This window comes from Microcaecilia unicolor, chromosome 3 (genome assembly GCF_901765095.1).
Source record: "Microcaecilia unicolor chromosome 3, aMicUni1.1, whole genome shotgun sequence".
NCBI lineage: Eukaryota > Metazoa > Chordata > Amphibia > Gymnophiona > Siphonopidae > Microcaecilia > Microcaecilia unicolor.
Window position 1 is genome coordinate 221903408 of NC_044033.1, and position 72089 is coordinate 221975496.

Below are 72089 nucleotides of genomic sequence, written 5' to 3' on the forward strand. Positions count from 1 at the left end.
ACTGGACCAGCATGATTGAAAAAAGAAAGTCACCAGACAACAAAGGTAGAAAAAAAATCATTTTATTTTCATTTTAGCATTTGGAATATGTCCACTTTGAGAATTTACATCTGCTATCTTATTTTGCAATGTATACCATTTTGTTTCTAAGAATATTGCTGACAATTCCTTTCAGTGTGGCAAGTGGTGAGCGATCATTTTCATGGGGTGGCGTGATCATTTTCACGGGGGGGGGGGGGGGGGGGGCGCCAACTGATAGTCTGCAGGGGGGCGCCAGAGACTCTAGGCACGGCCCTGATCAAGCCCACCATCCTGTTTCCAATAGTGGCCAATCCAGGTCAGAAATACCTGGCAAGATTCCAAAACAGTACAATACACTTTATGCTGCTTATTCTAGAAATAAGCAGTGAATTTTACCCAAGTCTATTTTAATAATGGTCTATGGACTTTTCCTTTAGGAAGTAATCCAAACCTTTTTAAAACCCCGCTAAGCTAGCCACTTTTATTAAATTGTCAGGCAACGAATTCCAGAGTTTAATTACACGTTGAGTGAAGAAATATTTTCTACGATCCATTTCAAATTTACTACTTTGTAGCTTCATTGCGTGCCCCCTAGTCCTAGTATTTTTGGAAAGGGAAAGGGAAATGGGACTTGATATACCGCCTTTCTGAGGTTTTCGTAATTACATTCAAAACAATTTACATATATTCAGGTACTTACTTTGTACCAGGAGCAATGGAGGGTTAAGTGACTTGCCCAGAGTCACAAGGAGCTGCAGTGGAGTAAACAAGCGATTCATGTCTGCATGTTCTACTCCACTCATTATTTTATAGACCTCTGTCATATCTATCATATCTCCCCTCAGCCGTCTTTTCTCCAAGCTGAAGAGCCCTAGACGCTTCAGTCTTTCCTCATAGGAAAGTTGTCCCATCCCCTTTATCATTTTCATCGCCCTTCTCTGTACCTTTTCTAATTCCACTATGTCTTGCTCCAACAATGACGTCATCATAAAGTGTTCCTGTATCTTCCCTGTTTGTCTGCTTAGAAAATGTAAGCAAGTTGATATTATCATATATTGAGGGTGTCATTGTTTAATAGTGTTTAACAGTCATATTAACATAGTAGATGATGGCAGATAAAGGCCTGTATGGTCCATACAGTCTGCCCAACACTAATAGTCTGATAACATCAGTGGTAGAAGGACTCATTTCCTTGTGATCTGTGCTCTATAGTCATTGCAAAATAGCTGAATGATAAAAATTGGATTTAATAACTGAAGTGAGGTGACCTGAGCTGGTAATCACTTCACAACCAGGCATGACTCACTGATATTTAAGTTTGGAAAAAAATTGTAGTTCTAGTTTTTAATCATGTGGAAAACATTTAATTTTTTATTATTTTATTCTAGTTCAGCCAACAACGTTAATTATAGTTTTGTTAATTCCTCACCCCCAAATTTTAATTCTAATTTTTATTCATCTGCAAAACATTTAGGGGTCCTTTTACTAAGCCGCTTAAGCATCTACGCATGCCCAACGAACGCCAAAATGGAGTTACCGCAAGGCTACCACGTGGCTCTTGCGGTAATTTCATTTTTGCCACATGGCCGATACACACGGCTGAAAAATAATTGTATTTTCTGCTGCGCATATCAGACGCACACCAAGTGGCATAGGTCATTATCGCCCGGTTACCGTGTGAGACTTTAATGGCTGGCGATAAGGTTTCAGACCCAAAATGGAAGCACAGCAATTTTCATTTTGCTGCACATCCATTTTCAACAAAAATTTTAAAAGGACCTTTTTACAGGTGCGCTGAAAAATGATTCTGCGCGCACCCAAAACCCGTGCCTACACTACCGCAGGTCATTTTTCAGCGCACATTAGTAAAAGGACCCCTTAAGTTTTATTATTTTATTCTAGTTCTGCCAACAACGTTAATTATTGTTTTTGTTCATTCCACACCCACAAACACATACAGGAGTAGAAGTGCAGTAGACAATGCAGAATTTTAAGGGACTTTGGGGGTCTTTTACTAAGGTGCGCTTGCGTTTTTAGCTCGTGCCTCTTTCTAGGAGCAACTACCAACAGCATTAAAATGGGCAGTGATTCATCCTTTGCTAAAGAAAAACAACCTTGACTAGGACAAACTTGAAAGTTACAGGCCAGTATCCAACACAGTGGTGTGCTGGAGCCAGTTCGCACTGGCTGGCAAGAGCCACTTGTTATCTTTTCCAAAATTTTGCCAGCTGGTTGTTAAAGGAGTGGCCTAGTGGTTAGAGCACTGGTCTTGCAATCCAGAAGTGGCCAGTTCTCATCTCATGGCTTTTCCTACCATCTCTATGCTGATGACTCCCAAATCTACCTTTCTACCCCTGATATCTCACCTTGCATCCAAACCAAAGTTTCAGCATGCCTGTCTGACATTGCTGTCTGGATGTCTCAACGCCACCTGAAATTAAATATGACCAAAACCGAGCTTCTCATTTCCCCCCCCCCCCCAAACCCACCTCCCCACTCCCCCCGTTTTCTATTTCTGTTGATGGCTCTCTCATTCTCCCTGTCTCCTCAGCTCGAAACCTTGGGGTCATCTTTGACTCTTCTCTCGCCTTCTCTTCTCATATCCAGCAGATTGCCAAGACCTGTCGTTTCTTTCTTTACAACATCCGCAAAATCCGCCCCTTTCTTTCCGAGCACTCTACCAAAACCCTCATCCACACCCTTGTCACCTCTCGTTTAGACTACTGCAATCTGCTTCTTGCTGGCCTCCCACTTAGTCACCTCTCCCCTCTCCAGTCGGTTCAAAACTCTGCTGCCCGTCTCATCTTCCGCCAGGGTCGCTTTACTCATACTACCCCTCTCCTCAAGACTCTTCACTGGCTCCCTATCCGTTTTCGCATCCTGTTCAAACTTCTTCTACTAACCTATAAATGTATTCACTCTGCTGCTCCCCAGTATCTCTCCATGCTCGTCCTTCCCTACACCCCTTCCCGTGCACTCCGCTCCATGGATAAATCCTTCTTATCTGTTCCCTTCTCCACTACTGCCAACTCCAGACTTCGCGCCTTCTGTCTCGCTGCACCCTACGCCTGGAATAAACTTCCTGAGCCCGTACGTCTTGCCCCATCCTTGGCCACCTTTAAATCTAGACTAGAAGCCCACCTCTTTAACATTGCTTTTGACTCGTAACCACTCGCCTCCACCTACCCTCCTCTCTTCCTTCCCATTCACATTAATTGATTTGATTTGCTTACTTTATTTATTTTTTGTCTATTAGATTGTAAGCTCTTTGAGCAGGGACTGTCTTTCTTCTATGTTTGTGCAGCGCTGCGTATGCCTTGTAGCGCTATAGAAATGCTAAATAGTAGTAAATAGTAGTAGTAGTAGTTCAAATCCCACTGCTGCTCCTTGTGATCCTCCATTGCCTCAGGTACAAACTTAGATTGTGAGCTCTCCTGGGACAGAGAAATATCCAGTGTACCTGAATGTAACTCACCTTGAGCTACTACTGAAAAAGGTGTGAGCAAAATCTAAATAAATAAAAAGAGGACCCAGCTCTGCCAGAAGCGATAAGCAAGGCGCAGTGCCCCCGCGGGTGCATGGAGCTGAATATAACATGGCGCCGTGCCCCGACGGGCAAGCACGCCTGTGCCAGCGGGGAGAGGACAAGGCGCAGTGGGCAGGCGCATTGCAGAGAGCACCCCGCTGGCAAGGGGGTGGAGAGAGAAAGAGGGGTTTAAAAGCCCCTGGAGTGAGCCCGGACGACCTCTTCAGGTGTCCGGGCAGCAGACTGCAACAACAGCGAAGCACAGGACATACCTGATGTCACGATGCAGCCACAGGCACGCATCAGCCCCGACCTAGGTGATCGCACTCTAGTGTTCCTTTCGCCAACATCGCCCTTTGCAGCATTGTGTCGAGCGGAAGTTTTTCCAAACGTAGCAGCAGGCGGCACAGCGAGCATTGCCATTGGCGGTGGCAGACGCGGGTCGTGTGATGTTGGGCAAGCGGGCCATGGGGGCTCCCTAGTAAGTAAAAATCCCATTTTATTTATATTCTTCGAAGAGCGGCGGTAGCTCATAACTAAGGGTCGTTTATCCTCTCCTACTATTGCTGTCCCGCTGTCATATCGCATAGCTTCCATTGGGACTGTGGGGGGGGGGGGGGTTCTCCCTTCGTATTGGGGGGGGGTCTTGGTCTGAATTACAAATAAATAAATAAATAGAAATAGAAAATCAATCACATGTGGATTGAGAGGCTTCTCCTTAGTGGAGGGGGTCACCACTCACAGACAGGTCCCCCATTGCCTTCCTCCTCGTATCACCTCAAAAAAAAAGGGTAGGTTTCCTTCCTCAGCTGCAATGGGCAAGTGTCACGTCTGTGGCAGTGACCACCCTCAGACTTACCTTATTCCTGGGGGTCAGTTTCCTAGCTGGCTCCTGTTTCTTCTGTCTGTCCTTTCTGAGCTAGCTCTGGCTCTCTGTGCTGGCTACATCCAGCAGCATGACACTAATTGCCTCACTATACTGCACCTGTGGGTGTTGCCTGGGTTAGCTCTCTCTCGCTGTGTGTGCTGGCTGCTTCCAGCATGACTCTAATTGCTTCACTACACTACACCTGGGTGTGGGAAGCCTCTCTGTGTTTCACTGTGCTTTCTGCCTGCTCTATGGTTTGTGCCTGAACAGCCTCCGTAGTGCTTAGAGATTGCTGCAGCTGTGCCTTTGGTGTTGAAGGGCTTTATTAAGCACTTAGAGACTGCAGCCTTTGCCTTTGCATTGCCAATGCCTCTGCAGTGCCTTAGGTCCCAAGGTTAGTGTGCTGTTTGCACAGTTAGCTTTCCTTGTCTTTTCTTGTGGGCTTTCAGCCCTTCTGTGTTTATTGCTCTGTGGGCTTCCAGCTCTTCTGTGTCTATTGCTCTGTGGGCTTCCATCCCTTCTGTGCCCATTGCTCTGAGGGCCTCCAGTCTATCTGCGTATATCCATTTTACCTGTGGGCTTCCAGGCCTTCTGGGTGAATTACTGCGGCCTGGGGGTTTCCATCCTTTCTGTGGGCTTCTAGCTTTTCTGGGTGTATCTCTCTGACCTGCAGGCTTTCAGCCTTTCTGTTTTTATTATTCTCTGTGGGCTTCTAGCCTTTCTGTTATCCCTGTGCAGTGGTGCTGCTCCCTGTCTGAGGTTGGTCAGCGGCTGATGCTGCAGCCATTTCTCTCTTTTCTAACTGTTAGCTACTGTAGCTCCAGTCTAACCCTTCCTATGGCAAGCTTAGCTGTCATTCCCATTCCCTTGAGCTTAGCTTGTATGTAGCTCCTGTGTCCTCTTCCCTGCCTGTCTGCCTTGCTTTCATCTAGGTGCCTGGGGGCACTTCTGTATCCTGACTCCTGTTGTTCCTGCCTGCCAGTTCCAGTTCCGGTTTTCCTGTAAGCCCTGCCGGCCGCCCGAACCTGAGGGCTCAACCCTCGGGGAACGGTGGCTAAGCGTAGGTGAAGCCTAGGTCCAGTGTGTTCCTGTCCAGCAGGTTCCGGTCCCGTGGTTTCCAGTCCAGTGGGTTCCATTCCAGTGTGTTTCAGTCCAGCGGGCTCCACTCCAGTGTGTTCCAGTCCAGTGGGCCCCACTCCAGTGTGTTCCAGTCCAGCGGGCTCCACTCCAGTGCGCACCCGTCCGGTGCGTTCCAGTCCTGTGTAGTCCTGTGCAGACCTCCAGTCCAGGGTTCTAGTCCAGTCTTGCCTCGTCTCTACCTTGATGGTGACCTTGCCTGCCACTGCCGCTCCACGGTAGTGGCCCAAGGACTCACGAACCCAGTGCTCCCGGGGAAGAAGCCTGACAGAATGCCAAGGTCCTCGGGAACGCGACAGCAAGAAAATCCCAGGTAGCTGACATATTTGGAGGCCCATGAGGGGCGATGGTATTTACGCATAATAGGGCAGGCATGGTACTAGTAATCCAGGGGGTAGATCATCTTTGCAAAATTCAATTTACAGAGATACCTTTGCAAGTTTGCAGGATACATATGGGTAGGACCACACTGGCGGCGGCCATCTTGAGAGGTAGGAGGCAGCCATATTGGGTAGAACAGCCGTGCAAGCCCAACACGAGGGGCGGCCATCTTGAGAGGGCAGGGGCTGCCATATTGGGTAGAACAGATTGTGAAAGCCCAACACGAGTGGCAGCCATCTTGAAATGAACACTTAGTATGGACTTCAGTCGTAGGGGATTAGGAGAGAGTGGCGGCCATCTTGCGGAGGGCAGGAAGCATTAGGCAAGCTTAACAGTGGATGGCAGCCATCTTGTTAAGAAGTAAAGAACTCACCTGCACATTAAAGAGGCAGCTAGCCTGGGGCAAGATGGCCGCTGAGCAAAACTGCTAGCAGGCAGCATTTTCTCTTACAGCTCTCTGAAAGATTTGACTTACTGAGATGCCGAAGAGATGGGGCAAATCAGCCTCTAATGCCCCCTCCCGTCAGGCTCCTTCTTCACAGGATATTCGCACATTGTTGCAGACTGCTGTAAATCCATCTACTCCAGTGTTAGCAATGTCGGAAGGTGGCTCGTTGACACGCTCTGGTGCGAATGGAGGCACTGAAGCGTCTCTAGGGCTAGAGCTGACGCTCAGCCCCAACACAAGGGAACCGCCCCTCAACCTGTGAGCAGCAGTACACCAGCAGAGGTGACTCCGAGCATCCCTCCTAAGTGTGGTGTGAACGAAAGGCGCCAGGAGGAGTTAAATCAGCCTGCTGCAGTGGCGTACCAAGGGGGGGGCGGTGGGGGCGGTCCTCCTCGGGTGCACGCCGCTGGGGGGGGGGGTGCCGCGCACCTGTCGGCTCTTCGTTTTCATGCTCCCTTTGCCCCGGAACAGGTTACTTCCTGTTCCGGGGCAGAGGGAGCATGAAAACGAAGAGCCGGCAGGCGCGCGGCACCCCCCCCCCCAGTGGCGTGCACCCGAGGGGGGTTCTTTCACCGGGGGATCAGGGGGGTTTTCGCTGGTGGGGGTTCCGAGGGGGCGCTGCACCCAGGGGGCGGGGTGCATTGGCGATCCGCCCCGGGTGTCAGGCCCCCTAGGAACGCCACTGGCCTGCTGATAATCTGGAAGCCTTGATGGGAACGACAACACCAGATACAACAAAGGTGGGAGACGCTGCTATCATGAGCCAGGGGACAACGATTGAGAAAGAGGTACCACCTTTGCATTTTTCTTTTGAAACAAAAAAAACCAGCTGAAGTTACCCTAGATTCCTTATGGACTCTAATAGTGGACCTAGGGAAATCTCTATCACCTCAAATTCAGAAATTAAATCAAGAAATGATAACACAAGTACAAAATATAAAATCTTTGGATTTAAAAATCGAAAAACTGGAGCAACTAGAACTTAAAAAGGATTTGGAAATGAAAGAAATGCAGACCCAACAGGAGATTATGGTAAAAGATTTGACTTCTTTAAGAAGAAAAACTGAATTTCTTGAGAACTCTGTTAGAAGTAATAATCTTCGCTTCCTAAATTTTCCAAAGCAACTTACTAAATCTCCTAGGGAAATGTTAAAAAAGTACTTAATTGAGATCTTTGGTGTTAAGGAAGAAATTATTCCTCCTTTCACCCAGGTTTATTACCTACCATTAGGAGAACAGGAGGATCAGAAGAAACCAGAACAAGAAGAACAAGTTTTGAATGTCACAGATTTACTTGAAAATACAGATCTTGAACCTGTTACCTCAACTACCCTCATTGCAACAGTTGCATTAACACCGGATAAGTCCTGGTTCATGACTATGTACTTTAAAAACAAAGACAAATTGTTTCTTGGTCAAAAGATACAATTATTCCCTGATATCTCTAGAGAAATGAAAAGCATCGAAAACAATTTCTTCTAATGAAACCAGGGGTCACACAGCTGGGTGCTACATTTTACTTGAGATATCCGTGTAAATGCATAGTGAGATACCAATCGAATAAATACGTTTTCTTTGACCCAGCTCAGTTAACAGTGTTTCTAGCATCGAGGCAAAATAGGGGTGCTTAAAATGTTATTCTCCCTTTAATTGAGAAATTTAACACTGAGTAATGTTAACTGTTAGCTTTTTGCAGGGCCATGCCGATGCGGTAAGCGAGGTAAGCGCCGCAGGGGGGCGCCCACCTCTGGAGGGCGCCGCCGCGGTGCTTACCCTCGCCCCGCGCCGCAAAGGCCTTTAAATCTTTTACCTGGGTCGCAGCAGCGTCAGTGAAAGCGCTGCCGACCAGCAAGGGCGGGGCGGTGGGGGCGGTCCGCCCCGAGTGTCATCAGAAAGGGGGGTGCCGCCGCTCCCACTGCTCTTCTTCCTGGCAGCCCCTCCCCCGCACCAGCCCTTTAAAAATAAATTGCCGATGCGAATAGCGAGCGCAGCACCTCGTGTGCAAGTAAAAGAAGCGGATCCGATCATCTCATTGGGCCTTCCCTCACTGTCCTGCCCTCCTCTGACGCAACTTCCTATTTCCTCTAGGGCGGGACAGTGAAGGAAGGCCCAATGAGATGATCGGATCCGCTTCTTTTACTTGCACACGAGGTGCTGCGCTCCCTATGGCGTCGGCAATTTATTTTTAAAGACCGGGTGGCAGGGAGAAGACGAGGCAGGGTGAGGGTGGGGGACAGATGCGGTGAAGGTGGGGGGGACTCGGATAGCAGAAGGGACTGGGTGGGAGACAGATGGGGTGAGGGGGACTCGGATGGGCAGAAGGGACTGGGTGGGAGACAGATGGGGTGAGGGTGGGGGGCACTTGGATAGCAGAAGGGACTGGGTGGGAGCCAGATGGGGTGAGGGGGACTCGGATGGGCAGAAGGGACTGGGTGGGAGACAGATGGGGTGAGGGTGGGGGGCACATGGATAGCAGAAGGGACTGGGTGGGAGACAGATGGGGTGAGGGGGACTCGGATGGGCAGAAGGGACTGGGTGGGAGACAGATGGGGTGAGGGGGGGGGGCACTTGGATAGCAGAAGGGACTGGGTGGGAGACAGATGAGGTGAGGGGGACTCGGATGGGCAGAAGGGACTGGGTGGGAGACAGGGTGAGGGTGGGGGGCACTTGGATAGCAGAAGGGACTGGGTGGGAGCCAGATGGGGTGAGGGGGACTCGGATGGGCAGAAGGGACTGGGTGGGAGACAGATGGGGTGAGGGTGGGGGGCACATGGATAGCAGAAGGGACTGGGTGGGAGATGGGTGGGAGACAGATGGGGTGAGGGTGGGGGGGCACTTGGATAGCAGAAGGGACTGGGTGGGAGACAGATGAGGTGAGGGGGACTCGGATGGGCAGAAGGGACTGGGTGGGAGACAGGGTGAGGGTGGGGGGCACTTGGATAGCAGAAGGGACTGGGTGGGAGCCAGATGGGGTGAGGGGGACTCGGATGGGCAGAAGGGACTGGGTGGGAGACAGATGGGGTGAGGGTGGGGGGGCACATGGATAGCAGAAGGGACTGGGTGGGAGACAAATGGGGTGAGGGTGGGGGCACATGGATAGCAGAAGGGACTGGGTGGGAGACAGATGGGGTGAGGGGACTCGGATGGGCAGAAGGGACTGGGTGGGAGACAGATGGGGTGAGGGTGGGGGCACTTGGATAGCAGAAGGGACTGGGTGGGAGACAGATGGGGTGAGGGGGACTCGGATGGGCAGAAGGGACTGGGTGGGAGACAGATGGGGTGAGGGTGGGGGGCACTTGGATAGCAGAAGGGACTGGGTGGGAGACAGATGAGGTGAGGGGGACTCGGATGGGCAGAAGGGACTGGGTGGGAGACAGGGTGAGGGTGGGGGGCACTTGGATAGCAGAAGGGACTGGGTGGGAGCCAGATGGGGTGAGGGGGACTCGGATGGGCAGAAGGGACTGGGTGGGAGACAGATGGGGTGAGGGTGGGGGGGCACATGGATAGCAGAAGGGACTGGGTGGGAGACAAATGGGGTGAGGGTGGGGGTACTTGGATAGCAGAAGGGACTGGGTGGGAGACAGATGGGGTGAGGGGGACTCGGATGGGCAGAAGGGACTGGGTGGGAGACAGATGGGATGAGGGTGGGGGCACTTGGATAGCAGAAGGGACTGGGTGGGAGACAGATGGGAGAAGGGGCATGGATCTGGAACTGGGGTCTGAAAAGTGAGCAGGAGGGAGAATGGGGTCATGCCTGGGGCAGGGGTGGATGGGAGAATCAATGGATCTGGAACTAGGGGCAGCCGCAGGTGGGAACTGGGAGCCGAAAAGAGGGGGCATTGAGAGAGGGGGGATAGATCCTGGATGGAATGGGGAGTGAGAGGGAGGGCAGACCCTGAATGGATGGGAGGGGGAAAGAGAGAGGGCAAATGGTGAATCGAAGGAGCAGAGAGAAAGGGCAGACAGTGGATAGAAGGGAGTGAAAGAGCAGACAGTGGATGGAAGGGGCAGAGATAGAGGGCAAATGCTGGAGGGAAAGGAGAGAGAGAGGGCAGATGGTGGATGGAAGGGGGAGAGAGAGATGGCAGACTGGGGCAGATGGTGGATGGAAGGGGCAGAAATAGAGGGCAGATGTGGATGGAAGGCACATTAGAGAGGGCAGACACTGGATGGCAGAGAGAGAGCGAAGACAGATGCTGGATGGAAGGAAGACGGTGAAAAGAAGATGAGGAAAGCAGAAACCAAAGACAACAAACTGTAAATATATATTTTTATTATTTTGCTTTAGGATATAGTATTTTAGCTGTGTTAATAAATGTTTATAAATAGAACATGTAAATAAGGTAATCTTTTTATTGGACTAATTTTAATACATTTTGACTTAACTTTCAGAGAACAAAACCCCCTTCCTCAGATCAGGATAGGATACTGTAACAGCACTATACTGTATTGACCTGAGGAAGGAGATTTTGGCCTCTGGAAGTTAAATGTATTAGTCCAATAAAATGGTATTATTTTATTTTCTGTATTTGTTTTATTTCTATTTGTTAATTTGTAAAGTGGTGATTGGTATTTGTTAGTTTTTTCAAATTTACATCTGCTGTCTTTATATTTTGCACAGTACTAGGAGACATTTTCTGTTTCTGTGGCGTTGCATTGTATGCAGAGTCTGGCATCGGGGGTTCAGTTTAATTTTTGTCTAAATAGAAAGTTTATGATTACTTATTCTATAGTGGATTAGGGTGTATCTGTGTTTGTGAAAAAGACATGGCTTTCAGTTGGCATTGACTGTGCAGGATCGACGATCTGTACTATTCTGTCTGGTTTCGTTTTACAATAGGTGAATTGATGTTCTAGTGCTCACTGTAGTGCTTAAGATGCTTTCCTTTTCCTTGTGTGACTCATAGAAATGACTGCTTATGGTATGGTAAAATTGCTCTATAGGTCGTGTTTTGTATTCTCGGTATGCCTAGTACTGGATTTGGGGGGGGGGGGGGGGGGTGTTAAAAAATGACCGGCCCCGGGTGTCAACTACCCTAGCTACGCCACTGCTGCCGACGTCTCCCTTCCCTTGCACTCGTTGGTTCCCTCAGTGTCCCGCCTTCTTCTGACGTCAGAAGAAGGCGGACACTGAGGGAACCAAGAGCGCAAAGGGAAGGGAGACGTCGGCAGCACTCCGCTTTCACTGACGCTGCTGCGACCGGAAGTAAAAGATTTAAAGGCCCCAGGGCGCGGAGGGAAGGGCAGAGAGGCATCGATGGGAGGGCAGGGCCCAGGGAGAGGACAAATTGCTGGGAGGGGAGGGGAGAGAGGATTGCTGGCTATGGATGGAGGAAGGAAGGGCAGAGAGGGACAAGGATGGACATGGGGGCCCAGGGAGAGGACAAATTGCTGGAAATGGAGGGGAGGGGAGAGAGGAGGATTGCTGGCTATGGATGGAGGAGGGAAGGGCAGAGAGGGACAAGAATGGACATGGATGGGAGGGCAGGACCCAGGGAGAGAGGAGAGATTGCTGGAAATGGATATAGAGCAAGAAATGAAGAAGAAAGGAGAAAAGTAAAGAAATAAATGGAAAGGAAGCCCTGGAAATGGAGTTAAGAGGACAGATAGCAGCAGAATCAGATACTGGACCAGCATGATTGAAAAAAGAAAGTCACCAGACAACAAAGGTAGAAAAAAAAAATCATTTTATTTTCATTTTAGCATTTGGAATATGTCCACTTTGAGAATTTACATCTGCTATCTTATTTTGCAATGTATACCAATTTGTTTCTAAGAATATTGCTGACAATTCCTTTCAGTGTGGCAAGTGGTGAGCGATCATTTTCATGGGGGGGGGGGGGGGCGTGATCATTTTCACGGGGGGGGGGGGGGCGCCAATTGATAGTCTGCAGGGGGGCGTCAGAGACCCTAGGCACGGCCCTGCTCAATAAGCGTATTCCGTAATGAACTGAGCCTAAATTCTAAAGCACTTGTCATTCACCTTTTATGGTAATGGGCTGAAAAAGAGGGCAGGGTGGGAGAAGAGGGAGAAGTGAGAAAGGAGATGCCACACGGGGGGAGGGGGGGGGCGCCAACTGATAGTCTGCAGGGGGGCGCCAGAGACCCTAGGCACGGCCCTGGCTTTTTGTTTGCTTTAATCTTGAAATTTTTGCCTAATATATATTCCATTTCTTAATATCTTGCTCCAAATATGTGGACTTGAGCGAGAAATTTCAAAACCGTTGCTTTAATAATATTGTATTCCTGACTAAACTATATGTGAAATGTATTGCTTTTCAAAACAAGCTTTGCTTGACTATAATTGTAAAAGTTATAAATAAAATAATAATAATAAAAAAATAAAATAAAGAGGCAGCTAGCCAAGAATAAGGGACGAACATCCTTATTTGATGGGATTATGGAATTATTCTATTGAACTATGGGTAGAATCGTATCCCACCTTATCACACTGGCATTGTCAGCTTAAAAAAAAAGTAATAATAACCGCACAATAAGTCTGCGCACTACAACCATATATAAGACGTCTCAAAAAAATGGGGTTCTGTTTATATGTGGGCTTTTAAATTGTTTTCAGATATGATAAGATACTAACTGGCTATCTCTTAAGTCTATTTAGATTCCTTGTGCACTGTTACCCTCCCCTTACTCCCGCAGAATGGAAGTGGCAGCACAAACAGACGTCGCGGAGGAGAGTCCCACCCAGAGCTTTGTCCGGTCTGCACCGGCCTGTGACGCAGATATGCCACACACTGCCTGTAGCGATTCAACACACAGAGGCACTGGATGTATGATGGACAGAGGCTAAAGTCTGTGACAAGACCGGTCAGGGAACCCTGAGGCGAGAGGCCATGCCCGGGGATAGAAGCAGGCAATAAACCATAAAGAAAGCAATTCTTTCCAGTTGCCGCCTCTCCGTCTCTGTTCTTTATTCTGTTATCCTCTCATCTGTCCCCCCTGAGAGTCTGGGCCTGGCCGGATGGCTGCCATGGGGAGTTGTTGAGCCAGAGATGAAGGGACTGCTTGCCTCTCTCCCATGGCTGCTGCAGGGCAGGTGACCGACTCTCCAAATTCTTTCCAATTTTTCTACTGGTTGATCTCGGAGAAGCAAGCAGGGGTACACCAGACCCCGTTACAGACGAGTTTCCCGGCTGCCAGGCCTCCGCTTCACTTGTCTACCAACCTATATGCCATATGGCAGGATGCGACTAACTACCAACCTCTATTTTATATTGCAGGGGTCGATGTTATACACTCATGTCACAAAGAGGCTAACTGGAGGGAGGGAAGGGGCTCAGCGAGGCTCAGTACTCCAGCGCCGGTAGGCTCAGAAAGAAAGTTAATTGACAAATCGCCACACGGGCTGTGGCCGTGGACAGATGTCAGGTGAAGCACGAAGGAGCAGAAGAGTGCTTTCGAAAGGATGGACCTACCTATCCGCAAGGGGAAGTGACCCACTTTAAAAACTGTTTCAGAACGTGCTAGAACCTATAATTTGGCACAACAGGCCGCAGCTGATGGGGGGGGGGGGGGGGGGGGCCCGAGGCAAGCCTTGCTACCCCGGGCTGGTGGCGGGGTACCCAAGCCTGATGGTGTAAGCTAGGCAGCTGGGATAGCTGCGCTTATGGTTGAGCGCCCTTGCTGTACGGCGGGGAGCTCTGTATACGATTGGTCAGTCTTGCTGTGACGGCGGACTGGGTTTGGCCGCTAAGCCGGAAGGTTGATTGGCTTGGGTATGCCCAGGTTTAGGATGTTTGTAATTTAAATAAAGCTGCGGCCAAGTTGTGCCATGTTAAGAAAATGCCATGTGTCTGTTATTCTTCAAATATCTCGAATACCAGTAGGCCCGAGGGGTCTCGGCTGCCTATGTTAAAGCAAGGCGCAGTGCCCCAATGGGTGCACGGAGCCGCCATTAACATGGCGCTGTGCCCTAACGGGGATGCGCACTAACCCAAGTGGGGTGCGAGCAGGGCGAGGCGGGCTCATACCCGCCCCTCAGAGGCACCCCGCTGGGAAGGATGGGGAAAGAGAAAGGGGTTTAAAACCCCTGGACTGAGCCCGGACGTCCTCTTCTGGCGTCCGGGCATCAGCATTCACCCAGCCCCCCCAGAAGCGATTGCAACAGGCTCTCTCCTGCCAGTCCCAGGTCCTTCCCTCTGTTGCAACTTCTGTTGCCGCATGGGAAGGACCCAGCAGAAGTTAAGATTTGGAGCGGCTGGAGGGAGCTTGATGTGTCCCACCTCCCTCTGCAGCTTCACACTCAGAGAAACCCCAGGAAGGAAGAAAGGGAGGAGAGAGAAAGTGAGAGGTAAGAAGAGAGAGAGAGAGTCACACTGGGATAGAGAGAAAAGTCAGCAATGAATTCCCTGATTCATTCCCCCACGATGAGTTTTGTGTGTGCTGTGGACCTCTTAAGTGCACGGGAGTGTCTCCCCTTTGCTTGCCTGATTTCACAGCCCTGAATGGGAGGGTAAGCAGCAGATGCAAAAGGAAGCAGCCTGCGGCAGGGAGTCTGACCAGTGCTGTTTACAGATCCAGCAGGGCTTTGCACTCACTCCTTGCCAGCCTGGACAGAGGCTGAACAGACCCTCTGGTGCCTCAGATTCTGCTGACCGATGGAGGCCATCAGGGCTGGCCCTAAGGTTTCTAGCGCCCTCCTGCAGTCTATTAGTCGGCGCCCCTACCCATCCAGAGGTGGGATCACTATGGCTCTGCCCCTGCAGTAGACACACCCCTTTTGCCAGCCATGGCATCATTGAAAATATTACACCAGTATAGAAGAAAAATAGCTTAGCACACAGACCAGGAATTAGGAGAACAGACAGTCTTGCCAACTCTGAAAAACAATGTGTTATCAAAATTTCAGAATCTAACAAACAGATCCCTATTCAGACACTTGGCCTTGCAGTCACACATGTAGAACAGAGATAGCCCCTCTTCAAATTCTTCAAAAAATTAACCTGAAATCCTAAGAAGTCAGACTCTGCATGCAGCACAATAGCCTTCCCATCGAGCACAGCTTAGGATCTAGCTAGGACAGACTTAGGGGTAGATGCATCAAGCAAACGTAAAAAAATCAGAAACGTTAAAACCTTTACCGAATTTCAAATAACGAAGCATGCTCCAAAAACACAGCCCCAAAAAGTTTGGTGCGGTATTGGAAAGAACGATGCACCAATCCCCGTCGGTAATCGGCTCGTAAAGCATGCGCAAAGCAGCCAAGCGTTATGCTGGCTGCTCTGCGCATGCCAGAAACGTTCAAAACACAGTCAAATCGCAAGCACATGGCTCCCAAATAAAAATAAAAAAAGGATCGGGAGGGGGCAAGGGCGCTCATCAGGAGCGTCCTGTACGGACGGCCTTGCCCCCCCCCCGCTGCTCCCCACTTTCCGCCGCTCCCCCCACCCCGAAAAAGCAAACTTCTAGAAGCCCCTGCCCCCTCCCCACTTTCCGCCGCTCCCCCCACCCCGAAAAAGCAAACTTCTAGAAGCCCCTGCCCCCCTCCCTTCCTCACTACTCTCTCACCTCAGCTCCGCCTCCCGACATCCTCCGTCTGTGCCCCGCCCCCTTTTGGGGTCGTCGCCGCCATTCCCCTCCTCCATCGGGCCCCCCTTCCTCTTACCGGGCCCGTGCAGCGCCTCTCTCCTCTGTCCGAAGGCGCTGCACGGGCAAGAAGAAAGCTGAATCAGCTGATGCCTGCCTTCGCCTAGCTTCGATAGAGCGTCTTTCTCCTGCTGCGCCCGCCCCTGTCTGACGTCAGTAACCTACGTAGGTTACTGACGTCAGACAGGGGCGGGCCCAGGAGGAGAAAGACGCGCCATCGCGAAGGCAGGCATCAGCTGATTCAGCTTTCTTCTTGCCCGTGCAGCGCCTTCGGACAGAGGAGAGAGGCGCTGCACGGGCCCGGTAAGAGGGAGGGGGGCCCGATGGAGGAGGGGAATGGCGGCGACAACCCCAAAAGGGGGCGGGGCACAGACGGAGGATGTCGGGAGGCGGAGCTGAGGTGAGAGAGTAGTGAGGAAGGGAGGGGGGCAGGGGCTTCTAGAAGTTTGCTTTTTCGGGGTGGGGGGAGCGGCGGAAAGTGGGGAGGGGGCAGGGGCTTCTAGAAGTTTGCTTTTTCGGGGTGGGGGGAGCGGCGGAAAGTGGGGAGCAGCGGGGGGGGGGGCAAGGCCGTCCGTACAGGACGCTCCTGATGAGCGCCCTTGCCCCCTCCCGATCCTTTTTTTATTTTTATTTTTTTATGTGTTTTCTGAGGTCCTTTGGACCAATCACAGCGCTTTTAGCTCTGCTAATGCGCTGGGATTGGCTCAAAGTTTGTTTATTTTTTCACTTAACACTTTTTCCTGGCACAGAGCTGTCCTAACGAGAGGTCCAGACCTCTCGTTAGTTTTCCTGCCTTTTTCCTGCGTAAAGGCAATCGGAAAAGGTTAGTGCATGTCGTTTCAATGGGGTTTTCACACTAATTGCTCATCTCCATTCCGTTTTCGTTAGCTGCTACTACCGTCGAAAAATAGGCTTTAGTGCATGGAAAGGATCGGAAATTCTTCCTTAAGGGCTCATTTAACGATGAAAAACGTTTAGTGCATCTGGGCCTTAATCAGCATAAACTAACATATTCTATAATCTGAGTTGGACAGACTAACAGGAGTTACTGAAGTGGGAATGAGAGATAGGTGATGGTTAGGAATTGAAAGCAGGCATCTAGCTCTCCTGTCCTGTGAGTTGCTGTGTTGGGGGTGGGGGTGGGGGGGGAGGTGGGGGTGGAAAAGGGTGGGTCAGGTGCAGCACTAAACAGCAGTCTCTGACAAAACAAGGGTCCAGGCTCTGCTATGCTGTCTCTGTCTGAGCCCTCTCTGGGCAGAGGTTAGTTGAGCTCCCACAAGTTATTTCAGAGCCAGATTCAGTTGGAGCAGTGACGTCCTCTGACAAACACAAGGAGGATATTTCTCTGCTTGGGAGGGGGGAGGGGACGGGACAGAGAGCTGACAGCTTTGGAGCCAGACTGAGATGAGCAGAAGAGATTAGATACTCAGCAAAGCTTGATTGCTTGCAAAGTGACGCCCCTGAAGGCAGGCGCCCTCCTGCAGTGCTTACCCTGCTTACCGGGTTTGACCGGCCCTGGAGGCCATGCAGATTAGGGAATATTTCTAATGGATATCCTGGGGGGGGGGGGGGGGGGGGGGGGGGGGGGTGATCAGTGGCACTCTACATGATGCAAGCCTGTAGTCGCTCTCCAGAAATTTATGGCTTTAGAAAGCTATCTGGCTCCCTCCAATATGGGAAAGTAGCAAGATAGCTGGGGCTCCCTCTTTCTTGATGCAAGAGAGAGATGATATGTGCAGGGAAAGTGTGTCCCAGATGGGACTGGTGCTTTGTGCAAAATTTCCCTTCTGACTTGCTTCCCACAAGTACCTGTTCTTTCCTGCTCTCACTGTCTCCTATTTCCTTTGAGGTCTACTTTACATATCATGCTCTGTGAGACAAGGATCATACTACTGTAGAAAGAAAATGCCTATGTTGAAGTTTTAGGTGTTTGAAGGGTTAGTGGATAAAGACAGCTGGTAAATGTTTTATTGATCACATTTAACTTATATAATAATTTGCACCTCCATCTGAATGCCTGGGTTTGTAACACACTTCCCATTGGTCCGCCCTGGGGATGACATCACAGGGCGGACCAATGTGAATGAGAGGGAAGGGAAGCCAGCACCAGCCACCGGATGTCAGTACAGAATAGCCCCCCCACTTCCAGCCCTCTCTCCTCCGAGTTCCATGCCCCCCCTATCTCCCTCCCTCCCTCCCTCCCTCCTTCCACGCCCCCCTCTCCTCTGAGTTCCACCGCCCTCCCTCTCTCTCTGTCCCCTCGGAGTGCAATGATGACCTGGGAAGGGAAGCCAGCACCAGCTGGCGGAGGTCAGTACACAATCGCCCCCCCCCCCCAAGTTCCAGCCCCCTCCCCTCCGAGTTCCATGCCCCCCTACCTCCCTCCTTCCACTCCCATCTGAGTTCCACGCCCCCCTCTCCTCCAGGTTCCACCACCCCGCACCTCCCTCGCTCTCTCTCTGTGCCCTCCGAGTGGAAGCAGGACGTGTGCGGCTGCCCCTCCCCTTCGTAAGTGCCGGCTGTTATTTAAAACTTTTTACCTCCTGGTCCTCCGGGAATAGTTAAGTCGAGCAGCCATGGTACGGCGCTTCACACTGCCTTCGCTTCTGTTTCAGCTCTGCCTCTGGTCCTGCCCTCATTTCCTGTTTGCAGAAGGGCGGGACCAGAGGCAGAGCCGAAACAGAAGCAAAGGCAGTGTGAAGCGCCGTGCCATGCCTGCTTGACTTCACTGTTACCGGAGGACCAGGAGGTAAAAAGTTTTAAATAACAGCCGGCACTTAGGAAGGGGAGGGGCAGTACTAGCATCAGAGGAACTTTTTGAACAAATATCCTGCTGAGGTTACTGGGCATTTTGAACAGTTAGGATATAACATGTATTAGTGGGTTTGCTCCATTAAGGTTTTATTGTGAAATGTGTATGTGTGCTAGAGGCTATTTGTTAATGCTGTGGTACAAAGTTCAAGTTTTAAAACTAGGAGGAAAAGAGTATGGAGATTAGCTGATAAAGTTTGCTTTTTTATATTTTTATTCTGCCTATCACTAACCTACAATTCCTTCTTTAAACACCAATCTTTAAGTTCCAAAGCACAAAGCAAAATAATGTCACTTACCAGAGAAATGTCCTCTTCTCTCAGAACTTCTCAGAAAGAAAGTTAAGTGGGACTTTTCCTCTTTATATAGTTTTGAATCTAAGGAGACTGCTTCAAACAGACCCTTTCAAGCTAACTCAGTAACCTTTGCAAATATTCTACTTCCTTACACCATAAATAACACCTAATTCAGATCAGCAGCCAAAGAACAGAAAATAACTGTCTTTTAGAACAAGATTTGAGCCTTCCTACTATCCTTTTAAAGTTCTTTGGCTGTTAAGTTTCTACTTCTAGAGAAAGTTTCAGTTTAAAACTATGGGAAATGCTTGGATTTCCCGGTGCTGCTCGGCTGTATTCAAATGACTCGAGGTGCACAGTACTGATTGCCAAAAAGATTATTCTTAATTTGTAGCTCCATCCGGAGATGCCCAAAATTTATCTTTGGTGGTCATTGATGATACAGCTCAGTGCATTGAAGCATAGAGGTATCTCGGACCTTGCTTTTCTGGCAGGAGACAGCTTTTTGTGTGCCTGAACCCCATTTTGGGAGTCCTTGACCCCAGTGGCCCTTAGCCGTATTCCGAATGCTTAAGGGAGTGCTGAACAATAGTTAAGAAGTAGTCTGGACTAAGGGATAGGAGGAGAGGGGTGATGGGGGGGAGTTCAGGGGGTTCATTTGGATTTGTAATATAGAGATGCTGACTTTGTGCTTGACAGTCATATGGTTTTCATCCTGTGCGGTTGTTTATGAAACTTTAATAAAAATGTTAAAATAAAACTGGTTAAAATGTAAAAAGCAGAGAGTAGGCTTAAATAGTCAGTATTCTCAATGGAGAAGGGTAGATAGTGGGGTTCCACAGGGGTCTGTGCTGGGACTGCTGATTTTTAACATAATTATAAATGATCTAGATATGGGAATAACAAGTGAGGTAATTAAATTTGCTGATAACACAAAGTTATTCAAAGTTGTTAAATGGCAAGAGGATTGTGAAAAATTACAACAGGACCTTACGAGACTGGGAGACTGGGTGTCTAAATGGCAGATGATGTTTAATGTGAGCAAGTGCAAAGTGATGCATGTGGGAAAGAGGAACCCGAATTATAGCTATGTCATGCAAGGTTCCATATTAGGAGTCATTGACCAAGAAAGGGATCTAGGTGTTATCGTTGATGATACGTTGAAACTTTTGCTCAGTGTGCTGCGGCAGCTAAGAAAGCAAATAGAATGTTAGGTATTATTAGGAAAGGAATGTAAAACAAAAATGAGGATGTTAGAGTGCCTTTGTATCGCTCCATTGTGTGAACGCACCTCGAATTGCATCTAAAAAAAGGATATGGCGGTGTAAAAATAAAATATTTAAATTAAAAGATATGGCGGCCCCTCCGAAGGGACACCACCTTGTAGTGGTGGAGGGACTTCTGTGTTTCAATGACTCAGAGGGCTATGCTGAAGGGTTACCCATATCAGACAGGCCTCTGAGGAGAAACCAGGCAAAGAGTGTCCCAAACTGGGGAGAGTGGAGAGATGGTGACCTGAAGTTCGTACGCTCAACGTCCCAGCTGTCCTCTGAAGTTCTGCTTTGATTACCTGAATTTCCTCTTTGCAATTGCAGTTACCTTAACTGAGAGGAAGGGGACATTCGGAGATCAGCCGCCGATGGCCAGTGTTTTGTTCTCTATGCAGCAAGTGTGGGACCGCTGCGCAATGAGCAGTCCACAGATGATTGGGTTGGCAAGTCCTTTGATTAGCGCCGGCGAAGGAACGTCGACGCTCTTGGACCTGGAAACAACTTTATCATTCCCGAATCATTTAACTACCATGTCCAAAGGAGTGGAGGAGTGAGTTAGGAGTGTATGCTGAAACGGAGGACGTTTACAGCAGAACCCGAGTCGGAGGTATCGCTCCTAAACCCATAAGAGGAATCAGCTTGGAGTTTTTGGCTCCCGTGGAGGTTACATTGAATATCATCTGGAAGGCGCTTCGGGACAACAGTGGTAGTAAATAACTTTGTTCCAGATATAATCTTACTAGTGAGTTACATGGATAACTTAACCGAATCCTTTGAGAATGAAAATCAATAAAACAAATGAAACTTTACAGGAGTAGGAAGCGGTTAAGATTTTGAAAATGATAATAGACCAGAAATTTAGAATAAAAATGAATATTATAATATTATAATGAATATTATTATTACAGATGATTAATAAATAAATAAATATTGAGATTATTGTTCTTTCCCAGAGTTCCGGGTATGACTCCTAAAGATTTCCTCAAAAATTTTGTAAAGTTTTTTTTCCTCTTTAAATTATTCCTCTTAGTAATATAAATTATCACTTAGTAATATTAATTCAAAAGGAGTGAAGCCTATGAAAACTGGGATTGCCTTAATCAGTGGGATTTGAATTGAGATGTAAGTGTTTGCATTGTTAAACAATTTCTGGTTTTAAAAGAGAATGAATGGAATCAGATGTATTATTTCTGCTAACATTGGACAATAAGTACATTTTCAACGAAATGAATTGACTATACACCATTTTGGCTTTGAAGGAGCCAACCCTTACCAGACAATCAATGTGGAATAATGATTTAGACAAATAATAACTGGGGATAATCAGGTTAACACCACATTTTTTCTTTGTTTAGTGTTGTTTAATTGATCTCCTTGTCTTGTTTCACTCTCCCTATTTAGTGGTCTAAGGAAGAATATAGAATTACCTGATTGAAATAATTCTTGTGTATTACTTTCTCTGTATTTCTGGCAAGTTATTTTATCACTTGTAAATTTAAATTGCTATAAAAAAAAGATATGGTGGATTTAGAAAAGGTACAGAGAAGGACGACAAAAACGATAAAGGGGATGGGACGACTTCCCTATGAAGAAAGGCTAAAGCGGCTAGGACTTCAGCTTGGAGAAAAGATGGCTGAGGGGAGATATGATAGAGGTCTATAAAATAATGAATGGAGTGGAATGGGTAGATGTGAATTGCTTGCTTACTCTTTCAAAAAATACTAGGACTAGGGGGGCATGCGATGAAGCTACAAAGTAGTAAATTTAAAACAAATCAGAGAAAATATTTCTTCACTCAAAGTAAAGTGATGTGGTAGCCGTTTTAGTCCACTTTTAAAGGTAATCAATAGAAATAAAATAAAACATAGAAAAGAAAATAAGATGATACCTTTAGTCCAATAAAAAAGGTATCATCTTATTTTCTTTTCTACATTTTATTTCTATTGATTACCTTCACTCAATGTGTAATTAAACTCTGGAATTTGTTGCCAGAGAATGTGGTAAAAGCAGTTAGCAGGGTTTAAAAAAGGTTTGGATCTCTTCCTAAAAAAATGTCCATAAGCCATTAAGATGGACTTGGGAAAATCCACTACTTATATTCTTGGAAGCGAGTGTTTATGAACTTGAAAATCTAAAGGTGGACAAAGCCATGGGTCTGGACAGGATCCATCTCAGGAAATTGAGGGAGATCAGAGAGGTTCTGGTGGGTCCTTTTAAAGATTTGTTTAATAAATCCTTGGAGACGGGGGAGGTTCTGTGGGATTGGAGAAGAACGGCTGTGATCCCTCTTCACAAAAGTGGTGACAGAGAAGATGCTGGAAACTACAGGCCACTAAGCCTCATGGGGAAGGGGCGAGGATGGGGACAGAGCCCCTGGGGTCAGGGACAAACTTTGCCCCTGTGTCATTTTCTACTTTGAAGCCTCTTAATGACCTGGAATGTTATTCATATTTGAGTGATGCAGATGACGATATTTTGATTTTTTGGAAAAACAAGCAAACATGCTGGCCACAACTAGCAAAATTTGCATGGGGGATCCTGTACATCCTGCTACCAGCACATCTTCTAAGAAGACAAGTTGCTTGTTTTTCTTATTGTTTTCTATTGGTGATTTATAAACAACAGTTGCACAGCATCTTGTTCCTTTTTATACTTTAATAAAAAAATTTAAATATAAAATCATAAGTGTTCGAGGCTTCTACAGATGAGAACAGAGCCCACGGGGACGGGACGGAGACAGAACCTGCGGGGACGGGGACAAAATTTGTCTCCGTGTCATTCTCTACTAAGAAAGGAGTGGTTTAGCTTCAAGATAGTTGGTAAGTTGTAAAGAGGATTGAACAATTGATACAAGGAACCAGTGGCGTAGCCAGTGCTTTTTTTGTGCCGGTACGCAACGGTACGGCGTACTGGCACCTTTTTTTTTTTTTGCTCCCCCCCCGCCCCGTGACGGACGCAGTGCCAGCCCCCATTTCTGGCCGCTGCTGCTGCTTCTCCTGTTGAGCAGCAGCGGCCGCTACACAAAGAAAGATTAAAAAAAAACTTCAAACCTGGCTGAAACGCGGCACCCCGGCACTGTAGACAGCCATTAGGCATTGGCTGTTGCCCCGCAGCCGCTCCTCCTCTTGCCTCTATGTCACTGCGCTCCTCCGGGGTCTTCCTCCAGGGGCAGTGACGTAGAGGCAAGAGGAGGAGCTGCTGCGGGGCAACAGCCAATGCCTAATGGCTGTCTACAGTGCCGGGGTGTCGCGTTTCAGCCAGGTTTCAAATTTTTTTTTTAATCTTCTTTTTCTTTGTGTAGCGGCCGCTGCTGCTCAACAGGAGAAGCAGGAGCGGCCGGAAATAGGGGCTGGTGCCGCGTGCGTCGCGACTTCGCGCCATTCGCGGGAAACTTGGCAGGGAGAGGGAAACCAACAGAGGGAAGGATTGGGGAGAGAGAGAGAAAGAGGGAAACCAACAGAGGGAAGGATTGGGGAGAGAGAGAGAAAGAGGGAAACCAACAGAGGAAGGATTGGGGAGAGAGAGAAAGAGGGAAACCAACAGAGGGAAGGATTGGGGAGAGAGAGAGAAAGAGGGAAACCAACAGAGGAAGGATTGGGGAGAGAGAGAAAGAGGGAAACCAACAGAGGGAAGGATTGGGGAGAGAGAGAGAAAGAGGGAAACCAACAGAGGGAAGGATTGGGGAGAGAGAGAAAGAGGGAAACCAACAGAGGAAGGATTGGGGAGAGAGAGAAAGAGGGAAACCAACAGAGGGAAGGATTGGGGAGAGAGAGAAAGAGGGAAACCAACAGAGGAAGGATTGGGGAGAGAGAGAAAGAGGGAAACCAACAGAGGAAGGATTGGGGAGAGAGAGAAAGAGGGAAACCAACAGAGGGAAGGATTGGGGAGAGAGAGAAAGAGGGAAAACAACAGAGGGAGGGAAGGATTGGGGAGAGAGAGAGAAAGAGGGAAACCAACAGAGGAAGGATTGGGGAGAGAGAGAAAGAGGGAAACCAACAGAGGGAAGGATTGGGAGAGAGAGAGAAAGAGGGAAACCAACAGAGGGAAGGATTGGGGAGAGAGAGAAAGAGGGAAACCAACAGAGGAAGGATTGGGGAGAGAGAGAAAGAGGGAAACCAACAGAGGGAAGGATTGGGGAGAGAGAGAAAGAGGGAAACCAACAGAGGAAGGATTGGGGAGAGAGAGAAAGAGGGAAACCAACAGAGGGAAGGATTGGGGAGAGAGAGAAAGAGGGAAAACAACAGAGGGATAGATTGGGGAGAGAGAGAAAGAGGGAAAACAACAGAGGGAAGGATTGGGGAGAGAGGGGAAAAACAGATGGAAGGATTGGGGAGAGAGGGGAAAACAGATGGAAGGATTGGGGAGAGAGGGGAAAACAGATGGAAGGATGGGGAGAGAGAGAAAGAGGGAAAACAACAGAGGGAAGGATTGGGGAGAGGGGAAAACGGAAGGATTGGGGAGAGAGGGGAAAACAGATGGAAGGATTGGGGAGAGAGGGGAAAAACAGATGGAAGGATTGGGGAGAGAGGGGGAAAACAGATGGAAGGATGGGGAGAGAGAGAAAGAGGGAAAACAACAGAGGGAAGGATTGGGGAGAGAGAGAAAGGGAAAACAACAGAGGGAAGGATTGGGGAGAGAGAGGGGAAACAGATGGAAGGATGGGGAGAGAGAGGGAAAAACAGATGGAAGGATTGGGGAGAGAGGGGAAAAACATGGCAGGATGGGGAGAGAGAGGGAAAACACAGATGGAAGGATTGGGGAGAGAGGGGAAAACAGATGGAAGGATTGGGGAGAGAGGGGAAAACAGATGGAAGGATTGGGGAGAGAGAGGGGAAAAACAGATGGAAGGATTGGGGAGAGAGGGGAAAAACAGATGGAAGGATTGGGGAGAGAGGGGAAGACAGATGGAAGGATGGGGAGAGAGAGAAAGAGGGAAAACAACAGAGGGAAGGATTGGGGAGAGAGGGGACAACAGATGGAAGGATTGGGGAGAGAGGGGAAAAACATATGGAAGGATTGGGGAGAGAGGGGAAAACAGATGGAAGGATGGGGAGAGAGAGAAAGAGGGAAAACAACAGAGGGAAGGATTGGGGAGAGAGAGATAGGGAAAACAACAGAGGGAAGGATTGGGGAGAGAGAGGGGAAACGGAAGGATGGGGAGAGAGAGGGAAAAACAGATGGAAGGATTGGGGAGAGAGGGGAAAAACAGATGGCAGGATGGGGAGAGAGAGGGAAAAACACAGATGGAAGGATGGGGAGAGAGAGAGGGAAACAGATGGAAGGATAGGGAGAGAGAGGGGGAAAAACAGATGGAAGGATGGGGAGAGAGAGAGAGGGAAAAACAGATGGAAGGATGGGGAGAGAGAGAGGAGAACAAGGGTGAGGAAAAGATGAAAAGCCACAGGTAGATGAAGGAAATTAAAGAATGGATAGTAAGAATGAATTAAATCTGGACAGAGAAAGAGCCTGAAAAATATTGAAGAAAGCAAAGAAAAAGGAGACAAAAATGACAAATGGCACAGAAGAGTTAAGCGAAAACAAAGGAAAGGAGAATCACAGACTGGGACCAATATGGAAAGAAAAACAGTCACCAGACAACAAAGGTAGAAAAAAATCATTTTATTTTCATTTTAGTGTTTGTAATATGTCCAATTTGAGAATTTACATTGGCTGTCTTATTTTGCACTGGGTATACTGGAGCTGTAAGAGCTTACAGAGATTATTTATAATGAAAAAAATCACGTTATTTTTTTCTCCTATAGTACTGTAATATTTTCAATGATGTCTGTTTATATGCGCCATGGCTGGTATAGGGTGTGTGGTTAATATGGGTGTGGCTATCATAGGGGTGGAGCCATATGTGGTGACCCCACCCATAATGAGTACCGGCACCTTTTTTTCTACAAAAAAAGCACTGGGCGTAGCCAAGGGTGGGCCTGGGTGGGCCCAGGCCCACCTATTTTGGGCTCAGGCCCACCCAGTAGCAGCACACCTATGAAGTGTCTGGCAGGGATTCCCAAGCCCCACCAGCTGAAAATTCCTGTCCTTCCTGCATACCAGCCTTCCCTCTGATGTATTCCCACCTATGCGGAACAGGAAGTTGCATCAGAGGGAAGGCTGTGGAGCCAACATGACCAGTGCATTATTTGCTGCTTGCTGCCAGTGAAAATCTGCTATTTAAAAGGTATGGGGGGAGGGGGATGTTTAAGAGACCATATGGTATGCAGGCAAGAGAGGGAGAGACCAAATCACTCGTGGGACAGGGCGGAGTTCTGCCCACCCATCTTGGCCCAGGTCCACCCAAAATTGGGTGTCTGCCTACGCCCCTGCAAGGAACTACTCCTTCATTGTGTAAATTCTCTCAAGAATGTTTGGTTAAAACGAAAGAGATGGATCAGAGACTTATAAAAGTTGAAACAGCATTCTGAAAGACTGAACAAACTGTTTTTACCTTGCAATCCACTGCAGCTTCTGCTGTCAAGGACAGTTGGCTGATTCATTCACACCTAGAAGCTCTGGAAAATAAAATCTCAGGGGTCCTTTTAACTAAAGGGTTGCCGTGCGGCAATCTGGAATTACCACCGGTGGCAGTTTCAACCCGAACACGCAGCATTTCCAGCGCTAGCGGAAATATTGGAAAAATATTTCCGCAGGGGGTTACTACTGAGTTAGTGACAGGAACCCTTACTCTAAATTCGTATTGCACCGCCATTTTGTTTTGGGGCAACGGTAAAATGGGGGACTCTGCAAGCATCAAAAATACGTGCTGACGCTAGCGCGGGCCCTTTTTTACTGCAGCTTAGTAAAGGGGCCCCTTAAATTTCCTAGCGACTCATTATCTGGCTCCTTTACAGCTTCTGAAACTGTATCTAACAAATATTGTTTGGTATCCTCATGCAGCTGTTCTGTCGAGGGTACATTTTATGTTCAAAGAAGCTCAATCCAGATGAGAGGAGAGGGTGAAATGGACCAAGTACTGTCTAGTCCTGTAGAAAGTTTAGATTTATCTCAATTTTTGGAGTCGTCACAGGATTTGAAAGCAAAAAAGAGCTACTCTTCTGGTTAAAGTTTCCTCTAAAATTAAACCCCCCCTCCAATATTCTTAAATTATATTTCTCAAATAGAAGCAATTATGTAGAAAGCAGTTCCCACAGTTAAAAGTAAAGTTTTGGCTGCGGGAGCAACTTTTTTCCTTAAATTTCCCTGTAAATGCCTTCAAGAGGGAACAATAGTTATATTTTGGGGAATTGTTTCTTTCTGATAAACCGATACTTGTTAATCAGGTTTCCTGAAATGTAATGGTTTTTGAGGTTTTGGAGAGCTAGATGAATATATTTGCATTGCCTGCTTTGCTTTACAGTGTTTCCATTTTCCTCTTGAGTTTCCAGCTTCCTTGTTAGCCTACTGCACTTTCCTAGATGTGGACTTAGCCTATGCATCTTTTTCTTTATTATTATTTTTCTAATTTTTGAATTATTCTTGGATGTTTCTCTACTTTGTATAGTAAAATTACAAATTAGAAAAAAAAATAGAATCAGGAAAGGAACTCCATAAAAATGATAGGAGAGAGATCAAACACCCAAATGAGAAACCTTCCCTGTGGCTGCCTCCAAATGCTGTGTGAGTAATATCATGACATTTCCGTTCAGCTTTTCTTTTGAAAGAGTTATCATATTTAGAACATTTCAATGGTTTATGTCACATGTGACAAATTACACAACAAGTTGATGAAAAGTCCCCACAAAAAAAAAAAACTAGGAATAAAGCACAAACCGGAGTAAGGAACACCTTAATTATTACCCAACATGAACATTACAAATCAAAATACATATGCACCCGAATCAACAAACTTTATCTGTGGTAATGGAGGAAAAAGACCTTAGGATCGGTAGAAGCTCTGAAGATCAGTGGCTTAACACACTTTACAGACCAGCGGTACTTCCGAATTGCCACGCAGCGAGCCTGCAATAGGCTTTCTGCACTTCAGTAAAATGGTCCCTTTATACAGTTGTTTTAAACCATTTTTCTCTCCGGTGAGACCCTATAGGCCATTGCAACTTCACTTCTAAAACATTTAGAATATTTAAGTGGTTTATTGTATAAGTCATTTCATGTCGTTGCAGCTCGATATGGCATTCAGGAAATATTTAAATGGTTTCTCTTTTGTACGATTCATTATATGCCATTTGCATCTCGGCCTCCGTAACCAGCCCACCATACACTCACTGTGAGGTTTAACCTCTTCACACCACCTCTGCGATGGGGACGTCTTACCCAAAAAATTCTCACACAACTAGCTGTCAAATTCAGAAAGATTCTTTATTTTTCTTACTTCAACCAGCAGACAAAAATCATAAGCAAGGGCAGAGTGCAAGCAGCTAATGAAACATAAAGAGAAAGATCAGGAGGGGAGCTCAGCTAGGGAAGATAAGATTTCCCTTGAGCAAAGGGTGGATCCCCCTTATATAGGTCTTCTATCTGTCTATCTGTGCTCTCCTTCTCATTTGCTTACCTGTCTTTTCCACCTATCCTCTTTCATTTAGTTTCCATCCCTCCCATATTCCATAACTATTTTTCCCATCTTCTAACTTGTTTCTATGTCATGTCCAGCTACAGTTTTTTTCTCTAAATTCCTAACATTGCAGAGAAAGTTTGCTCCTGGTACCTTCCTTATCTGCTTAGAATACAAGATTAGAAGCAGTGGTAATAATGAACAGAATAAATGTTAAAGTATATATCTCCATACAGGCTTACCTTAAGGTAATTTATTTAAGTAAAGCTAATATAATTCATATATGTAACTCCCTGTCCAGAAGAGCTTATAATGTTACCATTTTTACAATGGTTAAAGTGCAATGAACTCCTGCACACTCTCTACTGAACTGCCACATAGTTCACACATACTGGTCCACGATCCTTGTTCTTAAGCATGTCTTAATGCCTTACAATATGTGACAGGCCTACGCAATCCCTCTTTTCAGATATTCCTAGTTGTTTCTCCAGGCCATTGGCCTGCTCTGACCTTCCTCTCTGACAGTAACACCTTGTTTTTGAAACATGTATAACATCTTGAATATTTAAGTGGTTTTTCTACTGTGATTTATTGCAAGCCGAGTCAGATGGTTCTTCCCTCTGAAACATTTATTCTAAACATTTAAATGGTTTCCCTCCAATATGAGTCCTTTTGTGCTATTTCAATTGGATCTTCTTATTAAAACATGTATCACATACATAATATTTAAATGTTTTTTCTTCCGTATGAGTTTTCGTGAACTTTCTCCTTGGACTTCTTACTGAAACATTTATCACATTTGGAACACTTATGGCTTCTCTCCTGTATGAGTCCTTCTGTACTGTTTCAGTTGGTCCTTCCTATGGAAACATTTATCACATTTTGAACATTTAAATAGTTTCTATCACAGTATAAGTCATTTTGTTGCTTTCCAGGTTCACCTTGGATGTGAAACAATAATTATATTCTGAACATTTAAATGGTTTCTGTCCTGTATGAGTCCTGTGGTGCCTTTCAAGGTCTATATTGGATCTGAAGCATTTATCAAGTTTCTCTCATAGTATGAGTCATTTTGTGGCTTTCCAGGCTCACCTTGGATCTGAATCATTTATCACATTCTGAAAATTGAAATGGTTTCTCTCCTGTATGGCCTCTTTTCTACCATTGTAGCTCAGCCTTACTTATGAAACATTTATCACATTCTGAACATATAAATTGTTTCTGTCCCATTTAAGTCCTTCTGTGAATATTCAGAGAGGTCTTCCATTTGAAGCATTTTTCACATTCTGAACATTTCAATGGTTTCTCTCACAGTATGAGTCATTTTGTGGCTTTCCAGGTGTGCCCTCCTTCTGAACCATTTATCACATTCTGTACATTGAAATTGTCTCTGTCCTGTATGAGTTATTTTGTGGCGTTTCATGTCATTTTTCCTGTTGAAGCATTTATCACATTCTGAACATTTAAATGGCTTCTCTCCTGTATGAATCCTTTCGTGATTTTCCAGTTTTGTCCTGGCTGTGAACCTTTTATCACATTCCGAACATTGAAATGGTTTCTCCCCTGTATGAATCATTTTGTGACTGTTTAGGTTTGTCCTGGTTCTGAAACATTTCTCACATTCCAAACATATAAATGGCTTCTCTCCTGTATGAATCCTTTCGTGATTTTCCAGCTTTGTCCTGGCTGTGAACCTTTTATCACATTCCGAACATTTAAATGGCTTCTCTCCTGTATGAGTCATTTTGTGACTTTCCAGCTTTGTCCTGGTTCTGAAACATTTATCACATTCTGAACATTTAAATGGTTTCTCTCCAGTATGAGTCATTTTGTGCACGTTCAAGTTAGCCTTTGTTTTGAAGCATTTATCACATTCTGAACATTTAAATGGTTTCTCTCCAGTATGAATCATTTTGTGCAAGTTCAAGTTAGCCTTCGTTTTGAAGCATTTATCACATTCTGAACATTTAAATGGTTTCTCTCCAGTATGAATCATTTTGTGCATGTTCAAGTTAGCCTTCATTTTGAAGCATTTATCACATTCTGAACATTTAAATGGTTTCTCTCCAGTATGAATCATTTTGTGCAAGTTCAAGTTAGCCTTCGTTTTGAAGCATTTATCACATTCTGAACATTTAAATGGTTTCTCTCCAGTATGAATCATTTTGTGCACGTTCAAGTTAGCCTTCATTTTGAAGCATTTATCACATTCTGAACATTTAAATGGCTTCTCTCTTGTATGAATCCTTTTGTGACTTTTCAGCTTTCTCCTGGCTGAGAAACATTTATCACATTCTGAACATTTAAATGGCTTCTCTCCTGTATGAGTCATTTTGTGACTGTTTAGGTTTGTCCTGGTTCTGAAACATTTCTCACATTCCAAACATTTAAATGGCTTCTCTCCTGTATGAGTCATTTTGTGACTGTTTAGGTTTGTCCTGGTTCTGAAACATTTCTCACATTCTGAACATTTAAATGGCTTCTCTCCTATATGAATCTTTTCGTGAAGTTTCACCTCACCTTTGGTTTTGAAACATTTATCACATTCCGAACATTGAAATGGTTTCTCCCCTGTATGAATCATTTTGTGGCTTTCTAGGCCTACTCTCATTCTGAAACATTTCTCACATTCCGAACATTTAAATGGCTTCTCTCCTGTATGAGTCATTTTGTGACTTTCCAGCTTTGTCCTGATTCTGAAACATTTATCACATTCTGAACAGTTAAATGGTTTCTCTCCTGTATGAATCCTTTCGTGACGTTTTACCTCACCATTGGTTTTGAAACATTTATCACATTCTGAACATTTAAATGGCTTCTCTCCTGTATGAATCCTTTCGTGACGTTTTACCTCACCATTGGTTTTGAAACATTTATCACATTCTGAACATTTAAATGGTTTCTCTCCAGTATGAATCATTTTGTGTAGGTTCAAGTTAGACTTTGTTTTGAAACATTTATCACATTCTGAACATTTAAATGGCTTCTCTCCTGTATGAATCCTTTCGTGAAGTTTCACCTCACCTTTTGTTTTGAAACATTTCTCACACTCCGAACATTTAAATGACTTCTGTCCTGTATGAGTCATTTTGTGACGGTTTAGGTTTGTCCTGGTTCTGAAACATTTCTCACATTCCGAACATTTAAATGGCTTCTCTCCTGTATGAATCCTTTCGTGATTTTCCAGCTTTGTCCTGGCTGTGAACCTTTTATCACATTCTGAACATTTAAATGGTTTCTCTCCAGTATGAGTCATTTTGTGCACGTTCAAGTTAGCCTTTGTTTTGAAGCATTTATCACATTCTGAACATTTAAATGGTTTCTCACAGTGAATCCTTTTGTGGCTTTCTAGGTCTGCCCTCCTTCGGAACCATTGAAATGGTTTCTCTCCTGTATGAATCCTTTTGTGGCTTTCAAGGTTTACCTTGGTTCTGAAACATTTATCACATTCTGAACATTTAAATAGTTTATGTTCCATGTGACCTATTTTATGCAGTTGTAGGCTCCTTTCATTGAAACATTTATCAAATTCTGAACATTTACATGGTTTTTCACAGTTTCCAGATAGGTTACTTTTTTGCGTACCTTGACAGTAGTCTTGAACTTCAGTCCTAAGCCCACTCATGTGGTGCTCAAAATTGGAGTCGGTAGTAAAGGTTTCCCAAACATCTGCACTTTTAAAATCTCTTTCACTTCCAAGTCTTCCAGGTTGTACAAGTCTTGAGAAATAGCTACAGTTTCTCTTTTGTCTTTCTAATCTTTCTCCTTTCTGAGCTGCTGCTTTTTCACCGGTTGGTACTATGCTACCGATACCTCCTTCACAGTCTGCTGAAGGATCTGTGCAGTCTCTGGAGGAGTCTTCGTGTTTCCATTCCTCTTTGCACATTCTCACTCTTCCACTCTCATTCCCAAATCCATCATCTGTTGGATAAACTAGAAGAGTACGATCATTAATTTTACAACTACAGAAAAGGATATACTTAAGGTGGCAAGGGAGAGGAGAATGTGCTCCTACCCCAGAAAATCCACTAGAGCACCTGGGCTACAGGTAGAACCGGTGGGGGGGTTGAAATTAAAAACAAAAAAGAAAGTTATGTGGGTGCCAGCCCGATATTCAGTAGTTCATGTCCTATGTGAGCCAGCCAGCACCCGCATAACCCTGGGCTCCTCCTATATGCCTCCCCTTCATAACCGCCCCTTATTTTGTGAGCGATCAGAGGCAATATTCAGGGTACCGATACTACCTGCTTTAATGCCACTGAACATTGGGGGTTAGCCAGCCCCAGGAGATTCTTCAGAATATGGCCTAGTAAATATGAAGGGTACAGAATTAACAGGCGTGAAGATAATAAACACATTTCTCTTTCTGTGAATTAAACAAAACACAAAAACATTTCCCTGCACTACTCAGGCCAAAGCAATTAAATTACCTCAGAAGAAACCTCCCCAGGGAACTCTGCTACAGTATAATTATGTCCACGACTATGTTTGATGAAAGAGGGAAACAGCTGGAGAGAAGGAAGCAGGTGGCCAGTGTTTCCATCAGCGCTATATTATGGCTGGAGGGTTATGGAGGGAATAGGGCAGGTGAAGAGACTTGGGTGCCATAAAGGCGAGAGAGAAAAGATGGAACAGTAAAACCAACTGGTTCCTGAGAACGTCACCTATTCCTCAGAAACATGACCTTGCATAAGTCTGATAAAAGTTCTAACTAGAACGGGCCCAATTGGGTTCCAGGAAATGCATCTTTTATGTGCCTTCTCAATCAAAAATAAAATGACATTTTACAGAACCAAGCTAAGAGAAATTGTACATAAGTCTGTTGTAAGGAAGGGGCAAGAAGACCACTGACCATCTCTCACTTGTTGGTCTCACCTAACAATGAGATATAGGTGTTCCTACTGCCGGCTTCTCCCTTTTGCCTGTGTAGCCCAATTACCCTGTGTTATTTCTAATGTTTTGGTGCCACCTCAGTAAGGCCAATACACAATCTCTCCACTGTAAAACACTATACACAAACTTGTGCAAAAACACACTCATAACCTTACCAAACCATAACAGCACTAATTCCAAGGACAGGACGAGCTACAACCTTATTCTTATTTTAACTTTGGTAAGAACAAGAGAGAGAGAGAGAGTGAGAGAGTAAAGATGAAAAATGGCAGGGGGCACAGAAAGAGAGAAGGCTGCATGGCAGGGGGAACAGAGAGAGAATGAGGGAACAGAGAGAGAATGAGGGAGAGAAGAGACAGTGCATGGGACAGAGACAGAAAAGGCTGGATGGCAAGGGGTACAGAGAGAGTGAAAAAGCAGCTTTACTGCAGGGGGCAGAGAGAGAGAGAGAATGAGTAAAGAGGCTGCATTGCAACAAGCACAGGGAGATTGAGAACAGGCTAGGGTGGAAGTGCTAGAGTGGAAGTGAAGAGGAAAGAAGGGGAGAAATGGGGACACAGAAGGTAGATACTGAACATGGGAATAAGGACAGGGACACAGAGGAAATGATGGTGGGAAAAAAGTCAAATAGACAAGAGATCCTGGAAAACAGAAAATGGATGAAACTGGTGTGTGGGGGAGGAAGGAAGAAGCAGATGGATGGGTGGGGGAGAGGAGCATGAGGCAGATGGGGCTAGGGGTAGAGGGGTTGTGGGGGAAGGGGAGGGGAAGGAAACAGAGCAGAAGATGGATGGGACTGGGGGAAGGAGCAGGAGTTAGATGGGGCTAGGGGTAGAGGGGTTATGGGTAGAGGGGAGGGGAATGAAGTAGGTGTCAGGTGTTTCAAGATACAGACGTACTGATTTTGGTAAAATGGGGGAATATCTAAAGAAGGAGCTGATGGCATGGGTCAGGATAGGTGAAGCGGAAGTGAAGTGGTCCAAGCTGAAAACTGCTATAAATAGGGCAACCGATCTTTACACAAGGTAAGTAAACAAAAACAAGAGAAACAGGAAGCCTTTGTGGTTCGCCAAACAAGTAGCTGAAAAAATAAGAGCAAGAGAGGCTTTGTTCACGAAAAGTGAATGATACATACCTGTAGCAGGTGTTCTCCGAGGACAGCAGGCTGATTGTTCTCACGACTGGGTTGACGACCACGGCAGCCCCCACCAACCGGAACAAAACTTTGCGGGCGGTCCCGCACGCAGGGGACGCCCACCGCGCATGCGCGGCCGTCTTCCCGCCCGTGCGTGACCGTTCCCGCTCAGTTGAATGACAAGCAAAAATGATCAAAACGCAACTCCAAAGAGGAGGAGGGAGGGTAGGTGAGAACAATCAGCCTGCTGTCCTCGGAGAACACCTGCTACAGGTATGTATCATTCACTTTCTCCGAGGACAAGCAGGCTGCTTGTTCTCACGACTGGGGTATCTCTAGCTCTCAGGCTCACTCAAAACAAGAACCCAGGTCAATTAAACCTCGCAACGGCGAGGGCATAACAGAAATTGACCTACGAAGAACAACTAACTGAGAGTGCAGCCTGACCAGAATAAATTCGGGTCCTGGAGGGTGGAGTTGGATTTACACCCCAAACAGATTCTGCAGCACCGACTGCCCGAACCGACTGTCGCGTCGGGTATCCTGCTGGAGGCAGTAATGTGATGTGAATGTGTGGACAGATGACCACGTCGCAGCCTTGCAAATCTCTTCAATAGTGGCTGACTTCAAGTGAGCCACCGACGCTGCCATGGCTCTGACACTATGAGCCGTGACATGGCCCTCTAGAGTCAGCCCAGCCTGGGCATAAGTGAAGGAAATGCAATCTGCTAGCCAATTGGAGATGGTGCGTTTCCCGACAGCGACCCCTATCCTGTTAGGGTCGAAAGAAACAAACAATTGGGCGGACTGTCTGTGGGGCTGTGTCCGCTCCAAGTAGAAGGCCAATGCTCTCTTGCAGTCCAATGTGTGCAACTGACGTTCAGCAGGGTGGGTATGCGGTCTGGGAAAGAATGTTGGCAAGACAATTGACTGGTTAAGATGGAACTCCGACAACACCTTCGGCAGGAACTTTGGGTGGGTGCGGAGCACTACTCTGTTGTGATGAAATTTGGTATACGGAGCATGAGCTACCAGGGCTTGAAGCTCATTGACCCTACGAGCTGAAGTAACTGCCACCAAGAAAATCACCTTCCAGGTCAAGTACTTCAGATGGCAGGTATTCAGTGGCTCAAAAGGAGGTTTCATCAGCTGGGTGAGGACGACGTTGAGATCCCATGACACTGCAGGAGGCTTGATAGGGGGCTTTGACAAAAGCAAGCCTCTCATGAATCGAACGACTAAAGGCTCTCCAGAGATGGCTTTACCTTCTACACGATAATGGTAAGCACTAATCGCACTAAGGTGATTCCTTACTGAGTTGGTCTTGAGGCCAGACTCTGATAAGTGCAGAAGGTATTCAAGCAGGTTCTGTGCAGGGCAAGAACGAGGTTCTAGGGCCTTGCTCTCACACCAAACGACAAACCGCCTCCACTTGAAAAAGTAACTCTTTTTAGTGGAATCCCTCCTAGAGGCAAGCAAGACATGGGAGACACCTTCAGACAGACCCAACGCAGTGAAGTCTACGCCCTCAACATCCAGGTCGTGACAGCCAGAGACTGAAGGTTGGGGTGCAGCAACGCTCCGTCGTTCTGCGAAATGAGAGTCGGAAAACACTCCAATCTCCACGGTTCTTCGGAGGACAACTCCAGAAGAAGAGGGAACCAGATCTGACGGGGCCAAAAGGGCGCGATCAGAATCATGGTGCCGCGGTCTTGCTTGAGCTTCAGTAAGGTCTTCCCCACCAAAGGTATGGGAGGATAAGCATACAGGAGGCCGGTCCTCCAATGAAGGAGAAAGGCATCTGACGCTAGTCTGCCATGTGTCTGAAGTCTGGAACAGAACAGAGGCAGCTTGTGGTTGGTCCGAGAGGCGAAAGGGTCCACCGAGGGGGTGCCCCACTCTCGGAAGATCTTGCGTACCACTCTGGAATGGAGCGACCACTCGTGCGGTTGCATGACTCTGCTCAGTCTGTCGGCCAGACTGTTGTTTACGCCTGCCAGGTATGTGGCCTGGAGGAGCATGCCGAACTGGCAAGCCCAACGCCACATCCCGACGGCTTCCTGACACAAGGGGCGAGATCCGGTGCCCCCCCTGCTTGTTGATGTAATACATTGAAAACCTGATTGTCTGTCCGAATTTGGATAATTTGACAGGACAGCCGATCTCTGAAAGCCTTCAGTGCGTTCCAGATCGCTCGGAGCTCCAGGAGGTTGATCTGAAGATCCTTTTCCTGGAGGGACCACAGTCCCTGGGTGTGAAGCCCATCGACATGAGCTCTCCACCCCAGGCGAGATGCATCCATCGTCAGCACCTTCGTGGGCTGTGGAATTTGGAATGGACGTCCCAGGGTCAAATTGGTCCGAATGATCCACCAGTGCAGTGAAGTGCGGCAACTGGTGGAGAGGCGGATGACATCTTCTAGATTCCCGGTGGCTTGAAACCACTGGGAAGCTAGGGTCCATTGAGCAGATCTCATGTGAAGACGAGCCATGGGAGTCACATGAACTGTGGAGGCCATATGACCCAGAAGTCTCAACATCTGCCGAGCTGTGATCTGCTGGGACGCTCTGGTCTGGGAAGCCAGGGACAGGAGGTTGTTGGCCCTCGCTTCGGGAAGGAAGACCTGAGCCGTCTGAGTATTCAGCAGAGCTCCTATGAATTCCAGAGACTGGGCTGGCTGGAGATGGGACTTTGGGTAATTTATCACAAACCCCAGCAGCTCCAGGAGGTGAATAGTGCACTGCATGGACCGGAGAGCTCCTGCCTCCGAGGTGTTCTTGACCAGCCAATCGTCGAGATATGGGAACACTTGCACTCCCAGCTTGCGTAGATACGCCGCTACCACCACGAGGCACTTTGTAAACACCCGTGGGGCAGAGGCGAGCCCAAAGGGCAGCACACAATACTGAAAGTGCCGTGCACCCAGGCGGAATCTGAGATACTGTCTGTGAGCTGGCAGTATCAGGATGTGAGTGTATGCGTCCTTTAAATCCAGGGAACATAGCCAATCGTTTTTCTGAATCATTGGCAGAAGGGTGCCCAATGAAAGCATCCTGAACTTTTCTTTGACCAGGAATTTGTTCAGGCCTCTCAGGTCTAGGATGGGACGCATCCCCCCTGTTTTCTTTTCCACAAGGAAGTACCTGGAATAGAATCCCTGCCCTTCCTGCCCGGGTGGTACGGGCTCGACCGCATTGGCGCTGAGAAGGGCGGAGAGTTCCTCTGCAAGTACCTGCTTGTGATGGGAGCTGAAGGATTGAGCTCCCGGAGGACAATTTGGTGGCAGGGAGGCCAAATTCAGGGCGTATCCGCACCGCACTATTTGGAGAACCCACTGGTCGGAGGTTATAAGAGGCCACCTTTGGTGAAAAAATTTTAACCTCCCTCCAACCGGCAGATCGTCCGGTACGGACACTTTGAGGGCGGCTATGTTCTCATGGATCCGGTCAAAAGCCCGTCCCCGACTTTTGCTGTGGAGGCGCAGGGGGCTGCTTAGGCGCACGCTGTTGACGAGAACGAGCGCGCTGGGACTGTCCCTGTGCCTGACGAGGCCTTCGGGCCGGCTGGGTGTACCTACGCTTGGTAAAGGCATAGGGCGCAGCCTGCCGGGCCCGGGAAAAACGTCCACCTGCTGAGGTGGATGCTGAAGGCGCCCGGTGGGAGAGCTTGTCGAGGGCGGTTTCCCGCTGATGCAGTTGGTCCACCAGCTGCTCGACCTTCTCGCCAAAATTATTATCCCCTCGGCAAGGGACGTCGGCCAGTCTCTGCTGGGTGCAGTTGTCCAGGTCAGAGGCACGCAGCCATGAGAGCCTGCGCATCACTATACCTTGGGCCGCAGCACGAGATGCCACGTCACAGGTGTCATATATACCCCTGGACAGGAACTTTCTGCACGCCTTCAGCTGCCTGACCACCTCCTGAAAAGGCCTGGACTGCTCCGGCGGGAGCTTGTCAACCAGGTCCACCAGTTGCTTCACATTATTCCGCATGTGGATGCTCGTGTAGAGCTGGTAAGACTGGATGCGGGTCACGAGCATGGAAGATTGGTAGGCCTTCCTCCCAAATGAGTCCAGAGTGCGAGACTCCCGCCCCGGGGGCGCCGAGGCGGTATCCCTCGAACTCTGTGTCCTCTTGAGAGCAGAGTCCACGACCGCCGAGTCATGAGGCAATTGGGGCCGCATTAACTCTGGGTCCGAGTGGATTCTGTATTGGGACTCTGCTTTCTTGGGGATGGTGGGATTAGATAGTGGTCTCAACCAGTTCCGAAGCAGTGTCTCTTTGAGGACATTGTGCAACGGTACCGTGGAGGACTCTCTAGGTGGTGATGGATAGTCGAGGACCTCGAGCATCTCAGCCCTCGGCTCATCCACAGAGACCACGGGAAAGGGAATGCAAATAGACATATCCCTGACGAAAGAGGCAAAGGAGAGGCTCTCAGGTGGCGAGAGCTTTCTCTCTGGTGAAGGAGTGGGGTCGGAGGGAAGGCCCACAGACTCCTCTGAGGAGAAATATCTGGGGTCCTCCTCCTCCCCCCACGAGGCCTCTTCCTCGGTGTCGGACATGAGCTTGTGCAGCTCAGTCCTCAACCGGGCCCGGCTCGACGTCGAGGCACCGAGACCTCGGTGGCGTCGTCGAGCGGTGGACTCCCGCGCTGGCGGGGATGAAGCTCCCTCCATCGACGTCGACTCCACATGCGTGGCGGTCGAGACCGGCGCCGCAAGCGGCGTCGAAGGCCTCGGCACCGGGCTAGAGCACGCTGGCGCCACAGTCAACGGCGCCGAGCCGGCACAGTCTGGCGCATCAGCCCTTCCAGAATCCCCAGAAGGATGGCTCGGAGGCACTCGTCCAGGCCCGCTGTCGGGAAAGGCGAGGGGGCCGGTAGAGGCGTCGGTGCCGGAAGCTGGTCGGGTCCAGGAGACTGCACCGAAGTGCTGGCACCCTGACGTGGCGGTACCTCTACTACAGAGGGGGACCTCTCCTCTCGACGCTGCCGCTTCCTCGGCGTCGACTCATCTCCGGCGCCGGGAGCCAGATGCATCGTGGGCGACCGATGACGGTGTTTCTTCGCCTTTTTGCGGTGCCCGTCATCGGCGCTTGGTGGAATTGAGGAGGAGGAGGTCGATCCCCCTCGGCCTCGAGGGACCGGGTCCGACAGGGTTCGGTCCCGAAGGCCCTGGGTAGAGGGAGTGACCGGGGCCGATTGCCCACGCGGCCTCTCACCCCTGCCTTCACCGGGGGACCGGCGGGCCGACGGGACCTGTGCTCCTGGGGTCGATGCCATTGGTGCCGATTTCATGAACATCGATACCGGTACCGAAGAACCGGCCGTCGATACCGATGCCGTCGACGTCGAGGGGCCGGCGTAAGTTCCAAAAAGACGGTCCCGAAGAACTTGCCTCGCTACCTGTGTCCGTTTCCAGAGACCGAGACACAAAGTACACGTCTTGGTATCGTGCTCCGGCCCGAGGCACTGGAGGCACCAAGCGTGAGTGTCGGTCTGCGAGATATGCCGGCCGCACCGACCACACTTTTTAAATCCACTCGGGACCTTCGAGGACATCGACGGAAAAATCGCGTCGGCGAAGTCAAAGTCGTCGATGGTGGTGGTAAAATTCACACCTCAAAAATAAATTGACCGCGCGGCCACAAGGCCGCAACACGACGCCCCCGCTAAGAGACGAGGGAAAAACAAAGTTCAGCGTTTTTTTTTTTAACTAAATAGAAAAAAACGGAGAACCACGAGAAAGAAAAAGAGAAAATTTGCGGCGAAAGCGCGATCCGGTTTCCGGGGCTGACAGAGAGAGAGAGACGAACACGGCTCTCTCCAGCGCGGAAAAGAAAAGACTGAGCGGGAACGGTCACGCACGGGCGGGAAGACGGCCGCGCATGCGCAGTGGGCATCCCCTGCGTGCGGGACCGCCCGCAAAGTTTTGTTCCGGTTGGTGGGGGCTGCCGTGGACGTCAACCCAGTCGTGAGAACAAGCAGCCTGCTTGTCCTCGGAGAATACAAAAGAACACAACAAGAGGATCACGGAAAAGATTATTGGATTAAACTTGAAGGAAATACAGCTTTTACAGCACAGGCAGAAGAAAAATGGCTAAAGATGTAAAGAGAGGTGACAAGACCTTTTTTTTTTTAGATATATCGGGGAAAGGAAAATAGGAACGGAATTGCAAGACTGAAAGACGCTGAAAATAGCTATGTGGAGAGTGATGAGGATAAAGTGAATGCGCTAAACAAATACTTCTCTTCAGTGTTCACGGAAGGATCATAGTCAGTTGAGGAGGGAATATCTGAGAATAGAGTAGATCCTGTGCCGTTCATAGAAGAAAGCATTTATAAACGGCTTGAAAACCTGAAAGTGGAAAAAGCTTTGGTGCCGGATAGGATACATCCCAGCGAGGGAGTGTTTTCTGCCTCTATGTCACTCCCTCCCTCACGGCCCACTATAATTAACCCTGATCAGGTAGGATTTATTACTGGAAGGCAAGCAGCAGATGGTAGAAGAGTATTTTCCATCTTTGAAGGGTGAAATACAAAAGAGGTGTATAGACTCTTTGCTTTCATATCAGACTGCTAAAATAGACAAGGAAATTTCTTCCTGGATAGTTCAGGCATCAAGCTCAAAACAGATTTGTTTCAGAATTATGGAAGGAAATGAACATATTTAATTCACGATAATGTTCTGCTGTAATTTCTGGTTTGTCTAGTCTCGTTGTTTGTAACCCACATAGAACTGCGAGGTATTGCGGACTATAACAACAAAGCGTTATTGTCACCAAACGCCTAGCGCCCGCCTGGGGTTCACCCTGTGGCCACCTGGAGGGTCTGTCTCCAACATTGCTCAGGACCACCTGCACCTGGGGCATGTGCTCTATACTAGCACCCTCCTCCCACCGACTGTGCCCTGCTTGCATCTGAGTTAGTCTCCCACTCTCAGATTATTCTCTGGTAATTTCTAGCACACTGGAGCCACACTCCAGGAGTTACACAGTTTCTAGAAAGCAATCCCCAAAACACAAACCAGGATTCTTAGTCAGTCCAGGACGGCAGAACTAATAAACTATAGGTTTATTATCATAAAAATGAACAGTGAATGTATGAAAAACCAGTTGAAAAAGTACAGCAAGCAATAAGAGATAACCACCAATACAAGGGCCAACATTAAAACTATCTAACACTTGATACTACCTGGGTAGCACCTGGGGAGTTCAGGAACTGAACTGTTCACAAGAATTGAACAGGATCTCAGAACATCACAAGACTTGAACAGGATCTCAGGACAGAGACGTTCCTCCTCTGTACCCTCACACTGAGAAAAAAGAAAAATCCAGTACCTCCTGGCTAGTTTGAAGTCCAGGGCTAATCAGAGCTCCAGGGCATCAACTTTGAAAGTATCTGGCCAATGATTGCAGATTGCCTTTCCATAAGCTTAAACTGGAAAAGAGAAAGCCTTTTTTTCTGCTACAGCTTTAAAACTCAAAACAAGAGCCATCTGCTGGCCAACTAGTAGAAAAACATTTCATGAAATAATAGAAACCCAGTGTTTTGTCAGTTATGTTATCTTTTGGAAGGCACATCAAGAGTGGATACCTATGATAGCAGTAGCAGTGTCGCCCCTGTTGCTTGCCTTGGTGGTAGAACTTCTGGCACAAAAGTTTAGGGAAATTAAAGGACTTATAATAGGAGGTAAGGAACATAGAGTGTCCTTGTTTGCAGGTGATCTTTTGATATTGACTAAAGGTACAGAAAAAGCCCAAATGGCAGAATATGGAAGCTTGTTTGGATTCAGAGCTAACCCCACTAAGATAGAGATTTTGAATATATCCCTTCCAAAAGGGGAGGAGACGAATCTTAGGAAATGTTTTCCCTTTCAATGGGTTTAGTATTTCGGTATCAAACTTGGGGCGGACTGGGAGACACTCTGTAGTTGGTACCGAGATTTAGAGAGGTGGGATTAATTAATACTGTCCAGGATAGGAAGAATGGAGGCAGTGAGAATGATGGTTCTCCTTAAACTTTTATATTTATTCCAAGTTCTCCTTGTTGAACTACCTCATAGAAAGATATTTTGCTTTATATAGGGAAGGAAGAGATCCAGAGTAGCCCGGGAGGCTGTGTTCCAATCTAAAGGGAATGGGGCGATGGATATACCCAATCTGGAAAAATACTACCAAGATGCACAACCTAAGGCAGTGTTAGAGTAGCTGTTACCCCCAACCCAAACAATGGGTGCTAGCAGAACTAGAGGCTAGTACGTTTCAGTTGAAGATTCTCTCCTGGGCAGCTAGCATGCCCAAACACATTTAAGAGGTCCAAAACCCGTTTACGAGGACCACTATGAACCAATGGCTCAAGACACATCTCCATTTATTGAAGAATAAGATATGGGACATATGGATAAGTATGTACTCGAGCGTGGCAATAGCTTGTTTCAAAGATGGGAAAGACATGGTCTTCTCTATTTTGGTCAATTTATTGGAGATAACCAAGACATGGTCTTCTCTATTTTGGTCAATTTATTGGAGATAACCAAATTACTACTACTACTACTACCATTAAACATTTCTATAGCGCTACTAGATTTATGCAGCGCTGTACAAATGAACATGAAAAGACAGTCCCTGCTCAACAGAGCTTACAATCAAAATTGGACAGACAAACAAACAGCTAGGGGTGGGGAAATTGCAGTGGTGGGGGTGATAAGTGAGGGTATTGAGTAAGAGAGTTGTGGTTAGGAGTCGAAAGCAGTAGCAAAGAGGTGGGCTTTAAGCCTAGACTTTAAGACAGCCAGAGACTGAGCCTGATGTACTGGCTCAGGGAGTCTATTCCAGGCATAGGGAGCAGCGAGATAGAAGGAACGGAGCCGGGAGTTAGCAGTGGGGGAAAAGGGGAACGACAAGAGACATTTACCCACTGAATGGAGTTCACGGGGAGGAGTGTAGGGAGAGATGAGAGCGGAGAGATACTGAGGAGCTGCGGAGTGGATGCACTTGTAGGTCAATGGGAGAAGTTTGAACCGTATGCGGAAGCGGATAGGGAGCCAGTGAAGCGACTTGAGGAGAGGGCTAACGTGAGTATAGTGACGCTGGCGGAATATAAGATGCACAGCAGAGTTTTGGACAGATTGAAGGGGAGATAGATGGCTGAGTGGGAGATCAGCGAGAAGTTGCAGTAGTCTAGGCGAGAGGTGATAAGGGTATGGGTAAGGGTTTTGGTAGCGTCCTCGGAAAGGAAAGGGCGAATTTTGTTAATATTATAGAGAAAAAAACGACAGGTTTTGGCAATCTGCTGAATATGAGCAGAGAAAGAGAGAGCGGAGTCAAAGATGACTCCAAGGTTGTGCGCAGACAGGACAGGGAGGATGAGAGTGTTATCTACCGAAATAGAGAACGGGGGGAGAGGAGAGACAGGTTTAGGGGGAAAGATGAGAAGCTCGGTTTTGGTCATGTTTAGCTTCAGGTGGCGGCAAGACATCCAGGCAGCGATGTCAGACAGGCAGGCCGATACTTTGGTCTGGATTTCAGCTGAGATATCCGGTGCGGAGAGGTAGATCTGGGTATCATCAGCGTAAAGGTGGTATTGAAAGCCATGGGATGAGATCAGGGCACCAAGGGAAGAGGTATAGATGGAGAAGAGGAGAGGTCCTAGGACAGATCCTTAGGGTACACCGACTGTTAGCGGAATAGATGTGGAGGAGGAACCACCAGAGTATACGCTAAGAGTACGTTGGGAGAGATAGGAAGAGAACCAGGAAACAGGATAATGTATCAAGGAGTAAGGTGTGATCAACAGTATCAAAAGTGGCAGATAGGTTGAGGAGGATGAGAATAGAGTAGAGACCTATAGATTTGGCCAGCAACAGGTCATTGAAGACTTTGGCAAGTGCCGTTTCAGTCGAGTGAAGAGAGCGAAAGCCAGATTGGAGAGGGTCAAGAATAGCTCAAGATGAAAGGAAGTCAAGACAGCGGCGGTGAACAGCACGTTCAAGTATCTTGGAGAGGAAGGGGAGGAGGGAGATGGGCCGATAGCTAGAGGGGCAGGTAGGGTCCAGTGAAGGTTTTTTAAGGAGCGGTGTGACTACGGCATGTTTGAAGGCATCGGGTTCAATCGCAGTGGAAAGCGAAAGATTGAGGATATGACGGATAAAAGGGATGACAGTGGGGGAGATAGTGTTAAGTAGGTGAGTGGGAATGGGATCAGAGGGGCAGGTGGTACGTTTGGACGAGGAAAGAAGATGTGCAGTTTCCTCATCAGTGACATCAGAGAAGGTGGAAAAGGAGGGAGGGGTTGGAGGGTTGGGGGAACGGACTAGGGGAGGGGAGGGTGGAGGTGGTTTGATAGAGAATTCAAGGTTAATCTTTTGAACCTTGTCATGAAAGTACTCAGCTAGAGTCTGAGGAGAAAGCGAAGGGGGAGTAGGGGGCGAAGACACTTTGAGGAGGGAGTTCAGCGTGGCAAAGAGAAGGCAAGGGTTAGAGCTGAGAAAGCTGGATGTAGTAATCCTGTTTGGCAAGTGAAAGGGCAGATCGGAAGGAGGTCAGCATGAATTTGAAATGAACGAAGTCGGCAAGGGTACGGGATTTCAGCCAGAGGCGTTCGGCAGCGCGGGTACAGGAACGTAAATAGCGGATGCCAGCGGTCAGCCACAGCTGGGGTTTGGCACGCCTGATAGGACGGGACACAGGAGGCGCAAGGGTGATCAAAGCAGAAGAGAGAATAGCATTGTAGGAAGAGACAGCCTCATTGACAGATTCAGATGACATAGCGGCGGAAAAGAGATTTGAGACATTGGAGGACAGAGTAGAAGGGTTAACAGCTTGATAATTTCTAAATGTATTGGTCAGAATCGGACGAGACTGGGGGGGGGGGGGGGGAGGGTGCTTAAGAGTGAAAGTTATAAGATGATGATCAGAGAGGGGAAGAGGTGAGGCACAGAAACTAGAGGGCAAGCAGTTGGATGAGAGGACAAGATCAAGACAGTGGCCATTCTGGTGAATGGAGGTAGTGGAGCACAGTTGAAGATTGTAGGAGGATATTAAAGCAAGAAATTGAGAGGCATAAGAGTCAGAGGGGTCATCGGCATGAATGTTGAAGTCACCAAGAATGAGGGAGGGAGATGAAGGCTCATGGAAGAATGAAAGCCAGGCATCAAAGTCAGTGAGAAAGGAGGAAAGAGACTTATCGGGGGGTCGACAGATGACAGCTACTCAGAGAGGTAGAGGAGCGAATAGGCGGATGGAGTGGACTTCAAAGGAGGAAAAGCAGTGAGATTGAGGCGGGAGAAGAGGTTGAAATTTGCAGGAGGGTGAAAGTAGGAATCCGACGCCACCACCACGGCCAGCTGAGCGAGGAGTGTGGGAGAAGAGATGACCTCCGTGGCATAGGGCAGCGACTGAGGCAGAGTCGTCAGGGGAGAGCCAGGTTTCAGTTAGGGCGAGCAGATGGAGGGAGCGGGAGATGAAGAGCTTGTGGGTAAATGACAGTTTGTTGCAGACAGAGCGGGTATTCCAGAAGGCACATGAGAAGGGAAGGGAAGAGGGGGAGAGGAGGGGAATGGAGATAAGATTAGAAAGATTTTGGAATGGTCTGCAAGGATAGGGTGAGGAAAAGTGAGGGGGACCTGGATTGGGATTGACATCACCAGCGGATAGGAGGAGGAGGAGGAGTAAGAGAGTGCGGAGGAGGGTAGGGGAGGCTGGGTGACGAAGGCGACGAAGTCGGGATGTGCTTAAAAAGAAAGGGGAAGGGTCAATGGCCGGAAGGAAATGTTGGCGGTTGAGAGCTAGGAAGAAGGACGGGGATAGGAGAGATGAGGTGGAGAGGGACGGGGGAGGGTAAAGTGTTACAGCAGTGTGGAGTGTTTTGGGGCTAAGAAGCAGGTTGGGAAGGGACAGCATTAGGAAGAGAGTGTGCACTGAAGTCATGGTCATATCAACTAGCAGCTAGAGACGTTATTCCCTTATCTTCAAGATAAATGTTTCATTCAGGTAGAACAACTAATAGCAGGGGGTGGAGGCCTTAAGTCACCTTTTGAAACTTTAGTGGGTGGACAAGTTGGTAGGGGTTATATATCTTTTGTTTATGGGCTCCTCAACACCTTAGATAAATGGAAGGCTACCTACAGTGGGGCATGGGAGAGGGATCTAGAGAGTTTTCTGACGAGGAATGGGAAAATGTCTCAATGCAATCTCATAAATTGTCACATGCACCTCACATTATTTAGAATGGTCTTAATGTACTGGTGAGATGGCATTACTCTCCATCTAGACTGCAAGCCATTATGAGGAAAGGGGATGGTTTATGTTGGAGAGGGTGAAGCCGGAGGGGAATATATACTCACATCTGGAGGGAATGTCTTAGGGTCCAGAAATTATGGAAGGAGGTATCTGCATATGGGCAACAGCTACTCGAGACTCGTATAGCGTGTACTATGGAAAATGCCCTACTAAGTGGGAGAGTGGAAGGGATAACAGGAGCTATGGATAAATTAATGCTATTTTTACAGCAGCTCAACTGCTGATTGCCTCACATTGGCATACACGGGCCATGCCAAAACAGGCTGTATATTATATGCAAACGATATAGATTGACTACCTTAAAATCTAATAAATGCAAATATCAAGAAATGTGGGGCGATTCCTCCAGTTGGAAGGACAATCTGAGTTTTGGGGAGGGGAGTGAGGGGAAGGGGAGAGATAAGGGATGCAGAGGGTCTGACTTTTAGTTTTTCATTATTGGGGGTGACAGTTTGCTATGCAACAAAATGTACACTTGTTCTTAATTTTTTTCTGTTAAGAGATGCTGTCAGTTATTTTGCTAGAAAATTAATAAACATAAAGTTAGAAATGGCAGTTGTGACTTCCCGTGGCAACCTGTATGAAGTTGTGGCCTCCATTTTGAAATTGGGAATGGCATCATTACAATAAACTGCATTATATACTGTGATTTGCATTACAAAATGTCCATGACTATGTCAAACTGAACCATGTTCATCAGTCATGTCCCTTCACAACTGTGCTGAAGCCTCTCCACCTCCAGCAGCCCCTTCAACAGTACAGATTTCATAACCCCAAGACACTCTAGGATGATGGGGTTTTGCAGACTAGATCCCACCGCTAGCATACCCACCTCTATCCGTACCTCCTCCATCTCCACAGACAGTTTAATCTGTTCAAAGTAGGGAAACAGGAGGAGAAGAGGAGATGACAACCTTTTGGAGGAGTAGCCTAGTGGTTAAGTGCAGTGGACTTTGATCCTGGGGAACTGAGTTCAATTCCCACTGCAGCTCCTTGTGACTCTGGGCAAGTCACTTAACCCTCCATTGCCCCAGGTACAAAATAAGTACCTGTATATATGTAAATCGCTTTGAATGTTGTTGCAAAAACCTCAGAAAGGCGGTATATCAAGTCCCATTTCCATTTCCCCTTTATCTCACCAGCGCTGAATTCCTGAATGATTCTAGCTGACTTTAGTAAAGATGTGCAGGAGGAATTCTATACTTACCTGTTATAGAAGGCAGGGTCTGTTCAGACATCTCTGATTCAGGATTTTCCATGAAGGGGAGATCTTCCTCTTGCTTAATACTCAGTGAGAACACAGATGTTACAACTGGAAGGTCTGTGATGAGAAAACACATTCACAAGGATTCACAAGGTTTCGGATAACACTAAATTAGGAAACTGATTTTAAGTGTCCAAATGTTTGATGTTATTGACCCACCTCCTGTGATCTAAAAATGCAAAGCCCATTAAATCCAAAACATTTACTTACTGTTGAAGTCATTTGGATTTTTTTTTTCCCTCCCACTCAAATTGTTCAGTGAAATATTTCTCATCTTCCTTTTTAATCTTGAATATAACATCAGGATTAACAATTGAATAACCTGTTGATAAAAGTAGGAAAATTACATTTAAATTGTATTTGTATAATCCCTCGGGAGGTTCCCTCTGCTTCAAGTTTTGATGGAGCAGTGCGTGATTTGTGCATGGAGGTCTATGTATAGATATCTTGCGACGTGTGTATTTGACTGACAAAGCTTGGAGAGAAGAGGCAGCAGTGGTCCGACACTTGATTAAGATTATATCATAGAGGTTTTCTGGTATAGAGATTTCTCTTCATTTCCCTCCTAGGTGGAGGCATTGCAGCTGCAAATCTTCTGGTTACCATATGGAGAGGTTATACGTTGTACAGTATAGTTGACGTGTGCAGCTGATATGTCATGACCTTATGCAGAAGTCTCACAGGAAATCTCTCTCTGGTCTTCTGTGCCAAAATATTTTGTATAGGAATGGGACAGAGACTCCTGCTGGTGTTGTGTGAAGCCTCTAGTTTAAGTTGTACATTTTATCTTACAACAGAGAGCAGCATCTTTTGCAGATCCTGTAGAAGTGGAGTCTTTCACAGGCTCCTATTGCATATGGGATGGTATCAGAAGCCAGGATCTAAATTTCAGGTGCCCATGGTATCTAGTTCCTGTGATTTTTACACCACTGATTCCATAATGCGCTTGTGTGGTAGATTATAGAGAAACATATTTACCTCGTGAGATGAGGATGTCATGAATCTCCTTGATGACCTTCTTGTACAACTCCTTCTGCCATTCTCCCAGAAGGTTCCAGTCCACTTCCAAGAAATAAGCAGCAACATCCTTGAAAGTGACCAATGCCTAGAACAGCAAACAGGACACCCTATGTCAGATTTTCATTATTTTTTCATTTCATTTTATTTTTTAAATATACACCTATCAACATAATTCTAGATGGTTTACAGCAAACATATGTAATAGTTCACATAAAAAGAAACAATAACAGAAAATCATTCAAAATAAAATGGGAAAGTAGAAGAAAGCAGTAACGCCTTTATCTTTTTTCAAAACATCAAATAATGCTACACACACCACAACTTCAAGGGTAAATTGTTCCAGTTGTATACATCATACTGAAAACACACACTGTCTCATAGAAGTTTTATACCACAGCACTGCTAAGAAGAACAAAGGTTTCTAGAAGAAAGACGTTTAAGTAGTGTGTGATATTTTACAGGTGTCCACTGCAACTCCCTCAGAATGGCTGAAACTAGGCATTAAATGGGCAATTTTAAATTGAGGGAGGTGAAAGGTTCTCACAAACGTAAAACCCGTTTTTTGAAGCTCTGGGTCCGGGACCCTTATCTGTCCTCTCTGTCCCCTAGGGGAAGAAGTTTGGTGCTTAACGTGTTGATTGCATTATCCCTTTGATCTGCCCTCTTATCGAATAACGACTCCAAATTATTGCCTAATTTGTGTTGGGAGGGTACCTGGGTGGGGTAGTGTACTAGGCTGTATTTATATGCTATTCACCTTTTACCAAAATAAAGAAAAATATCATACAAGAAGTTTAAAGGAATCAGAGAGTTAGAAGTTGTTTTTATTCTTACTCACCAGCACAGCTTCAAATATCAGTTTGAAAGTCTTGGAAAAATAATATCACATTTACAGAATCTAATATCAATAGCTCAGGTAATAATAATAATAGGCAATCGGACTAATTTGATAAAGAACAGTTCTAAGGAGAAGAAAGAAAATGAGAGAGAAATCAGAGCATGTTTTCTGAGAGCATGGAGAGACAGTAGCGGGAAATATCAGGGATCCTGAAGTGAAATAAAATATAAAGAAAAGAGAGGATAGTTCTCTGTTATAAAGAAATAGTTCTTACCTGGAGCAAGCTGAAATAAAGAAAGGAAAATATATTTCCTGGAGAATAGCCAATTAGCAATGATGCCCTGAATTAGGACAGAGAAAACTCTCTTGCAAAAATGGCTGATTCTGAAGATTTCTTTGTCTGCAAGTATTCTTATAGTAAAAGTGATGTTGTCACCTCTCCCCTCTCCTACACCAATCGAAGGTTGCATAGGTGTCCTGCCAACACCTTATTGGTACATTTGTCTTGACCATCTCGTGTAACTTGAAGAAAGATGTGTGTATTCCAGATACTGGGCTGCCATGGTAACAAAAGCTTATCACAGCTTGTAATGAGCTAGGAAGTCTGCATTCCTGTCTGTGGCTATCCACAGAGATCAACAGCCAGATACAAAAAAGACAGAGGGGGATGGGAAGCAGTACAGCACAGCTAAAATAGAACATCTTCCTTTTACATCTTCCCTCTTGGCTCCCGTTAAACGGAAAAGGGAGACAAAACCAGAAGCTAGGAGATGGTAGGTTTTTCAGCAGGAAAAGGCGGTAGGGCGTGGGAGTGGGGAGAGGGAGCAAAAATTGGAGAAGTAGAATAATTTGGGGCAGAAATGTCATTAAACATAATTTTGGTAGTAAAAGGTGTAGAGAACAATTTCTTACATAGAGATAGAAAACAGGGTAGAAAGCAAAAGAGAATAAGGAGAAAAGCTAGAAAACCAAGGAGCCCAAGAAGGAGTCCTCGAACAGAGGGAATAAGATTAGAAAACCAGGAAGTGGTAGTAGACCACCAAGAGGAGGCATCAAGAGGAGATGAGTAATCAGAAATTGAAATATTTGGCAAATAAACAATTTTTTCCATAGCATTTCTAACAATATGTGAATGATTAACAACCACAGTACATCTCACGGTTTCCAGTACCATCTTTATGCCGACGACACTCAGCTCTACCTCTCCACACCTGACATTACTGCTGAAACCCAGGCCAAAGTTTCAGCCTGCTTGACCGACATAGCTGCCTGGATGTCACACCGCCACCTGAAACTGAACATGGCCAAAACTGAGCTTATTGACTTTCCCCCCAAGCCCACCTCCCCCCTCCCCCCATTCTCTATTTCAGTAGATGGCATCCTCATCCTCCCTGTCTCATCTGCTCACAACCTAGGAGTCATCTTTGATTCCTCCCTCTCCTTTTCCGCTAACATCCAGCAGATGGCCAAAACCTGTCGCTTCTTTATCTACAATATTAGCAAAAGTCGCCCCTTCCTCTCTGAATACGCTACCAGAACCCTTATCCAAACCCTTGTCACCTCTCGCTTGGATTATTGCAATTTGCTTCTCACTAGTCTTCCACTCAGCCATCTCTCTCCTCTCCAGTCTGTCCAAAATTCTGCAGCACGACTTATTTTCCGCCAAAATCATTATACCCACACTAGCTCACTCCTCAAGTCACTTCACTGGCTCCCTGTCTGCTTCCACAAACAGTTCAAACTTCTCATACTGACCTTTAAATGAATCCATTCTGCAGCCCCCCATTACCTCTCCTCTCTCATCTCTTCCTACATTCCTCCCCGTGAACTCCGCTCACTGGACAAATCTCTCTTGTCGTCCCCCTTCTTCTCCACTGCTAACTCCAGGCTTCATTCCTTTTTCCTCGTGGCACCTTATGCCTGGAATGGACTTCCTGAGCCTGTACGCCTAGCTCCATCTCTACCTGTTTTCAAATCTATGCTGAAAACTCACTTTTTCACCACTGATTTTGGCTCCTAGCCACTACTCAATTCCCCTCTCCTTGTTCCTTCTCACCCAGTACTTCCCTCGCCCTTGTCTGTCTGTATTTTTTAGATTGTAAGCTCTATTCAGCAGGGACTGTCTCTCTGTGTCAGGTGTTCAGCGCTGCGTGCGTCTGGTAGCGCTAAACAAATGCTAATAATAATAATATTCTTTGCTGATGCACGTAGCAAATCATAAAGGCCATCAGCCAGGAAAGGTGCCCATCTCCAACTTGACCAACTGCTGCACTAAACCAGCCCTGTCCAAGACCGAATCTGCCCAGCGAAAGCAAGCGCAAGCCACTAGCCACGCACAAACGGACGCTTGCAGCACTAGAGTCAATAAATCAAAATTACACTTAAGGAAAGACTAAGAATCCAGGGAATCTTCCTCCTCCATCCCTCCTGAGCTTTCAACAGCCAAAAAAGGACCAGACCGAATATCTTCCTGCCAGGGCCGCCGAGAGACTGGACCTGGGCCAGGGCAAGGCCGCCACCGCCACTCCCCCCCCTGAGGCTGCCGCCCTCCGAGGTCGCCGCTGCTGCCACTTCCCCCCCGAGGACACCGCCCCCCTCTGTCCACCACCGGGCTGTGCCCCCTGCATTGAAACCACAGCGCCTCTCACCTCCGTGTGAAAGCACTGCAGGTAGCAGCAGATCGCCTCCCTTCGGGCCTCCTTCCCTCCCTGTGTCCTGCCTTCGCGGAAGTTAAGTCAGATGAGGGCAGTACCACAGGGAGGGAAGGAGGCCCGAAGGGAGGCAATCTACTGCTGCCTGCAGTGCTTTCACACGGAGGTGGGAGGCACTGTGATTTCAATGCAGGGGGCCGGCCCGGTGGCAGAGGGTCGACGACAGAGCCGAGGGCGGGCGGGTGGGATTGCGGTGCCGAGCCCCCCTTGGAGGCCCAGGCCCGGGGAATTTAGTCCCCCCTGCCCCCCTTCTCAGCGGCCCTGCTTCCTGCAACAACTGAAGCGGCCCTGCAGTGTGGGAAGAATTCGAAATGACGGAGGTTTCCGCTGAATATGGAGCCGCCACCGGCGACCCCGTCTGCAGGGCAGCCTCCGTTTAAGCTGTTCCTGCCGCACTATGCTCAGTGGTCAAATTGGGGCGGTGTTGCCAAGGACAACTGCGGCTCACCACAAAGCCAAAACGTACCGGCTGGTGCTGTTTACTCTCTCTTTTTTTTTTTAAACTTGAGCCCCGCTGCTGAAGGCTGAGCAAGGCACTCAAGGCTCCCGCCCAGACACGGCAACTCAGGCACAAAGCTGTCCACTCCAGAGAGCACAGAACGGGGAGGGACCTGGCCACCTGGGTTTAACACCCCAAGGGGAAACAGGGCCCCACCGGACCTAAACTCCAGAACCCCAGAAGCACTACAAGGAACCAGGCACAGGGTTGTTTTTTTTTCCAGGCTAAAAACTCAAGAAGAAAAGCCCCCAAAGAAAAAACAACCACAGAGCACCAAAACACTCCTTAGGACCTAACAGACCGGTTAGGCTGCACAGACTGCCACGTCTACCCTCTGCTGGAGAATGAGAAATACTGGCTGGTTGGCGTTCTGCACAGGACAAATAGACAGGGGCCCTTTTACTAAGCTGTGCTACATTGTAAGCGTGTGCAGCCCAAATGAGACTACTGTCAGGCCACCACAGCGGTAATTTCAGATTTGGTGCGTGCCCACAACGCGTGGATGAATTATTTCCACCTATGCACCAGTTCCGGCGGTAATCGGCACTTGGCGCACGCCGAATGGTCACCACGTGTGTAGTGCGTGAACCCTTACTGCTAGATCAATGGGTGGCGTTAAGGGCTCAGGCCAGTTTTAAGATGAGCACTGGTTTTATTTTTTACTGCAGGCCCTTTTCCCGTCCCAGTAAATAAAAGCCCTTTTTTGCAGACACAGTAAAAACTGGCCCAGCACATGCCCAAAACACGTGCCTACACTACCACAGGCCACGTTTTACCGCGGCTTAGTAAAAGGGCCCCACAGTGTTCAAAGACAGCAAATAAAGTTAAAAAAACAAAAAACACATTACAAAAACCTGTGGGTGAAATATCAGCAGAGTCAAGTACTATACCTAGATAACAGATTTGATGCTGAATTGGAATAGGTTCAAGAAAGGAGGGTAAAGACAAAAATGCAGCTGATCAGTAAGTACCACCATCATCTCAGTCTTTTAGGCCATTCTGACCACACTGTGCTGAGATCTCACTAAAATGCTCAACTATCTGTGACTGATGAGAACCATAAGACTGACAAACAATACTCTGTCACAAAATATCACATAAAGACGACAAATAGATGTCAAATAATACAGCAGAAAACACAGAACCCCCCAGAGACCCAACCCCCCATACTAAACCACTGCAACTCTCCCTGGGGAAAAATGGAGACAACCTTCCAACAAGAAGGAAAACCATACTAAAACTGTTCCCCCGCAGGCAGAAGTAGGCCAGATGCCTTCAAGGGAAGAGCAGATGGAGAGTGAAGATTGCTAACTATCCCTGACAACTACTAAGCAAGTTGTAAATACAGTATAGACAAAAAACACACTTTGAAATGTCTGTATACAAATCCTGAAAAATTAAGATAGGAGAGTTAGAGTTTGTTGCACTAAATGAAAAGACCTCATATAATGCGCATATAAGGGTAGAAATTACATCATCATGACAGAGTGGATTAAACTGGAGGGAGTTAGTGCTATATGTTATGTTTCAACAATTTTATTCATGATTCAACAGAATTAAACAGTCAATAGGCACAATATGCAAAAAAAAAAATTTGACACCACAATCTGAATAAACTTAATAAAATAAGATAATCGTGTTTTAACAATTTGTTCTCCCCACCCTGCACATCCCCAGACCCCACCCCACCCGCAAGGTTTTAGCTTGTAATTCAATGGTCTTGATTGATGAAAATTGCAATAGATACAACTGAAATTCCACGTAAACAAGATACTATCCCCTTAATGTAGAGCTCCCCCATTCCATACCTAGGACTTTTATCACCCAGTAAATCTTTAATAATTTGAACACCTCAGTAGTGTTCCCTAATTTTGTCTGCTGTACGGGAAGAAAGAGGGAAGAGCAATCCCATCGAAATATCGTGCTATATCCAGCTTGTGAATCTAAAAGTCCCTTTGGTATAGAATTTATGTTTCAAAAGTTTTTTATGAATGACCACTCTCAAACACATATATGCAAACTTATCCAGGTTTACAAATGTTCACAACTATAACTGTACACAATAAAAACCCACCAAAAATTCCTGCCATCAAGCTTTTCACAAGCTTTATTTAAAACTTCCCCTATCCCTCCTTATGTACCAAACCCACTAACCTTAACCCCAAAGCTGACATCACAAAACAAGACGTCTTACTAAAACCCACATCCAATCAACCCTATCCCCCCCAACATCCAGGGATAACTGCACCTTTACAAAGAATTGAGCACAAAACTACGTGCCCTTGGGGACAAAGATTGTATGTACGGGCCCCAAATTGACAAAAAAAAAAAACTCTCTCTCCTTCGGGGGGATATCTCCACCATCCTACACTCCAATAACAAAAGTTCATGTGGTTTATTGCGCCAATGCCAAAATTCTGGCGGTGCTGCACTCTTCCACGCCCCAAGAATGAGACGCTTGCCCAAAATACAGGCCTTGCGTATCAATAGTTGAGACCCTTATTGCCTACCGCAAATAATTTATATTTATCTAAAATTATTCCCAACGAGATATAGGAGATTTTCATCCCAGTGCCTCCAAAAACCCATCAGTCTAGACCAGAAGATCTCTATCCTCGGACACTCCCATAGGAAGTGAAAGAATGAACCCATCTGACTGCCACATTTCAAGCACAGGGGGTCCGCCACCCCTCCCATATTAAAAATTTGAACTTTTGCCATATACGCTTTATGCAAAATACGAAATTGGCATTCATGTTATGTCCGCATTTACCAACAATGTGAGCACTTCGGCCGATAGCTGATCAAAATCTAAAACAAGATCCGGCCTCCCTAAATCTAGAGCCCACCGACGCCTGTTCTCTTTATTCTTGCAAGGAGCTATTCTCGTAAGCGCCTTATATAATCCGGAGACCGAAAGACGGTCTCCCATGAACATACCAAAGAAATCCCTCACTCGTTTGCCGTGTCTAGCTCCCAATGCCTTGCCCCCTAGCTCACGAATATAATGAGCTAACTGGTTATGAGCAAAGATATTACCAGAATCAATACCAACCCCTAGGGCCCCAAGGTTCAACATCGACCTGTTCGCAGTCAGAACATGTTCTAATCTAGTGATACCCAGTGGCGTACCAAGGGAGGGGCGGTGGGGGCACTCCGCCCCAGGTGTCAGCAGGTGGGGGGTGCTCCGCTCCCGCTGCTCCCACCCAAAAGGCCGCTGGCGCTGCAGTCCCCACCTGCCTACCAGCTCCGTCGACAGACAATAGCCCTCTTCTCCTGCCACCACCCTGCCTTTAAAAATATTCTATAAAGCGGCGTCGGAGGCAGCGCCTTGCATCTGCCCTGCATGTAAAAGAAGCAAATCACCTCATTGTCGTCGGGCCTTCCCTCACTGTGTCCTGCCCTTATCTGAGGTAACTTCCTATATCCGTGAGGGAGGGACACAGTGAGGGAAGGTCCAACGACGAGGTGATTTGCTTCTTTTACAAGCAGGGCAGACGCGAGGCGCTGTCTGTGATGCCGCTTCACAGATTTTTTTTTAAAGGCAGGGTGGTGGCAGAAGAGGACTATCCTATGCTTACGGAGCTGGTAGGTAGTTAGGGTCAGGGGGGGGATGCTCAGATGGGAGAAGGGGGCTGGAACTGGGGTCTGAGAAGGGGCCAGGAGGGAAAATGGGGGCCATGCCTGGGTCTGGTGGGAAAATGGGGCATGCCTGGAGCAGGTGGGAGAATGTGTCTGTAGCTGAAATGGGGGGGTAGGTAGGATAAAGGGGCTGAAAAGGAAACAGGGATAAGTGGCTGGGGCTGAAGCTTGGGACTGGTGAGAGAAGGGGCTGGAGTTGAAACTGGGGGCTGAAAAGGGGACAGGGAGAAGTGGCTGGGGCTGAAGCTCGGGACTAGTGGGAGAAAAGGGCTGGGGCTGAAACTGGGGACTGGTGGGATAGTGGGGCTGAAAAGGTGGGAGATGTGTGCTGGGGCTAGAACTAGGGGCAGGTGGGATAAGGGGGCTGGAACGGGGCTGAAATAAAGGGGCAAAGAGAGAGAGGGGGGACAGATCCTGGATGGAAGGGGGAGCGAGAGGGAGGGCAGACCCTGGATGAATGGGAGAGGGAGGGCAAATGGTGGATTGAAGGGGCAGAGAGAAAGGGCAGACAGTGGATGGAAGGGGCAGGAAGAGAGGGCAGTAGAGAGGGCAGACCCTGGATGGCAGAGAGAGAACGAAGACAGATGCTGGATGGAAGGAAGACAGTGAAAAGATGATGAGGAAAGCAGAAACCAGAGACAACAAATTGTAAATAAAATATATATTTTTATTTTTTTGCTTTAGGATAAAGTAGTATTGTAGCTGTGTTAATACATTTTGTTTATAATAGAACATGTAAATAAGGTAATCTTTTTATTGGACTAATTTTAATCCATTTTGATTAACTTTCGGAGAACAAAACCCCCTTCCTCAGATCAGAATAGGATACTGTAACAGCACTATACTGTATTGACCTGAGGAAGGATGTTTTGGCCTCTGAAAACTAAATGTATTAGTCCAATAAAATGGTATTATTTTATTTTCTATATTTGTTTTATTTCTATTTGTTAATTTGTTACGTGGTGATTGGTATTTGTTAGTTTTTTTAAATTTACATCTGCTGTCTTTATATTTTAACAGTACTAGAGGACATTTTCTGTTTCTGTGGTGTTGCACTGTATGCAGAGTCTGGCATCTTGGGGGTTCAGTTTAATTTTTGTCTAAATAGAAAGTTTATGATTACTTATTCTATAGTGGATTAGGGTGTATCTGTGTTTGTGAAAAAGACATGGCTTTCAGTTGCCATTGACTGTGCAGGATTGACGATCTGTACTATTCTGTCTGGTTTCGTTTACAATAGGTGAATTGATGTTCTAGTTCTCACTGTAGTGTTTAAGATGCTTTCCTTTTTCTTGTGTGACTAGTAGAAATGACTGTTTATGGTATGGTAGAATTGCTCTATAGGTCCTGAGTGTTTTGTATTCTCGGTATGCCTAGTACTGGATTTTGGAGGGGGGTGTTAAAAAAATGACCAGCCCCGGGAGTCAACTACCCTAGGTACGCCACTGGTGATACCCATGGCCCCCCCCCCCCCCCCCATCTTCGAAACACAGGGTTGTCCATACCTGGGGAAAACAATAAATTACCCTGAATGGGCATCAAATCACAGACTTCCAAAGTTACACTCCAGTATCTATTCAAGTCCTTCCAAACCTCCCTCAAGGAATGTAGCAAGACACTTGCTCTAAAAGAGGAAGGTATCCTCCAACTAGGAACCTGCAGTAAATTCATTTGAGCAACTTTAAATGATTCCAGCATGGTCCCAGTCTCCCCCATTGAATTAAAAAGATTTAATAATGGAGTCTTCAACTGATCGCAAAACAATTTATAGAATTCCACACTAAGGCCATCGGGGCCTGGCGCCCTATGGAGCTTACTTTGTTGGAGTGCCAGCAATAAATCTCCCTCTGTAATGGGAGCATTAAGAAATTCTCTTTGCGAGGATGTAATCTTGGGTAAGGATAGCTTATCTAAGTACAAATTACTGTGTAGCATAATATCTGTAGATTCTTGATAAAATTGTTCGTAATATTTCCCAAAACCACCGCTATCTCAGTAGCTGAGCTTACCCATCCCCCTCTGGAGTCTCGCAACTGCAATATCTTCGGTTGCCCCTTTCTTTTTTTTATTAGTCATGCCAACAAGGCCCCCACCTTATTCCCGTGTTGGAACAGCTTATATCGATAATACAATTGGGATTTTCTCGTTCTTTGATGGAGCAGCTCATTCAATTCTTTCTGAGAAGTCAGAAGGACTTCCCTTGCCTCCACTGACCACTTGACCCCATATTGGAAGTGTTGCTTTCGGACCATCTTCTTCAACCGGAGAATCTTCTTATCTCTCACTTTCCGAATACGGGCTCTATAAGAAATTATCTCCCCCCGCATCACTGCTTTTGCCGTTTCCCAAAAAAGACCATATTGGTGGGCATGAGCTCTATTATGAAACGCAAAATCCTTCCATCTTTCCCGGAGAAAAATGCCAAAATCTGCATCCCAGTAGTGCTGTATGTTAACAAGGAAATTGAGTGACACAGAGTAAAAATTCAGCAGGTAACTGATTGCAAAGTGGATATAGAGAGGTCAGAAAAAGTGAGAGATATAGGGAAGATTATAAAAATTAACAAAGGATGAGAGACAATAGATACTAAAAATGAAGAGAAGAGACAGAGCGACATGGGATAAGGGTGAGGGAGAATAAGAGAAAGAAATGAAAAAAAAAAAGAACACGAAAGAAGAAAAGTAAAAATATGAAAAATAGAACAAACACATTATCTACACAACAAGAGTTAGAAATCAGAGGCTGTGATTATAACACCTGATTCTCACTATCCCTGGTCCACAGGAGGGAATCTTTCTTATAGGAAAAGTTTTTATCACCTCATTACTAGCTTTAATCGTAGCTTCATCGCATGCTTCAGGCAGTTCCTCACATCTGCCTGTTGTGGTCAGATTTCCTGTTTCCTCAGATCCCCGAGGCTCAGTTCTGAATCCTTTTTGCTCAAATTGGATTAAAATGTCAGGCCTGACATTGTAGAAACCTATTACAAGAAAAAGACAGCAAAATCAAACATATAAATTGTGAGTGACCGTACTCACCCGCAAATGCGCAGTAGAGACCAAACGTTCAAGGAGCAACACTCCAAACCCCGCCTCCACCAGCAGCTCCTGTTCCTGTACCGAACGTAATGCAGCCAATAGGGAGGGGAGGGGCGTGGAAATCGGAGGAGGACGTAATGCAGCCAATAGGGAGGGAAGGAGGGGGCGTGGAAATCGGAGGAGGACGTAATGCAGCCAATAGGGAAGGGAGGGGGCGTGGAAATCGAAGGAGGACGTAATGCAGCCAATAGGGAGGAGAGGGGGCGTGGAAAACGGAGGAGGATGTAATGCAGCCAATAGGGAGGGAAGGAGGGGGCGTGGACATTGGAGGAGGATGTAATGCAGCCAATAGGGAGGGGAGGGGGCATGGAAAACGAAGCGTAATGCAGCCAATAGGGAAGGAGGGGGCGTCGAAATCGGAGGAGGACGTAATGCAGCAAATAGGGAGGGAAGGAGGGGGCGTGGAAATCGAAGGGAGGGAAGGAGGGGCGTGGAAATTGAAGGAGGACGTAATGCAGCCAATAGGGAGGGGAGGGGGCGTGGAAAACGGAGGAGGACATAATGCAGCCAATAGGGAGGAGAGGGGGCGTGGAAAACGGAGGAGGACGTAATGCAGCCAATAGGGAGGGAAGGAGGGGGCGTGGAAAACGAAGCGTAATGCAGCCAATAGGGAAGGAGGGGGCGTGGAAATCGGAGGAGGACGTAATGCAGCAAATAGGGAGGGAAGGAGGGGGCGTGGAAATCGAAGGAGGACGTAATGCAGCCAATAGGGAGGGGAGGGGAGGGAGCGTGGAAATTGAAGGAGGACGTAATGCAGCCAATAGGGAGGGGAGGGGGCGTGGAAAACGAAGCGTAATGCAGCCAATAGGGAGGAGAGGGGGCGTGGAAAACGGAGGAGGACGTAATGCAGCCAATAGGGAGGGAAGGAGGGAGCGTGGAAATTGAAGGAGGACGTAATGCAGCCAATAGGGAGGGAAGGAGGGGGCATGGACATCGGTGGGGGAGGGAGGGAGGATGGAGAAGAGAACCACCATGTACAAGGGCACAGCAGGAACGACGAAGTGGCCGAGGCAACAAAAAAACCCACAGCAGAAACCAAGCAGGGATCAAAAAACGTTCTGGGGCCAACAGAAAAAGGTAAACAGGTACATTCACTCACAGCACACACACACACAAGTCCTGCTTTGCAACATGAAGCAAAGACATAGCCGTCCCGCCCCTTTGGCTCATTGAACAGCAGGAGTCAGCAGAAGGGGTGGAACGACAACATGTATGCGGGGAGGTGGGGAGGGAGACCGGCACACCACTGAAAAACGAGCCTGCCTTTCAAACTGCTCTAACAACTGCTTAAAAGGAGACACTGAACCTCCACTGCCACACAGCTCCAACAACTGCCTAAAAGGAGACACTGAACCTCCACTGCCACACAGCTCCAACAACTGACTACAAGGAGACACTGAACCTCCACTGCCACACAGCTCCAACAACTGACTACAAGGAGACACTGAACCTCCACTGCCACACAGCTCCGACAACTGACTACAAGGAGACACTGAACCTCCACTGCCACACAGCTCCGACAACTGACTACAAGGAGACACTGAACCTCCACTGCCACACAGCTCCGACAACTGACTACAAGGAGACAATGAACCTCCACTGCCACACAGCTCCGACAACTGACTACAAGGAGACACTGAACCTCCACTGCCACACAGCTCCGACAACTGACTACAAGGAGACACTGAACCTCCACTGACACACAGATCCAACAACTGACTACAAGGAGACACTGAACCTCCACTGCCACACAGCTCCAACAACTGACTACAAGGAGACACTGAACCTCCACTGCCACACTGCTCCAACAACTGACTACAAGGAGACACTGAACCTCCACTGCCACAAAGCTCCAACAACTGACTACAAGGAGACACTGAACCTCCACTGCCACACAGCTCCAACAACTGACTACAAGGAGACACTGAACCTCCACTGCCAAACAGCTCCAACAACTGACTACAAGGAGACACTGAACCTGCACTGCCACAGAGCTCCGAAAACTGACTACAAGGAGACACTGAACCTGCACTGCCACACAGCTCCGAAAACTGACTACAAGGAGACACTGAACCTGCACTGCCACACAGCTCCGACAACTGACTACAAGGAGACACTGAACCTCCACTGCCACACAGCTCCAACAACTGACTACAAGGCGACACTGAACCTCCACTGCCACACAGCTCCAACAACTGACTACAAGGAGACACTGAACCTGCACTGCCACACAGCTCCGACAACCGACTACAAGGAGACACTGAACCTGCACTGCCACACAGCTCCGACAACCGACTACAAGGAGACACTGAACCTCCACTGCCACACAGATCCGACAACTGACTACAAGGAGACACTGAACCTCCACTGCCACAAAGCTCCAACAACTGACTACAAGGAGACACTGAACCTCCACTGCCACACAGATCCAACAACTGACTACAAGGAGACACTGAACCTCCACTGCCACACAGCTCCAACAACTGACTACAAGGAGACACTGAACCTGCACTGCCACACAGCTCCGAAAACTGACTACAAGGAGACACTGAACCTGCACTGCCACACAGCTCCGAAAACTGACTACAAGGAGACACTGAACCTGCACTGCCACACAGCTCCGACAACTGACTACAAGGAGACACTGAACCTCCACTGCCACAAAGCTCCAACAACCGACTACAAGGAGACACTGAACCTGCACTGCCACACAGATCCAACAACTGACTACAAGGAGACACTGAACCTCCACTGACACACAGCTCCAACAACTGACTACAAGGAGACACTGAACCTCCACTGACACACAGCTCCAACAACTGACTACAAGGAGACACTGAACCTTCACTGCCACACAGCTCCAACAACTGACTACAAGGAGACACTGAACCTCCACTGACACACAGCTCCAACAACTGACTACAAGGAGACACTGAACCTCCAATGAGACAGGGAGTACTAACAGCTCACAAGCACTCTCTCTCACTCACTCACTCACTCACTCACACACTCTCATTCACTCACACACACAGAGACACCCAAGCACACACACACTAGCTGCTCACTTTCACACTCACTGTCTCTTTGGGAGGGCAGGGAACAGAGGACGGTGGCTTGACATGGGGTGAGAAAAGAGGACAGAGGAGGGTTGCTGGACATGGGGGGAGGACAAGGAACAGAGCAGACTTGCTGCACATGGAGGTGAAATTAAAAAAACTCGCCCATTTTAACGGGCTTAACGGCTAGTATATATATATTTTAAAGTTATCACAGAATTATTCACAGGCACCTTCACTGGTACAGAATTAAAAAAAAGAGGGGTCCTGCTGTACTGATCATCATCAAATATGTATTCTAGAAATACCCCAATACTTTCATGCTGTGGTGAGCAACTCCTTTCTCAACAGCTACAAACAGATGTGTTATACACACTAATACTGCATAAATATAATGGAAATGTCTGTCATCACGAGTTTTGTTGGTGATTCGATTATTAGGCATGTAGATAGCTGGGTGGCTGGTGGACGTGAGGATCGCCTGGTCACTTGCCTACCTGGTGCGAAAGGTGACAGATCTCACGTGTCACCTAGATAGGATTTTAGATAGTGCTGGGGAGGAGCCGGCTGTTTTGGTACATCTGGGTACCAATGACATAGGAAAATGTGGAAGAGAGGTTCTGGAAGCCAAATTTAGGCTCTTAGGTAGAAAGCTCAAATCCAGAATCTCTAGGGTAGCATTTCTGAAGTGCTACCCGTTCCACGCGCAGGGCCGAAGAGACAGGCAAAGCTCCGGAGTCTCAATGTGTGGATGAGACGATGGTGCAGGGAGGAGGGTTTTAGATTTGTTAGGAACCGGGCAACATTCTAGGGAAGGGGAAGCCTATTCCGAAAGGATGGGCTCCACCTTAATCAGGGTGGGACCAGGCTGCTGGCATTGGCGTTTAAAAAGGAGATAGAGCAGCTTTTAAACTAGAAACTGGGGGAAGGCCGACGGTCGCTCAAATGCGCATGGTTCAGGATAAGGTATCTTTCAAAGATATCACCAAAACAGGGAAGATAGGGAATGCCGAGTCAGGTTGCAAAAAAGCCCACAGTAGATCAGGTGTCCTTAAATAAAAATAAAAATCAGACAAAAGATTGCAAATTAATACTGTCAAGTACTGAGAATGATAAATAGGAACAACAAACATAATTTTAAATGTCTATATGTGAATACCAGAAGCCTAAGAAATAAGATGGGAGAGTTAGAATATATTGCACTAAATGAAAAATAGGAATCTCTGAGACCTGGTGGAAGGAGGATTAACAGTGGGACACTCTCATACTGGGGTACAAATTATATCGTAGCGATAGGGTGGATTGAATTGGTGAAGGGGTAGAACTGTATGTTAAGGAGGGCCTTGAATCAAACAGATTGAAAATTCTGCAGGAAACAAAATACATCTTGGAATCCCTATGGACTGAAATTCCATGTGTAAAGGGGAAAAGGATAGCGATAGGAATGTACTACCGTCCGCCTGGCCAGGATGAACAGACAGATGTAGAAATGCTATCGGAAATTAGGGAAGCTAACTAGCTGGGAAACACAATAATAATGGGTGATTTCAATTACCACAATTCTTAAAGATTCTACATTAACAATAGTGTTCAAGGGTGACTATAGACGACCAAATATGAAAGATGGTGGAGCAAAAGGACCTCAGTGGAAACCGGACACTCCTCTTTTTAAAGGACACACCTTTCAGTTAGAGAGGGGACCTCTTTAATCATCAGTCTTAAAAAAACTCCACTTAAATTTCTTTCATATTGCATATGTCATGACACCCTTTCAAACACTCATAAATGAAGACACTGCTGTTTAAATACAACTTAACGCCAAAACCGTTACTTATCTTGGATGATGAAATAAGCGTAACCTTCTTCCACGTATCTGTGCAGACTCTTAATTCCTTCCTGCACTCGTTTCAATTCTATTTCAACTTAGATGCCAGTTGACACATTGGAGACACGTTAGTCACTTGGAGGTGCTTAAAGATCATTTTCCCCTGACGCAGCCAGTTTGTGGCGAAACAGGGCTTCCCTGTCGGGAATTGAAACGAGTGCAGGAAGGAATTAAGAGTCTGCACGGATATTTCACCATCCAAGATAAGTAACGGCTTTGGCGTTATGTTGTATTTAAACAGCAGTGTCTTCATTTTCCCGAACCATGCTCAAAAGTGCATGGTTCGGGAAAAGGTATCTTGCAAAGATACCTCACAAACAGGGAAGATAGGGTTTCTGGATAGTGAGGTTGCACAACAGACCGTGGTAGGCCAGGTGCCCTTAAATACAACTAAAGATCAGACAAAAGATGTCAAATCAATAGTGTCAAGTACTAAGCATCATGCAAATAAGAACAACAAACATACTCTGAAATGTCTATATGCAAATGCTAGGAGTCTAAGAAATAAGATGGGAGAGTTGGAATATATTGCACTAAATGAAAAATTGGATATAATAGGCATTACTGAGACCTGGTGGAAGGAGGATAACCAGTGGGACACTGTCATACCGGGTTGCAAAGTATATCGTAGTGATAGGGTGGACCGGACTGGTGGAGGGGTAGCATCAGTGCTTTTTTTGTAGAAAAAAAGGTGCCGGTACTCATTGTGGGCGGGGTCACCACACATGGCACCGCCCCTATTATAGCCACACCCACATTAGTCACACCCCTTATACCAGCCATGGCGCATATAAACAGACATCATTGAAAATATTAAACTAGTATAGGAGAAAAAATAATGTGATTTCTTTTCATTATAAATAATTTCTGTAAGCTGTTACAGCTCCAGTATACCCAGTGCAAAATAAGACAAATTCCAAACACTAAAATGAAAATAAAATTATTTTTTCTACCTTTGTTGTCTGGTGACTTTGTTTTTCTATCCATATTGGTCCCAGTCTCTGATTCTGCTGCTATCTGTTCTCTTAACTCCATTTCCAGGGCTTCCTATCCATTTATTTCTTTACTTTCTTCCTTTCTTCTTCTTTTGTTGCCCTGCATCCATAAGTAAAAGCTGGGTCCTCCTCCATGGAATTGACTCTTCCTCTTCCCTTTCCCTCATCTCCATCCATGTGCATCTTCTTTTTTCTTTCCTCCCCTCCATTCATGTCCAGCACTTCTCCTCCCCTCTATCCATGTCCAGCATTTCTCATCTCTCTTCCCTCCTCTGTATCCATATAAAGCAATAATTCTCTCTCCCCTCTCCTCCATCCAAGTCAGCATTTCTCCTCTCTCCTAGCCAACTCCTCCATCCATCCATGTCCAGCAATTCTCCTCTATCTCCTGCTCTCCTCTCCATCCATTTCTAGCATTTCTCCTCTCTCCCCTCTCATCCATGTCCAGCAATTCTCTCTTCCCTGTCCTCCCCTCCCTGTCCAGCGATTCTCCTCTCTCCCCTCCATGTCCAGCAATTCTCTCTTCCCTGTCCTCCCCTCCCCATCCAGCGATTCTCCTCTCTCCCCTCCATGTCCAGCAATTCTCTCTTCCCTGCCCTCCCATCCCATGTCCAGCAATTCTCTCTCCCCTGCCCTTCCCTCCCATCCCATGTCCAGCAATTCTCTCTCCCTTGCCCTTCCCTCCCATGTCCAGCAATTCTCTCTTCCCTGCCCTTCCCATGTCCAGCAATTCTCTCTCCCCTGCCCTTCCCATGTCCAGCAATTCTCTCTCCCCTGCCCTTCCCTCCCATCCCATGTCCAGCAATTCTCTCTCTCTTGCCCTTCCCTCCCATCCCATCAATTCTCTCTCCCCTGCCCTTCCCTCCCATCCCATGTCCAGCAATTCTCTCTCCCCTGCCCTTCCCATGTCCAGCAATTCTCTCTCCCCTGCCCTTCCCTCCCATGTCCAGCAATTCTCTCCCCTGCCCTTCCCATGTCCAGCAATTCTCTCTCCCCTGCCCTTCCCATGTCCAGCAATTCTCTCTCTCTTGCCCTTCCCTCCCATCCCATCCCATGTCCAGCAATTCTCTCTCCCCTGCCCTTCCCTCCCATCCCATGTCCAGCAATTCTCTCTCCCCTGCCCTTCCCATGTCCAGCAATTCTCTCTCCCTTGCCCTTCCCTCTCATCCCATGTCCAGCAATTCTCTCTCCCCTGCCCTTCCCATGTCCAGCAATTCTCTCTCCCCTGCCCTTCCCTCCCATCCCATGTCCAGCAATTCTCTCTCTCTTGCCCTTCCCTCCCATCCCATCAATTCTCTCTCCCCTGCCCTTCCCTCCCATCCCATGTCCAGCAATTCTCTCTCCCCTGCCCTTCCCTCCCATGTCCAGCAATTCTCTCCCCTGCCCTTCCCATGTCCAGCAATTCTCTCTCCCTTGCCCTTCCCTCCCATCCCATCCCATGTCCAGCAATTCTCTCTCCCCTGCCCTTCCCTCCCATCCCATGTCCAGCAATTCTCTCTCCCCTGCCCTTCCCATGTCCAGCAATTCTCTCTCCCTTGCCCTTCCCTCTCATCCCATGTCCAGCAATTCTCTCTCCCCTGCCCTTCCCTCCCATTATTTCCAGCGATTCTCTGCCTCTCCCCTGCCCTCCCATCGACGTGCGATTTTTCCGTCCCTCCCCTGCCCTCACCTCTCCCATATCCAGCGATTCTTCGTCTCCCAGCGTCCTCCTTCACTGCCTGCCAGCCAGCGTCGGATGCAGAAGTGAACGGTGCAGGCAGCGATTGGCTGGCAGCGTCGTAGCTTCCCTCTGCAAGTCCCGCCTACAACTTCCTGTTTACGCATAGGCGGGACTTGCAGAGGGAAGCTACGACGCTGCCAGCCAATCGCTGCCTGCACCGTTCGCTTCTGACTCCGACGCTGGCTGGCAGGCAGTGAAGGAGGACGCTGGGGGACGAAGAATCGCTGGATATGGGAGAGGTGAGGGCAGGGGAGGGACGGAAAAATCGCTGCACGTCGATGGGAGGGCAGGAGAGAGGCGGAGAATCGCTGGAAATAATGGGAGGGGAGGAGGAGAAAAAGGTGCCGTACCGTTGCGTACCGGCACAAAAAAAGCACTGGGTAGCATTGTATGTTAACGAGAGCCTTGACTCAGATAGATTACAAATTCAGCAGGACACAAATCACACCTTTGAATCACTGTGGGTTGAAATTCCATGTATAAAAGGGAAAAAAATGGTGATAGGAGTGTACTACCATCCGCCTCGCCAGGATGAGCAGGTAGACACAGAAATGATAAAAGAAATCAGAGACGCGAACAAAATGGGCAATGTGATAATAATGGGTGACTTCAATTATCCAAATATAGACTGGGTAAATGTAACATCGGGACACGCTACAGAGATACAATTCCTTGATGAAATCAAGGACAGCTTTATGGAGCAACTGGTGCAGGAGCCGACGAGAGAAGAAAAAATTCTAGACTTGGTCCTTAGTGGAGCGCATGATCTGGACGTTATGGTACTGGGGCCGCTTGATAACAGTGACCATAATATGATCAGTTTTGACATCGACCTTGAAGTAACTGTACACAGAAAGTCAAATACGTTAGCGTTTAACTTTAAAAAAGGAGACTATGATAAAATGAGAAGAACGGTAAAAAAAAAAAAAACTTAGGGGGGCAACTGAGAGAGTAAAAACTATACAACAGGTGTGGACGCTGTTCAAAAATACCATCCTGGAGGCCCAGGCCATACATATTCCGCGAATTAGAAAAGAAAGACGGAAGTCCAAAAGACACCCGGCCTGGTTGAAAAGTGAGGTGAAGGAAGCTATTAGGGCTAAAAGAAACGCCTTCAGAAAATGGAAGAAGGAACCGTCTGAAAAAAACAAGAAACAGCATAAGAAGTGTCAAAGCAAATGCAAGGCGCAGATTAAGAAGGCCAAGAGGGAGTATGAAAAAAAGATAGCATTAGAGGCAAAAAAACATAGTACAAATTTTTTTCGGTATATTAAAAGCAGGAAGCCGGCAAAAGAATCGGTTGGGCCGCTGGATGACCGAGGGATAAAAGGGACGATCAAGGAAGACAAAGACGTAGCGGAGAGACTGAATGAATTCTTTGCTTTGGTCTTCACCGAGGAAGATTTGGGTGGGATACCGGTGTCGGAAATGGTATTTCAAGCGGACGAGTCGGAGAAACTTACTGACTTCACGGTAAACCTGGAGGACGTAATGGGTCAGTTCGGCAAACTAAAGAGTAGCAAATCTCCTGGACCGGATGGTATTCATCCTAGAGTACTGATAGAACTGAAAAACGAGTTTGCGGAGCTACTGCTAGTGACATGCAACTTATCCTTAAAATCGAGCATGGTACCGGAAGATTGGAGGGTGGCCAATGTAACGCCCATTTTTAAAAAAGGCTCCAGGGGAGATCCGGGAAATTATAGACCGGTGAGTCTGACGTCGGTGCCGGGGAAAATGGTAGAGGCTATTATTAAAAACAAAATTACAGAGCACATCCGAGGACATGGATTACTGAGACCGAGTCAGCATGGCTTTTGTGTGGGGAAATCTTGCCTGACCAATTTACTTCAATTCTTTGAAGGAGTGAACAAACATGTGGACAAAGGGGAGTCGGTTGATATTGTGTATCTGGATTTTCAAAAGGCGTTTGACAAGGTACCTCATGAAAGGCTACAGAGGAAATTGGAGGGTCATGGGATAGGAGGAAATGTCCTATTGTGGATTAAAAACTGGTTGAAGGATAGGAAACAGAGAGTGGGGTTAAATGGGCAGTATTCACAATGGAGAAGGGTAGTTAGTGGGGTTCCTCAGGGGTCCGTGCTAGGACCGCTGCTTTTTAATATACAGTGGTGGAAATAAGTATTTGATCCCTTGCTGATTTTGTAAGTTTGCCCACTGACAAAGACATGAGCAGCCCATAATTGAAGGGTAGGTTATTGGTAACAGTGAGAGATGGCACATCACAAATTAAATCCGGAAAATCACATTGTGGAAAGTATATGAATTTATTTGCATTCTGCAGAGGGAAATAAGTATTTGATCCCCCACCAACCAGTAAGAGATCTGGCCCCTACAGACCAGGTAGATGCTCCAAATCAACTCGTTACCTGCATGACAGACAGCTGTCGGCAATGGTCACCTGTCCACAGACTCAGTGAATCAGTCAGACTCTAACCTCTACAAAATGGCCAAGAGCAAGGAGCTGTCTAAGGATGTCAGGGACAAGATCATACACCTGCACAAGGCTGGAATGGGCTACAAAACCATCAGTAAGACGCTGGGCGAGAAGGAGACAACTGTTGGTGCCATAGTAAGAAAATGGAAGAAGTACAAAATGACTGTCAATCGACAAAGATCTGGGGCTCCACGCAAAATCTCACCTCGTGGGGTATCCTTGATCATGAGGAAGGTTAGAAATCAGCCTACAACTACAAGGGGGGAACTTGTCAATGATCTCAAGGCAGCTGGGACCACTGTCACCACGAAAACCATTGGTAACACATTACGACATAACGGATTGCAATCCTGCAGTGCCCGCAAGGTCCCCCTGCTCCGGAAGGCACATGTGACGGCCCGTCTGAAGTTTGCCAGTGAACACCTGGATGATGCCGAGAGTGATTGGGAGAAGGTGCTGTGGTCAGATGAGACAAAAATTGAGCTCTTTGGCATGAACTCAACTCGCCGTGTTTGGAGGAAGAGAAATGCTGCCTATGACCCAAAGAACACCGTCCCCACTGTCAAGCATGGAGGTGGAAATGTTATGTTTTGGGGGTGTTTCTCTGCTAAGGGCACAGGACTACTTCACCGCATCAATGGGAGAATGGATGGGGCCATGTACCGTACAATTCTGAGTGACAACCTCCTTCCCTCCGCCAGGGCCTTAAAAATGGGTCGTGGCTGGGTCTTCCAGCACGACAATGACCCAAAACATACAGCCAAGGCAACAAAGGAGTGGCTCAGGAAGAAGCACATTAGGGTCATGGAGTGGCCTAGCCAGTCACCAGACCTTAATCCCATTGAAAACTTATGGAGGGAGCTGAAGCTGCGAGTTGCCAAGCGACAGCCCAGAACTCTTAATGATTTAGAGATGATCTGCAAAGAGGAGTGGACCAAAATTCCTCCTGACATGTGTGCAAACCTCATCATCAACTACAGAAGACGTCTGACCGCTGTGCTTGCCAACAAGGGTTTTGCCACCAAGTATTAGGTCTTGTTTGCCAGAGGGATTAAATACTTATTTCCCTCTGCAGAATGCAAATAAATTCATATACTTTCCACAATGTGATTTTCCGGATTTAATTTGTGATGTGCTATCTCTCACTGTTACCAATAACCTACCCTTCAATTATGGGCTGCTCATGTCTTTGTCAGTGGGCAAACTTACAAAATCAGCAAGGGATCAAATACTTATTTCCACCACTGTATTTATAAATGATTTAGAGATGGGAGTAACTAGCGAGGTAATTAAATTTGCTGATGACACAAAGTTATTCAAAGTCGTTAAATCACGACAGGATTGTGAAAAATTACAAGAGGACCTTACGAGACTGGGAGACTGGGCGGCTAAATGGCAGATGATGTTTAAAGTGAGCAAGTGCAAGGTGATGCATGTGGGAAAAAAGAACACGAATTATAGCTACGTCATGCAAGGTTCCACGTTAGGAGTTACGGACCAAGAAAGGGATCTGGGTGTCGTCGTCGATAACACACTGAAACCTTCTGCTCAGTGTGCTGCTGCGGCTAAGAAAGCGAATAGAATGTTGGGTATTATTAGGAAAGGTATGGAAAACAGGTGTGAGGATGTTATAATGCCGTTGTATCGCTCCATGGTGCGACCGCACCTTGAGTATTGTGTTCAATTCTGGTCGCCGCATAT

General features: G+C 47.2%; 1 protein-coding gene across 1 annotated transcript; it reads right to left on the bottom strand.

Annotated features, from left to right (window-relative positions):
• Positions 1-28662: 28662 nt before the first annotated feature.
• Positions 28663-48713, bottom strand: LOC115466328 (zinc finger protein 665-like). Its single transcript, XM_030197504.1, is given in 4 exon segments — positions 28663-30182; positions 30184-32807; positions 48410-48523; positions 48677-48713. Coding segments are annotated over 3 exon segments (2754 nt in total). The 5' UTR covers positions 48462-48523; positions 48677-48713; the 3' UTR covers positions 28663-30104.
• Positions 48714-72089: the final 23376 nt, after the last annotated feature.